Raw genomic sequence first — 72,089 nt, forward strand, 5'->3', positions numbered from 1 at the left:
CCAGTCCAAACCAGCACCTCCATATCATGGCTTTTATTCGTTAGCGCCTCTCCAATAAAATACATTATCCTTATCCTATTTGCTTTTGTTTTGCATATTAATCTTTTGTGAGGCACGTTATGCAATGCCTTCTGGATGTCCAGAACTGAGACATCTTTAGGATCTCCTTCATCCACCTTGTTAGTCAGATTATTTTTTTAAAACGTAAGTCAAAAAATTCAAACCTGATTTATTCTTCAGTCAATCGTGTTAACTGCGATTGATTGTGGTTTGATTTGATCATATGCTGTTATTAATTCCTTATTTGCTGATTCTAACAATTTATCTTCAATTCCCAATAGTTTGTTCATCACTTTTCATTCCCGAAGTGAAGTTGGCTTTTCGAAGTTCTTCCCTTTCTGTAACCTTGACATTCCCCTTCAATTCACAAGGTTGTAAATGATCTGTTCCAATTGCTGTGTAAGAGGCATGAGTGGCGGATTGGACTCATTCTGTTCCTGCTTTACACGCTTGATGCGCTGAATGTCTTCCTGGTGCTCCTACATTATCTTCTCGATGGCTTGCATGTCTTGCTCCTGTTCCTGATCAAGCTGCTTAATGTCTCAATGTCCTCCTTCTGTTGCTCAGTGACAGGTTTGGGGACTTACGGAATTTCCCTGCTGTTAAGTCACATTTCGAGGGCTGAATTGCGCAGGCACATTGTGTTGCCACGCTGGGTAGCTCAGTGGTTAGCACTGCTGCCTCACAGCACCAGAGATCCAGGTTCAATTTCAGTCTCGAATCACTGTCTCACATTCTCCCTGTGCCTGCAAGGGTTTCTATCGGGTATTCCAGTTTCCTCCCAGTCCCAGGATGTGCAGGTAAGGTGCGTTAGTCAAAGAAAATGCCAGATTATAGAGATTGGATTAGGGGGCGGGGGGGGAATAGTGGGATTTAAATTTGGTGGTATTCGTAGGATTAGTGTGCTTGAGAAAAATGGGTAAGAGATAACATCAATGTTGAGATATTCCTCACCGAACATCACGCCTGAATCTGCCATTAATCTCCCCAGAGCCCATGTCACTCAGGTTCCACAGAATCTGGTAAGGTGGAGCTCAAAAACAGCAAGTAGAAGCAAACATTAATGGGAGTTGTATCTCAAAGACAAAATTGTGATACAAATGTTGTTTATATTACAGAACAGAAAATTACACATCCAAGTTTTGTGGGTACTACAATAAAGTCTGATTGAATAAATCAGATCTACTACAATAAAAATGGACAGCTTCATGTTACATCTGGACAATATTAACCCAAGTGAATTTTAATGCTGGGGAAATGTATTTCATGAGGGTGTGTGAGATGGGTTGCTCTAACAGTATGTTGATCACCGAGCTAGAATTCAGACTGTTTTCAAATTGGTGTTGTGTAATCAGAAGGTGGTACTTATTGTAGAGAAAAGAAAAAAATAACAGGGAAACTAACAAGTTACTTAGTGTCTGTCTTCATGGAGGAAATACCAACTAATCGTGGGACTTGTGTAACTAAACGCTAAAATCATCCATATCAGTGACGAGGTAGTATTTGAAAACGTATGTGGATTGAAGATTGATATGTCTGACAGACCAGATGTAATTCATACTGAAATTTCAGAGAAAATGGTAGTGCACACATTGATTGCATTGAGGATCATTGTATTTTTCCATGTCCAATTTGGAAGATTATGAATGCATTCCAAGGATTTAAGAAGGGAAGAGGAGGGAGAGTGGAGACCTACAGACTGGCTAACCTGTTATCCACAGTAGGGAATCTGTTGAACTTTATTGTAAAGAATCTGATCTTGGACACTTAGAGGACAATAGCAAACGTCAAGAGAATGATTCTAGATTTCTGAAAGGATAATCAAAATTTGCAAACTTTTTGCTTGAAGATAACCCTTGTGAATATAAACAATGGAAAACCAGTGAATATAGTATAGTTGGACACTCAGGAGGATATTTAACAGAGAAAGAAAACTAAGTGTACTGGGAGAACCATACGCAAATTGAGCAAGTTAAAATTTAGGTTGGCTTTTGTTTAAAGCGAATCATTATATAGGCGATGTAGAGTTCCATGCTCTCTCTCCACGGATGCTGTCTGACTTACTGTGATATCTTCGAGGAGAAAGTGAGGTCTGCAGATGCTGGAGTATCAGAGCTGAAAATGTGTTGCTGGAAAAGCGCAGCAGGTCAGGCAGCATCCAAGGAACAGGCAATTCGACGTTTCGGGCATAAGCCCTTCATCAGGAATGAGAACGGCTTACTGTGATATCTACCACGTGTGGGTTTCAGTACAGATTGCAGCTTCTACAGTAATTTATTCTGACTGGAAGTAAAGACATTCTGCACGATTTACACAGTGTTGGTGAGACTGTACCTGGAGTATTATATACAGATCTGATGTCCTTTTCTAATTAACATTTCTGACAGAACAGAGTCTATGCTCCTGTGATTGCATGGTGTGAACATGAATTAGTGGGTTTCTGAAGAGATTGTTAACAAGAGTTATAAGAGTGAACTGTCAAAGGAAAAGGAAAGAGAAGACAAGTGCAGCTTCGTTACAGTCTAAACACAGAGAATACAGCATTACAGCAGGGGAGTGGCAGAACTATGAAGCAAATACATTAGTTCTGTCTTCACAGAAGATAAAAATAAACAAGTCAAATCTTCCCAGCAAGACTGGGAAGCCGTAGTCTCGTGAGATAAATATTGAAATTAATAAATAATTGCATTGGGAGAAATTATTGGGACTTAAAGAATGGTTGCACTCAGCATAAAGATGGAAGGAAAGAAGATAAAATCCAATACCAGAGTATTATGCTTAAACAAAGGAGACTACAACAGGATGAGGGAGGAGTTGGCTAAAGATGGCTGGAAGCAAAGACTTGAACGTGGAACCGTTGATGAACACTGGCTGGCTTTCAGTGCAATTTTTCCAAGTGCTCAGCAACAGTATATAACAGGGAAATGGAAGGACCGTAGGAAAAGGGTAATCTGTTGTGGATGTCTCAGGAAATAAGGGAAGCTATCAAATTAAAATAACTGGCATAAATAATGACAAAGACCACTGGGAAACTGAAAGTTTTGGAAAAATATAAACATCAAAAGAAAGCAACAAAAATGCTATCAAAAAACATAAGATAGATTATGAGAGTAAATTACCTCAGAATATGAAGACATGTACCAAAAGATTCTACAAATATATAAAACAAAAATAGTGGCTAAGGTGAGCAATTGTCCTTTCGAGGGTGAGAAGTGGGATTCAGTAATGGGGTATGAGGAAATGGCCGCGGATTTGAGCACATATTTTGTCGACCTTGTCTGTGAAATAGATTAGTAACATGTCAGATGAAAGGTAGTTGAGGACCTGGAAACAATCATTCCTACGAAAGAGATTGTGTTAAGCAAGCTAATGGAGCCAAAGGTAGATCGTCTCCTGGCTCTGATGGAATGCATCACAATTTACTAACAGAGATAGTGGGAGAAATAATAAATGCATTTGTGGAAATTTTTCTAAATTCACTGGACTCTTGTGCAGTTCCAGCAGATTGTAAAACAAGAAATCAGACACCACCGTTTAAAAAGAAATGTGGACAAAGGTGGGGAACTATAGACCAGTTAGCCATTAAGTGTAATGGGGAAAATACTTCAATATGTAATCAAGGAATAAATAGCAAAGCATCTTGAGAGGAATCGTCCCATTGGGCTGACACAGGATCAGATCATGAAAGGCAAATCATGCTTCACTAATTTACTGGAAATCTATGAAGACATTATGACCACGGTGACTCAGTAGATGCGGTGTACCGAGATTTACAACAGGCAATCGACACAGTGCCGCCAAAAAATCTGCCTGCGTAAGATAAAGATGTGTGGCATTACGGCTAATGCATGAACATGGATCGACGATTGGTTAGCTAATAAGAAGTGGGAATAAATGAGTGTTTTTTTCTGGTTTCTGATCATTGACTAGTGGTGTGCCTGAGGGATCAGTGCTAGGACCGTTATTATTCACAGCTTACATGGACGATTTGTAGTTGGACACCACGTTAGTGTTTTAAAGATTGCAGATGACACTAAAATGAGTGTCAGAGCAAAGTGTGCAGAGGAATGTTAAACTTTACAAAGGAACATAAATAGTTTAAGTCAGTGGGCAAAAGTCTGGCAGATGGAGTACAATTGTAATAAATGCAAAGTCATCCATTTTGGTTGGAATACCAGTGAAAAGGACTATTATTTGCATGCTAAAACAAACTCAGCATGTTTCTGTGCAGAGGGACTTGGGTGTCATTGTGCATGAATCACAGAAGTTGGTCTGCAGGTGCAACAGGTAATTAACGAGACAAATAGAATTGCTAAAGGGATTGAGTTTAAAAGCAGGGAGGTTATGTTGCAGCTGTATAAATTGCCGGTGAGACCACACCTGGAGTATTGTGTGCAGTTTTGGTCTCCTCACTTGAGAAATGATGTCCTGGCACTGCGGTGGATACAGAGGAGGTTCACGAGGTTGGTTCCGGAGTTGAAGGGGTTCGCTTATGAGGAGAGACTGATTAGGCTGGAATTATATATTGATTGGAATTTGAAAGAATGAGGGAGGATCTGATAGAAACATATATAATGAACCTGGAATTAAGAGTCTATTGGTGGTAATGAAGCCATTGCCCATTGTTGGAAACACCCATATGTTTCATGAATGTTCTTTAGGACCGGAAACCACCATCCTTACCTGGTCTGACCGGCATGATACTTCCAACTCATACAAATTTGGTTGACGCTTAACTGCCCTCTGGGCAATTAGGGACAGTCAATGAGTGCTGTCAACCAGCGACACCCTCATCCTTTAATGAATTAAAGAAAACACTTTAACTGTCAGCAAACGGCTACTAAAAACAAAATCAAAATGGCTTAGAAGGAAAAAAGTAGAAAACTTGAGAAATACTAAAGAACACTTCTTTGAGTTGGAAAAAGTAACGGAATGCTGCAAGTAAATGTTGGCCTTTGAGAGGATGAAAATGGCGAGATAATAATGGGAAACTGAGAAATGGCAGAGGTAAAACCAACACTTCCTGTTTTCACAGTGCAAGATAATTTATTCCCAATATTTAAAACAGCAAAGGTTCATGATGGAAGTACGATGACGATGAAGAAGATATTAAATACATTGATGATATTATAGGCAGGTGAGACCTTCGGCCTGCAATATATCATATTAACGGATGTAATAGCAGAGATAGTGGATGTGTTAGTTAGGATATTCAAAAAATCCTTAGATTCTGGAACGGTATGAAATATTGGAAAAGTAATAACTTACAGATAGGCAAAATTTCACAAAATATAGACGAGTGAGTTTAACCTCTGTAGAGGAGAAGTTTCTTCAGTAAACCATAAAGTAGAAAATAACTGAATACTTGGAAAAACAACGATGAATTCACCATGTCAGCACGGTTTCCTGGTGGGCAGGTTGTGCCTGACATACCTGCTGGAGTTCTTTGAGAGTGTAACCAACAAGCTGGATAATGGGGATGCAGCAAATGCTGTACATTGAACTTCAGAAGGCATTTGATAAGATACTGCGTAAAGGACTGATCTAGCAGGTTAGATCGGAGGCGTTAAGGGTAGAGTATTGAATTGGATGGGTTATTTGCTGAATAACACAAAGCAGAGCATTAGGATAAATAGTCTTTCTCTGGCGAACAGAAACTAATGAGGATTCAGTTCTCAAACCTCAATTGTTTGCAATCTGCCCGAATGATCTGGAAGGAGAGACAGAGTGTAGTAACAAAATTCACATATGGAATTCAACTAGGTTTTCAAACAGGCTGTAATGAGGAGCTAAAACGTTTACAGATGAATACTGATAGGCTTAGAAAATGGGGCAGATTGCTGTATCTGGCAGACGGTGTTTAATGTGGATAATTGCGCAGTAGAATTCCATACCACCACTCCTAACTTCTATTTTCTTGTTTGTTCCATCTACAATTCTTTGGAATTTATTCACCTTTGGTGGCTGGGGTAACAGGTTTCGAGGGGTTTGGTTGAGGGAGATGCAGGTTGCTCTGTGTGTAGGGAACATGACGTCAATGTGGTGAAAATACCGCAGTCAGGTCTTGTTGATTAAGAAAGCAGGCCTGTCGTAGATGGCGTATCCCTGTTCTTACCTCATGATGTTGAATTGCCTACAGTAAACCGCATCAAAATGTTGCAGCCAGGCACAGTCCATAATTAACATGCCCATTTCATAATAAAGGTGCAAATGACCATTTAGATCAGAAGTAAAGACTTGGCAATTCTTTTGAGATGTAATGACTATTTGGTGCAACGTCGGGCTGGAACTGGGTGATGGGACAGCAAAACACATCAGCATTGTTGCAACATTATAGTTTCAATATTCAGTAAAACTATTACATGATCAATTCTGTTCGAAAATGTCCACAATCAATATGTTTTGGAAAGTGTTTTGAATGTATTGCAGAAGAATACAAACATTGAAAAGGTTAGAAGAGGAAAATGTGAAGCGGATATAAGTCTTTAAAAAGGTTTAAGCATTTCAAGGGAACGGTCAAATATTGATTTGTGTATCATAGTTGGGAAAATGTGTCTGTGTTTGATCACATTGGCGAGTTGAATGGAAAAACAGTGTATTATTTCAATGAATCGATTGCAAAACTGAGGCACAAGGTAGAGGGAACCTGGATCACAAAACAAAACCTCTGCTTCAACATCACATTTTTCAGGAGGCAATATAAATCTTGAAATATTTTAAAACCAAATACATTTAGAAATAGGAAAGTTTTTCGACATTTTACAGATTAATGGTGAGGGCCACTTTCACTTTAAAAGTGTGTCTCCTTATTATTGAACCTTTGAATAAGGGGAAGAGCTGTTCTCTGTTCACCCTGTCTAGACCCCTCATGATGTTAAACATCTCTGTCAGGAGCACCTCTCAACATTCTTTGCTTAAAAGTGAACTCAAGAAAATCTGACCTTTCTTCAGTTTGAGTACACTTGTTTGTAAATTCAGAAAGGTATTACATTTATCAGGGTTAAATTTCATCAGCGATTTTGTCTGTCCACCTGATCAATCGGTTTCTTCCTTCCTGTACCATCACACGTTCCTCCTCACTGTGAATCACCAGCTCATCTTTGTGTCATCCACAACATTATTTACCGTTTTCCCCAAAACTCCATCCCTCCCATTCTCATCATCACCGTTTATGAAGTTCACAACTTAGCCTTGGTTTTATCCAGATCTTCAGATGTTCACAGGGAAAGCTTTGAGAATTCCATTCTCTTGCTTTTGCTATTTTGGTGAATTTGTAGCATAATGAGTTATGCCTTCCTTCCGAAAATTCCTACATATTTTCAGCTCCGAAGAAAACTATTTTCTTCTTGGAATTTATTGAAGAGGAATATTTTTATTCATTTAATTAACTAAATGGTTGATTTTGTATAATTTTTCTATGTTTGATACGCATATGCATATATTTTTCAATTTTAACGTAACTGTCCGTAGGGAATGAAAGTTAACATAAGGTATCATTAAAAAAAAATGTCCTGCTTTCGGCACAATATTTTTAAGGGACAGAGAGAATGGCTGGGAGAGTTAGAAAATAATTTTATCCAGCAAATCAATCATATAGATGTGTGGCTCTCTGGAAAGATAAGAAAGTAGTTCAAAATTCTCCGGTGGCTATTCCTCAATCAAAATTATTTTCAGCTTTTAGAAAAGCTGAAGAGGATTGTCTCCCTGAGAAAAATGGAAGAACAATCAATCATTGGACACTTGGAATTATTCTTATGTTTAGCAGTGTTTGAGAAGATTTAGTAGAATTGTTGCATCAATGGACTTTTCTATCAGGGGCATCAACAAGAGATTCTGTGGCAGTGACCGATAATTTAGGATGGTTTGTTGCTTTCCCTGTGCTAGGTTTAAGAATGTCTCGAAACATATCAAGCACATTGTTAAAGGAGAGATTGAGTAGCCAAATATTATTGTAGATATTGGCAAGAATGATATTTTTAGGGAAAGATTAAAGCAGTATAGAGTGAACTTATGAGGTGAGGTAGAATATTTTAAAGAAATCTTTAAAGCAATACTTTCTGATTTACTCCGAATGCCAAACTCAGCTGGGAAGGAACAAAGGGTTACAGAAGAAAAATCAACAGCTGAAGAGCTACTGTGTTGTTGAGGGGTTTAGACTTTTTTGGGAAATTGGAATCTATTTTAGAATACAACTGACCTGTTCAGAATGGTTTGGTCCAACCTAACCTGTAAAGCAACGGACATCTTAGCAGGGAGATTTGCTCATTCTATGTAGTGAGAAATTATATTGATAAAGACGGCAAGGGGGATATTCCACGTAGCTGTACAAATGGTAGGATGGTTAGAGAAGTTTATGAATATGAGAAGAACACGTCAATAGAAAACAAAAAAGAGAGAGTCCAGAATATATTGTATTTCGGAAGCACAAAATTGCATTTATTTCAATGTAAGGAAGGGTTGGATGGTGAAGAATTTGTCAAATATGTTCACGAAAACATACTTCATCAATATGCGGATGATTCTAACAGAGAAGGAGCAAAACCATGTCTTCTTTAGTGCAAGAGGCAGGGCACGTGACTGAAGTAAACGAGGGAGTACTTTTGGTATTGCAATCATAACTCTATTAGTTTCATAATGGTTATGGAATAGAATAAGGCTTTCATTATATTTTTTTAATTGGAGTACCATAAATGTTAATGGCATGGGACAAGGACTTATCAAGTTTGATTGGAGTCGACTGTTAGCAGATAAAATGATGTATGACAAGTGGGAGGCGTTCAACAGTCTGACGACGGGAGTTGAGAGGCACTATGTTCCAGTTAGAGTGAAGGGCAATGCTTGTAACATTAAGGAGCAATGGTCAAGTACAGTTATCAAACATTAGAAATCTTACTTTAGATATGGACAACTGTATTCAATTTAATCTCTTAGTCAATATAAAGAGAGTATGGCATTATTTCGAGAGAAATCAGGAAAGCAAGAGGGAGATATGAGATAGCATGGGCAGATAAGGTTAAGGGTAATCCAAAGACATTGTGCAACTACATTAAGAGCAAAAGGGTAAGGCCTCTCAAAGATCATGAAGGATATCAATGTTTTGAAACCAGATGATGGGGATTAAAATCATCCCATTCCTAGAACATCAAACAATATCAAACACACTATTGCCTGCCCTTCACATTCATCCAGCCTGAACTCTATCTGCTATTTGTCAGTATATTGACCCATTTCATCAGATGCTTTTGTATTATTAGCAATCTTTCTTCACTGTCCACTAGACCAACAGTTTTGGTGTCATCCGCAAACTTACGAACCATGCCTTCGATATTCTCACGCAAATCATTTACATAAATGACAATGAAAACCTAGAACAAAACTCTGTGGAACACTGCTTGGCACAACCATCCAGTCCAAAAAGCAACTGCCCACCATTACTCTCTGGCTCCTGCCATTGCAACTATTCAAAGTGCTGGAGAGAAACCCAGCAGTTCAGGCAGTATCGGAGCAGAAAAAAATGGAATTAACTCTTTTTGAGTCCAACATAACTTGTTCATCTAAGACTTGATATCTCTAATATTTTGCTTTTTCTTGATTGGTCTGGCTGTTGACCCCAGTTATATTTGGACAATATGCTCCATTCCTGTTCCCATCATTTGTGTCAGTGACTCATGTATTACACTGTAGTCTGTTTCTTCTTTAAGTTCTGAAACTAAGTGCATGGATGTCACCAAAGTGATTTTGATGTAAAGGGCCTTTTAGAGACAGTTACACTTGATGTAAAAATAGGGATAGTTTATTAATTATGATATTGCCTGTTCGTTTTATGTCTAAAATGTCTCGGAAGACCTGTCTCCTCAGTTTCTGAACATTTTCAATACATTTCTCTGATTAATTTCAGCAAAGATGGTTGCCATGCAGCCCATCATCTCTGTACCAGCTCGGTATGAGATGTATCCTAATTGTTACTCCGCTGTAACCCGCAGTAACCCAACACATTTTGTTATCAGGGTGTATTTTTATTTCTGAATATCCCGTCCAGATCTAAACAATCTTCACAACCTCTATAACCCGAGATTAAACAGTCTGTATATAATATATAATTTTGCACATTATATTTAAAATTATCCTGTTCTAATCACGTTGGTGTTCAGCATTCTATGTAACAAGGTTCATCTGTTATCTTGCTCGGCATTGCATTTCATTCCATTTGTCAGAAACAGTGAGGGCTGAATACTAGTGACTGGGAGATATTACTGTACTCCCCTCAGGTCTCCTCAGTCAATGGCCGCAGCCCTTTCTGTCTCATAGCCATTATCTTATTCATTCTGTCACTGACTCATTAATTTATGTCTGTTAATTATCAAGATTATTGTACATTGTATGCACCAGGCCCGACTCCTCAAAACAATCTTAAGCATGTTGCCCAGACCATAATGTTGCCATTTGTTGAAGTTAAGTGTATAGTGGATAGTCCCAGAGTGAGTTAGCTGGTCTGACTGCCGACTTTTAAATAAATAGAATTTATTTCCAAAAATAAGGAATGGAACACAACGAACTAAAAATACTGTACCTGAATAATTCATCCTGTCCAAAACTGACAGGCAATCTCCAATTAATGATGCTGATCCAAATTACTTACAACAATCCCAATAAATAAACCCCTGACCACAAAGAGTAAAATATACACTAAAACGGATATAGGTTACGAAGTCAGAGGGCTTAAAGAGTGGCAGAGCATCCAGTTCCAACAGTGACCCTGACTCAACTAACCTTCGAACTGAACTGACACGTGTAGCTGGAGAGCTGGCCACATCCTCTTCATAACACCAGTGTTTTTTTTAAAATAAAAGACTTGAAAACCTTCTTTCCGAGGCATTACCTGTTAAGTAAAAGAAAACAAAAGACCCCAATGAAGCATTCAAAATTGAGACATGTTGGAACCTTGGGTCGTTTAGAACCTCTCTGAAAACAATTCAATTACAACATAATATTGTAAAGAGACCGCCTGGGTGACAGCTCCCCAGATATATAATTGAATCGTCAATATTCAAAGATGGCTTTGGCTTTCAAAACTCCCCAAAATAGTGGTTCGTACTTTAAAATGCGCATGTACATTCGTTTACTATAAACATGCAAATGTGTGCAACTACATCCAGATTCAGTGTGTGGTACTCCCATCATTGAGTGCCTCCATTTGTCACTCAAGTCTCAACAATGCATTGGCAACCATATTTTCAAGACCTGCCCTGTGCACAATTTTCTAATTGAATGGCTGTTACAACAGGCTCCAGCTAAACAGTTCAGCATTTTTGTCCGTAAATTTCTCCAAAAAATTCTCAGATACGTTGCTAGGAATCACCTTCTGAAACTGTGCCAAATTTAGAGAATTATCCCTATAAGGATGTTGCATTACCTATAGCTACATTGTGCACAATTAGGTTAGTACTTCCAAGTTAATATCTGCATATATCCCCAAGTGATAATAATAACTCTTTCTGGTCATTTCAATTTTTCTCAGAAAAGCAACTCAATAATTTATCCCAATTTTAGACAAGAACCTCAATGTCCACTTTAATTTGTGGAATGTTCGATTCACAATCCTCTGAACTTGGTTCTTCCTTCTGTGCTATAATCATTGACACCTTGTTCCTCTTGCAATCCTTCCCTGTCAAAGTACATTTTGAGCCTATTCACATGACATACACTGTGAGATTTCTTTCTGTCTGGAGTCCTTATCAAGTAGTTGCTCTCACTCAATATCCTTTGTATTTGGTAAGGTCCACTAAACCTTACTCTTCAAGGTTCACCTATCCCTGGAAGTAACAGTAATACTTCATCCCCGGTAGTAAAATTGCAAAATATTGATTTCCTGTCTGCTTCCTGTTTTATTGCATGCTACATTACTTTTAAATGTTGTCTAACCAACTCCCCAGCGCTATTAATTGTTCTCTAAAATTTCAGACCGAGTCCAAATGTGTGGCCTTTGAATTCTAACTTAGTATTTTCTCCTTAAACAATTATAATGCTCCTCTCACTTAATGCCCAGAAACTAATACGAAACGGATTGAATTTGCTCTGGGTTAATTTGGTGCATCCGTGATCACATAAAACACAAATCTGATTCCTTCCCCTAATCATCAGGATAACCCTGATCATAAACCCTCAACATGGTCTTTAATGATTAATGTCACCTTTCTAGCGAACCCTGCAATTTTGGGTGGTACACAGTCGAATTGAATTGCTTTATTCTTATGACATTATAGTGAGTCATTTGGATGTGAAGTTTAAACCTTGATCTCATTGAATCTCTATTGGCAATTTGTATCTCTTTAAAAAGATTAATTCTTCTGCAATTCTTTTAGCATCTCGGATTGCCTCTGGAAATCTAGTTGATCCATCCATTAATTTTAACAAATACTGGTGCCCACGTTTTTTTGTGTGAGGTCAGGGACCCAGTCAGTCAATTAAGACTCTTGTAAAATGTTCCTCAAATGCTGGAATAATTAAGAAAGGTGCATGTTTTATTATCCCTTGTGTTTTTCTAATTACCGAACATGTATGACAAGACTGGCAAAATTCAACTATATTCTGTTGCAGTCCAGGCCAGTCAAACTGTCTCTGTACTTCAGCCTGTGTTTTTGTCTCTCCTGCGTGACCTCTCGGTGGTAGCTCATGTCCCATCCGCATCACCTCCTTTCTGTACCCCATGGGCAATATGATTTGATGAACCTCTGCCGAATCATCATCTCCTTGAATATATGATCGTCTCCATTTCCTCATTCGGACATCATTTTTAAGGTAATAACACTCGAGGATGCATTCAAATTTACTAACGCATGTGCTTTTTGATACAACTACTTTAACATTTTATCTTTCTCCTGTAATCAATTAGCTTAGCTGAGCTAAAAAAAAATTTGCATGATCGCCTATTTGCTCCTGGTTTTTTCTCAACAATCTAATGGAACAAGTTTCTGTTAATGCCACTTAACTTTCCTTATCTATAAATTTTTGATCCCTCCTGTTTGAACTGGTGACATTGGGACTTTGTTACCCCACAATCAGGAAAGCTTCCATGATAAGACTTCTACATTGCTTCAGTTGCCTCTGAATCCACTGGCTTTTGAACCTGAGTAGGCAGAACTCGTACCGGTGAATCAGCTATATAATCCGCAAGGACAAATTGCATTTCTGGAGCTGAGAGTTTGTCCAATTTTCCTACCACAACTTCTCCACACCTTTCTGGAAACTCTATGTTCGCTTTATATAATTTTGCACTTTTTGTCTCAGTGAATTCCCTTTTACAGTACCTTTTTCCTGGAAATAGTCCTCAAGGAGTACATATCTCCTTATCCTTCATCATGACAGTCTGAGAGGATACCATGTCTCTTAATATTGCATTCTCTTTACCTGCCCTATATGAATAAACTTTCCCTTTGCAGGTATATTGTCAAAGCAGATCCGGCATTTCCAACTTAACAAACCTCCATTCAGCTTGTATACTCTGATGCAGCGTTCTAGCTTCCACTGTACCTTCTGTTACCACTCCAACAAAACTCCCAGGCTTATCCTCTTTTCCTGCATCTGTATTTTTTTTTCCTGAACCTACCAACACAGAGATTTCATGTGACCTAATCTGTTGCAGTGAAAACACCACAGCTTTCTAACTTCTGTGTGTCCTTCAAGCATTTCCTTTTTATCCTGTGGTATGTTAACACCTTCACGGAGATCTACCTTTCCCTTCCCACGTGAAGATTTCTCTTTGTCCCAATTTCTATCCCTAAAGGACTGAAATTGATTCTGGAAGCCAAACCAAATTTTACAATCATTAATCACTAGACAAATTCACATTCATAAGCAACTTCATGTACATGCCTTGCCGTTTTACCACTCTGCTCTTCCAAATTGGTTTACATTATGTCAGGCAGTGAAGTTCTGAACTCCTCCAAATTAATTGTCTCTCGAAGAGCATCATAACTTTGCTCTCTTTTTAAAGCTCTTATCCATCTATCAAAAGTACGTTTTTGATCCTTTCAAACTCAATATGGGTTTGACCAGATTCGGCCTTAGATTCCTGAAACGTTGTCTGTAGTCTTCTGGCACAAGCTCACATGCACTTTTTCCCCTCCTCATACTCCCCAGATCTCTCCTCTAATAATGTTGTGAATACCTCACGAGCTCTACCCACAAGTTCTGTTTTGGATCAATACAACCCACATATCACTGGCCACTGCAATTGTTTCTCTACTTTTTCCAAGTGAAATGTAAAAGGTTCCATGAATATACCATGTATATCCTATATTTTGTATATCCTGCTCTGTCTCCAGCGGTGCTTTTCCGTGAATATACCTAAAACGTTTCTGACCAGGCTTTCGGCCACCATGGGTTTGCTCTGTTCATCGCTAAGCTTCCCTTCAGCCATCATCTCCGTCATTTTAAGCTGACTTTGTATTCTAAGTGTCCATCTCTGAAGCTCAAATGCTCCCTCTTTTCCTTTTTCTCCTGCTAAAGCTATTTGTTATTTTTTCTGTTTCCTCTGCTAGACCTATTCATTTTCTTTCTTTCTCTTCTGATATTAGTCATTACATAAACTGATTAATTTGCGATTGAAGTTAAGTCATCGCTACAGATCCTGCTGGAGTTTCCAGAAAAATGGAATGGGGAGCCACTGCTGCAAGCATCTCATCTTTCCTCACATTAGGAGGTATCTTCAACTCCAACTCGTCCACTAATTCCTGCAGCTTGGACTTCATGTGCATTTTGCAAAACCCCCAAAATTAATTCTTCCACCTACAAAACATACTTGGTGACTGCAAGAGCCATTGCTATCCGAAGCTCTGTTTACTCGATCAAATCAACACCCAAAGTAAGAGACACTAACACCTGCCACTCCCCGACTAAATCCCACAAATGACCCCCAACCTGTTATGGACCAGGCCCGCACTCATAGAACATAGAACATAGAACAATACAGCACAGAACAGGCCCTTCGGCCCACGATGTTGTGCCGAACATCTATCCTAGATTAAGCACCCATTCATGTACCTATCCAATTGCCGCTTAAAGGTCGCCAATGATTCTGACTCTACCATTCCCACGGGCAGCGCATTCCATGCCCCCACCACTCTCTGGGTAAAGAACCCACCCCTGACATCTCCCCTATACCTTCCACCCTTCACCTTAAATTTATGTCACCTTGTAACACTCTGTTCTACCCGGGGGAAATGTTTCTGAACTGTCTACTCTATCTATTCCTCTGATCATCTTATAAATCTCTATCAAGTCACCCCTCATCCTTCGCCGTTCCAACGAGAAAAGGCCGAGAACTCTCAACCTATCCTCGTAAGACCTATTCTCCATTCCAGGCAACATCCTGGTAAATCTTCTCTGCACCCGCTCCAAAGCTTCCACATCTTTCCTAAAGTGAGGAGACCAGAACTGCACCCAGTCCTCCAAATGTGGCCTCACCAAAGTCCTGTACAGCTGCAACATCACTTCACGACTCTTGAATTCAATCCCTCTGCTAATGAACGCTAATACACCATAGGCCTTCTTACAAGCTCTATCCACCTGAGTGGCAACTTTCAAAGATCTATGTACATAGACCCCAAGATCCCTCTGTTCCTCCACCTGACTAAGAACCATACCGTTAACCCTGTATTCCGCATTCTTATTTGTTCTTCCAAAATGGACAACCTCACACTTGCCAGGGTTGAACTCCATCTGCCACTCCTCAGCCCAGCTCTGCATCATATCTAAGTCCCTTTGCAACCGACAACAGCCCTCCTCACTGTCCACAACTCCACCAATCTTCGTATCATCTGCAAATTTACTGACCCACCCTTCGACTCCCTCATCCAAGTTATTAATAAAAATTACAACAGCAGAGGACCCATAACTGAACAGTATGGAACTCCACTTGTAACTGGGCTCCAGGCTGAATATTTACCATCTACCACCACTCTCTGACTTCGACCAGTTAGCCAGTTTTCAATCCAATTGGCCAAGTTTCCCTCTATCCCATGCTTTCTGACTTTCCGCATAAGCCTACCATGGGGAACCTTATCAAATGCCTTACTAAAACCCATGTACACTACATCCACTGCTCTACCCTCATCCACATGCTTGGTCACCTCCTCAAAGAATTCAATAAGACTTGTAAGGCAAGACCTACTCTTCACAAATCCGTGCTGGCTGTCCCTAATCAAGCAGTGTCTTTCCAGATACTCATAAATCCTATCCCTCAGTACCCTTTCCATTACTTTGCCTACCACAGAAGTAAGACTAACTGGCCTGTAATTCCCTGGGTTATCCCTATTCCCTTTTTTGAACTCCCCCCAAAAAATACTTTTAAGCAGGTTGCCCAGACAGTAATTTTGCTATTTGTTGACGTTTAGCTTATCAAAAATATTCCCGGAGTGAATTAATTGGTCAGAATGCTGAGTTTTAAACAAACAGAATGAATTTACCAAATTACCATTTGAAGCACAAGGAATGAAAATGGAATACCTGAGTAACTTGTCCTCTCCAAACTCGACAGTGTATCCCGACGTAAGGATGCTATTCCAAATACTTGCACAATCCCAATAAACAAGCCCCTTAGCACAAGGAGTAAACCTGATGCAAAAAAAACTTACAGGTTATGCAGTCAGAAGGGCAGAAGAAGGGGGAGGGCAACCAGTTTCAACAGTAATCCTGACTCAACTAATCCCCAAACTGAACCAATCTGCCGAGCTGGAGAGGTGGCCACATCCTCTTGATTATACAAGACTTTTTTTAAGTCTTGAAAGCAGCCTACTGCAGGAGTCATTACCTGCTTGGTATAAATAAAAGTGACCCAACGAACATTTCAAAATTCATACATATTGGAATATTGGATCGTTCAAACCCCCTCTGACAAAAAAAACAGATCAAGGACAACATGACCTTGTAAACGGACCAGCTTTGTGGCAAAATGCCATATTTAGATTTGCACTGAATGCAAAAAATGTGAGTCTTATTCCTTTGAAGCCAATAAAGTGTTTTAAAGGGTTTGTGAGTTTATATGAAACAGTGCTGACGCACATTGTGTGTTGAAGAAACAAAATTGCCTTATAAGATCAATGAGAGGAAAGTCCAGACAGATTCACACGTCCTGCCTATGGTCAGGGCAAATATGTCCGCTGTAAATCTACTGGTTGGCACCTGTTCTAGTCGAGGAAGGGTCAGCATGGTAACTACATCTAGATTCTGTTTTATGGGGATGTTGGTGGTGGGAGGTTCAGGCGATTACAACATTGCAAACAGACAACACTGCAGAATCATATTGCCTGCAATAAGAAAACATCCATCATTCTCCCTCACAACGATCTTCACGAGAGCAATTAGTGATGGGAGATGTGACCAATATATTTGCCACACAAATTCACCACACAAAATATATGTGTGCATGTGGGTCTTTGTCTATTTGTGTCTGTCTGTCTGGGGTGGGCGTTGTGACTGTGAGAATGTGTGTGTGTGTGTGTGTGTGTGTGTGTGTGTGTGTGTGTGTGTGTGTGTGTGTGTGTGTGTGTGTGTGTGTGTGTGTGTGTGTGTGTGTGTAGTGGGTGCAGATTGTCTTAAGTCTGCGAGGGAGTGCATGTGTGAGCGTGGGAGTGAGTGTGTCTATAAGGGTGTGTGTGGGTGTCTGTGTAGAACTTTGAGCTCAAAAACTGCAGGAATTTATGTAAAACACTGTTATCTCACTAATTAACAGACAATCAATTTTTCAATGTATAATTTTAGTTACATCACACTGCAAATTTTTGCTATAAATTCTGTGTTACGATCGAGCCCTCCACAATCACCTGATGAAGGAGCGTCGCTCCGAAAGCCAGTGTGCTTCCAATTAAACCTGTTGGACTATAACCTGGTGTTGTGTGATTTTTAACTATATTCTTTTAAGATCCCTATTGACCTGCTCACTTGATACCTGCTTTAAGCTTCTCTTTCCTTTTTCATTCTGTTCGGAATTTGTGTCGCCATCTGAGGTTCTCTGGGTTTGTGTTCTTAAATTTTATCTGCGGTGTAACATGCTGGGCCGACACTGCCATCAATTCCATTTTAATCAAATGATCCCCCAACCCCCGCCACACTTTGTTCTGCTGCAGTTTCACCCAGAAGCAACTGCACTTTGGCCAGATCCTGACATTTTTTCCATAAAATCTGTCTCCCCAATCCAAAGAGCTTTTATTTTTCACACTTTTTTGTTGTCTTTTCCTTAACAAACACAAAATGTGTGATGTCTCGGTCACTGGTTCTATCATGCTCTCCTACGTCTGCCTGGACCAGCTGACTGCATTTGTTCCCCACAGTGAGGCCCAGAACTGCTCTGCCCTTTGTTTTATCTGCTCGATGTTGATATAAGAAGCTCTCTGGAATACATTTCAAAGCACCTGGCCCCTCTTAAATAAAGTTATCACTGCCGTAATGAATGTTTGGAATTGAAATGCCTAAATATAATGATCCTATTATTGTTTTTACACACTTTAATAACTTTGTTATATACCTGCTCCCGTACTTTCCTTTATCTGGGGGTCTACAATATATTCCGAGCAGTGTTTCAGTCATGGTTTTGATCCTGAGCTCTAAACAGCAAGCCTCATTAGAAGATCCTTTCAAGATACCGTCGCTTTTTACGTCAATCACTGACTCCATGATTAATAAGGCAACACCCACCACCTTTTTTACGCTCTCTCCTGTCCTGACTATAGTTCTAGTACCACAGAATATTGAGTGGTCAGCCCTGACCTCCCTCAAACACATCTCAGAAATGGCAAAAATGTCACACTTCTACATGTCACCTCGTTTCCTTATCATATCTGTCTGTCTGATAATAGCACCAGCATTCACATAAAGCACACCCAACTTGGAATATATCACTTGGAATACACTGTATCTCAGCGTTCTTCAGTCATTCATTGTTCGTTATTAACCTGTCCAATTCATGAAGCAAAACTGTTACTCTGTGAATGAATGAATACTTGTTGAATTTTAATTTCGTTTTTAGTAAATGTGTTCATCCAATGCAACTTTCCCGAACTGAACGAGTTTCGGCTGATTAGTTCCCTGCTCAGTGTGCGAATGGGACAGTCCTCAGTAATGGAGAAAGTTAGGACTGCAGATCGTGGTGATCAGAGTTGAAAATTGTGGCACTGGAAAAGCACAGGCAGTCAGGCAGCATCTGAGGTGCAGCAGAGTCAAAGCTTTGGGCATCTGCCCTTCCCATGTTTTCTATTCCATAATACACAGGATATTAGGAACCATACTTGCTCAGGAAGGCAGCACTGTACAGAGCCCTGAAATGGAAAGCAGTCAATCAGTTGGTTGGATGGGGAGTAAACAAGTTGAGGTGAAATACTGTCTGATTGAACATAAGGATAGAAAAATCCCTCAGCCAGAAAGGAAATAACTTAGGTTACTACAGAAAAAGAGGCAAGAGATGTCTGTGCCTTTGGCGATGGTATTTGCGTCTTCACTCTCCATTGGAGTAGCCTCAGATGATTGGAGGGTGGCAAATCTTACTCCCTTGGTCAGGCAACGAAACCAGGATTGTCCAGAGAATGACAGAAAGTCAGTCTTACATCAGTATTAGGCAGAATATTGGAGAGGATTCTTACAAATCATAGTTTGATAAGAAATTGTCAGCGTGGTTTTGTGAGGGGCAGGTCATACCTCACAACTCTTATTAAATTCTTTGAGGATGGGATAAAGCACACTGAAGAAGGTAGAGCAGTGAATGCCGAGTGCGTGGATTTTAACAAGGTGTTTGATAAGCTTCCCCGTGGTTGTTTCATTCAGAAAATAAGGAGGAATGGCATACAGGGAGACCTATCTTTCTGGGTACAGAATTGGCTAGCCCATAGAAGACAGAGGATGGTGGTAAATTGGAAGTATTCAGGGTGGACTAGGTGAGCAGTGGTGTTCCATAAGGGTCGGTTCTGGGACCTCTGCTGTTTGTGATTTTGATAAATGACTTCGATGTCGAAGTGGAAGGGTAGGTTCGTAAGTTTGATGATGTAACACAGCTTGGTGGAATTGAGGATAGTGTGAAGGGCTGTTGTAGTTTGCAACAGGACATTGACAGGATGCAGGATTCGGCTGCTAAGTGGCAGATCATGTTCAATATGGCAAAGTGGGATACGATTCATTTTGGAAGGTCGAATTTGAATGCAGAATACAGGGTTAAAGTCAGGATTTTTACATTGTGGAGGAACGGGGGGTCATATGGTCCATAGCATAGCTCCCACAAATTTGCTACCCAGGTTTATACGGTTGTTAAAAAGGCGTTTGATGTGTTCATTAGCTGAGGGATTGAGCTTAAGAGCTGCGAGGTTATGCTGCTACTCTACAGAGCCCTGGTGAGACCACACTTAGAATATTGTGATCAGTTCTGGTTGCCTCGTTGTAGGAAAGATGTGGAGGTTTTGGTGAGGGTGCTGAAGAGATTTATCAAGATGCTGCCTGGACTGGAGGGCATGTCTTACAAAGAAATTTTGAGGGACCTAAGGTGTTTTCCTCATTGGTTAGTGACTTGACAGGGGTGTTCTAGATGATGAGAGGCATAGATAGATTGGATAGCCAGAGACTTTCTCCCAGGGTGGAAATGACTATCTCGAGGGGGTATGATTTTAAGGTAATTGGAGGAAGGTTTAGGGCAGATGTCAAAGGTAGTTTCTTTACAAGAGAGTGGTAGATGTGTGCAACGAATAGCCAGCAGTTGTAGTAAAGTCAGCTATATTAGGGATATTTAATTGGATGTGTACATGAATGATAGTATAATGAGAGGTATGTAAGTTAACTGATGTTAGAGTAGGATAAAAAGGTCGTAGAACGTCAAGGGCCGAAGGGCCTGCTCAGTACTGCACTGTTCTATGCTTCCAGTTTCACCCAGCTTGTGGATTCTCACCAATTATGGAATGTGTGAGGGAGTGATGTGTGTGAGATCAAGAAGCTTTGGACGGGTGTAAGGCCAAAACCTCCAGTTACAGTCACCTGAAAGCCAGTGTAATATGTGTGGTTACTCAAACCAGACGGAATCCACCAAGTTCAGTTATTAATGTGATTTTTGGATTGCCGTTTGCTGCTGGTTACTTCACATACACTCTACTTTGTGATCCATGTAGTAATCTCCAACCATTCACAGAGACGTACAATTTTATTTTGATACTGGAGAATGTGAAGGTGACATTTATTGGATATGGATTTAGAGGTTTCTTTGTGAGACACAAGGCACTGCAATAGATTGTCAACCTGTTAACGTCTTCACGCATGTCTGGTCCGCGGTACAGATGTATGGAGTCTGGGAGGCAGGTCAGATTTCATCACCTGTATGGTGAGATTCTGGCTCTCCATGTCAACACGTCTGCTCTCTGGGCCAGGCTCTGACTGAAGATGAATTTTATAACTTGGTTGCTGGTTAGCCATTAGTATTTAACCTGGACAACATTTGTACCTACACTGAGACCAGTGATAGTCTGTTGGCGGGTTCTCCCCCTGCCCACGGTGGATTCCAAATTATTTGTTTTGAAGTAATGTTTGCCTGACTGCCCTCAACCAGGTTAGAAGCTCAATGTACAGATTTTGGAACAGGCCACTGAGTCTCTGTGTATCACAGGCAGCTGTGAGGTCCAATATCACTGCAAATGATTTCAGATCTATTGGAAGCAATTTTAAGCGTAGCTCCATGCAAGGTTTACTGACCAGAACAATAATCGGATGTTTGCTATATTTCATGAATTGGGCAAAAATAAGATGTGAAAGATAATCATTCAACTGAACGATAATCTCTTAAATCAATTACGCTGATTCTATATTTATGGAACTAAAATATAAACTGCTGTCTAGATTGTCTAAAACAGAAATAAAACACGTATATTATATTTTAGTGAAGAAAGAACATAACTCTTGTGGTGATCAGAATTAGATATTCAATGTCAGGATTTAAAGCAATGTTTTGCCACTCCAATTTTTTTTAAGTGGTTGGTTTCTGAATGATTACATGTTCAGAGTGAGCAAACGGCTGAACATACAAATAGAATTAGGGTTCTTATATATAATAATCAGTTTAATTTCTCATTGAAATATACGATCTTCAGTTATTTGCCAGCAATTTAACAATGGCAATAATTCAACATAGACTGTAAATATTAAATTAAGTAAGTAATTTGTTATCAAATTTTAGTGAACAATATTTTGAAAACGTTCAATTTTTAGAATGAGTGATGATTAACATGAAATGTGGAGAGTGAAAACAAAAACATCGAACATAATATCGTGTCAGGGAAAAGTCAGAGCTTTCCAAAGTGTTTTGTGACAAAGCAATGATATATTTGTTTTAGTAATGGGAATACATCATGTAAAATATTCATGTTCTGAGTAATAATTAGACTTCATAATGATGGTAACTTGCAATACTTGAATCTTAAATGCTGATGCTGCACCAAATAATCAGATATTTGCGAGCATTTACACAGTGAAATAATTGGATACTGACTTTTATTCACAGCTTGATAGAATAAAAACTTTAATGTACAGTAGGAGGCCATTGGCCATTATGTATGCATCGGCTCCACAAATGTCTCTCAAGCACCTCCTATTTGCCAGCCCTCTCTCTGCTGCCCGTTAAATTATTAATTTCCAAATATATATCCAGTTCTCTTTTGAATCTTTATCCACAACTTTCCCAGCCGGTCAATTCCAATTCGTAACAGCTCTCTAAATAAAGAAGTTTTTCCTTATTTCACTCCGAGCTCTTTTGCTGACAACCTTGAAATTAGAATTCCTTGATGCTGTAATGCCAACTAAGAAAGTATTTTTTTTTAACTAAACAACTTTTTTCATACTTTTGAACATCGCAATAAATTCACATCTTTTTCTGTTCTGCTCCAGGAGCAATAAGTCTTGCAAGAACTGTGACAAACACTACAACGGAAAACAAGCAGAAAACTAGTCACCAGGGTATATGAACATCAACTAGACACATGACCCTAACTTTAATTTATTACGTACTGATGAGGAATTACACCACTTTGACTAGGTCTGCATATCCATTCTCAGACATGTCAAACAGAGACAAGCACAAGGTTTCCTAGAAACATGGCATTCCAACCGGAACTATCTCAATAAACACATGAATTTTGACTCCATCTTCCACTCGCTGAGAAAATAGGCCGGAAATGACATCATCGACACAGGAAATTACATTACCAACTCAAGGAGATCGAAACACCTGAATAGAAAGTGGGAGATAACACCAACACTTCACTGGAGGCTCACTTGCTGAGTACAGTCAATCGAACAAACTAGGAACTTTCATTAGCTATTGCTTCAGAATACATCAGAGTGTTCATGGCTGCCACTACATAGAATCATTGAATGGAAATGCAAGCCTGCATGACCAAGTGCATATCCAAAGGCTTGTTTGTGAGATTACCTGCTCAATCACCAGCCTAGGCAATGCATTCCAGATACCCGTCACCAGGGGGAGAACGGCAGCTCAGTGGTTAGCAATCCTGCTGTAGAGCGCTGGGGATCCAAGTTTGATTCCAGCCTCGGGTGACTGCCTGTATGGATTTTATACATTCTTCCTATGTCTGCGTGGTTTTCTCGAGGTACTCCGGTTTTCTCCCCCAATCCAAAGATGTGCAGGTTAGGTGAATTGGCCATGCTAAATTGCCCATAGTGCTCAGGGATGTGTAGGTGAGTTGCATTAGTCAGGGGTAAATATAGGTGTAGCGTGTTTGAGTGGGCTACTCTTGGAGGGTCAGTGTGGATTTGTTGGGCCAAAGAGCCTATTTCCACACTATAGGAATTATATATTCTATGTCTGTGCCACCCTCTAAGTTCAAAACAGACCTACAAATCCCTTCTCAATCCCATCGCCTTTCACTTTAATTATGTGTCCTTTTGTTTTAGACCCTTCGAGTGAAGGAAATAGCTGCTGTCTGTTCATCGTCTCTTATCGCCTTCTGCTCTTGTACACCTGTGCTGAAAAATATGTTGCTGGAAAAGCGCAACAGGTCAAGCAGCATCCAAGGAGCAGGAGAATCGACGTTTCGGGCATAAGCCCTTCTTAAGGAATGAGGAAGGTGTGCCAAGCAGGCTAAGATAAGAGGTAGGGGCCAGACCATGGCAACACGACGTCTGGAGGAAGAGCACCTCATCTTCCGCCTCGGAACCCTCCAATCACAAGGGCTGAATGCAGATTTTTCCAGCTTCCTCATTTACCCTCCCCCCACCTTATCTCAGTCCCAACCCTCAGACTCAGCACCACCTTCTTAACCTGCAATCTTCTTCCCGACCTCTCCCCCCCATCCCCTCTCCGGCCTATCACACTCACCTTAACCTCCTTCCACCTATCGCATTCCCAATGCCCCTCCCCCAAGTCCATCCTCCCTACCTCTTATCTTATCCTGCTTGGCACACCCTCCTCATTCCTGAAGAAGGACTTATGCCCGAAACGTCGATTCTCCTGCTCCTTGGATGCTGCCTGACCTGCTGCGCTTTTCCAGCAACACATTTTGCAGCTCTGATCTCCAGCATCTGCAGTCCTCGCTTTCTCCTTCTTGTACACCTGTACCAGGTTCCCTCCTCAACCTTCCCTGTTGCAATGAAAAACGGAGCGAATTTAGCCCTCGCCCTTCACAGTTTGAGTACTCACTTGTCTTGTGAATTCAGATGTGCACCATCTCACATTTATCAGTGTTAAACTTCATCGGTCATTAATCTGGATATGGAAATCATCTGTTCATATCGTCCTGTAGTCGAACCTTTTTCATCCTCACTGTGAGCCACCCAGCTAATCTTTATGTCATCACCAAATTTGTTATCATTACACTGCCGTTCATCTTCCACATTCTCACCATCATCATTTATGAATATCACAAAAAAACCTTGATTTCTTTCCTATTCTCCAGATGTTATTCACAGAAGAAGAATTAAGAATTCCAGTCTCTTGCTATTCTTATTTTGGAGAATTTACAGAGTGATGTAGTTAACACTTATTAAAATGGAGTTGCAAATAGCATTTTTGACACACAGTTGAATTCGCCTTTTACACTCTGCCCCTCAGCATGTCTTATTCATAAAACGTGTACCTAATTTAGGGTGAACTAGGATTTGGCACCTTGCACTGGAACATTAGCCTTTTGCATGGCACTGTTCTTCGTAACAATAGTCAAAACTGAAGAAATTTTTCATCTGCAGGGTGGACACAGACTCATTGCTTGAATCAGCTAATGTGATGAGGATAAATGCTCAATTAAATTCTACATTAAGGACAAACTGCAGAAGATCGAATCATATTCTCATGTCTACCTTGAATTGGAAGGAAATACATACTGTTAAAAAATTCAAAAAACGTGAGGTACCATAACAGGGCAGAAAAAAACATGTCATCTGCATTTGATGGAGATACAGAAATACAGAGTAAATGTGCAATCCGATCAAGAATCAAGTGATTGAAAACGGAATACATCAAATCTTAATTTTCAATGGAACCAGATTCCGATTTTGCTGAACAGTGATGTTTTCCCCCAATCTCACTTTTGCAAAAGCAAGTTTTTCTCAGTCACTAAAACTTCATGAGCCATTATTCCTCCGCCCTTCTACTCTTTTTTACACTCCTACTTCCCTTGCATTGCCCCTTCTGCTGCTACATACTCTTCCACTGATGTTATCTCTTCACATCTTTCTTCTCCCACTCCCACTGTAAGTTACACCAGTTCCCTAATTACTCCCACTTCTACTGTCCATTCCTTTCCACTTTTGCTTTCCAACAGGGGTGATGGGAACTGCTGCCTTCTGTGCTGCTATTGGTCATCAGTGAATGATGAGATTTGGATGATCAATATCCACTAGGAACAGACAATAGTGTGCGTCTGTCACAGTCCAATGCAACGTGAATAGGGTGGTTTTGTTCCCATAAAGAGTGGAACTATTTTTCTGTCTCTGTGTCACAGCACTTAACCAAACAGCCTCATCACAAATAGGACAAATCTCTCCTCAGAATCAGACGTCCATGCATCCGTTTTTCCTTAAACGTTGCGAGAACAGTGACCATATTGTTCAAACAAGCTGTCTTCTATCATTTTGCTCTTTACCCTTTTAACCGATTTTCCACTTTCATTTCAGGTGATATCCGAGTAACTTCCCTTGAATCAAAGAAATATTTCTCTCATGTAGCATCATTCACCCTCAGCAATCAGAGGAAATTCTGTGCTGGTAATTTTCTCAATGAACAATTACACCTTCCCTAGAGCTATTGGGAATGAAAAATAAACTCTGCCCTTGCTAGTGCCTTCCAACACCATGGATGGATTTGTCTTATTAATAATATCAAGATACATTCTGTTTTCACAGTCTGGTCTGAAGTCTCAGAAAAGTAAGACCTTGCTGGCTGAGTGTCACCCAATGAAATCAGAGCATTACAATAAGATAATGATTCCGATTATTTTCAATCACTTACTTTCTGTGGACTGATCGTACGATGTCAGTGCCACTGGGATCAACATTTTCTCTGTTCGACAGCATCAAATCACATTGGCTCAAGGCTGCACCATTCCCCAATTCTACTTCATTCTCCAGCTCATTCGCCGTGCTCGCCAGATATACATGGCCCACAAGATGGAATAACTTAGAGGTGCCTATGAGTCTCTGGAACCCGCCACTACACCCATGCCCTGTGCTCTGAGTCCATCCCCTCCCCCAAGCCCACCTCCTGTCGTGTATTCACCATCCCTCCTAACTTTCCACGCTCTAATGCTGAATGTTCTGTACTCGGCAAAGGTCTCAGCTTTATCCCTCTGTGCCCCCACTTTAATGAATTTCAGGAATGATATAATGTTGAACTCCTCTTCCACTGTCTTCTCCTCGGTGTCCATTTGTTTGGGCAAGAGTCCACTCCCCATCCCATAGCTCCTTCGCCCAGCTCCACCTCCCTCTACACCTGGATGCATTCATCTGGCATTGACTTGAACTCAATATGTTTATTTAGAACACTCCATGGGAGTTTGGTTGTCTTAAATTCTCTATATCCCTCTCACCCTATCCAACCTATCACCCTCTGAACAGACTGTATGCTGTATGCTTCGATCCAACCCTGACTATTTTATTCAGCCTGTGCCGATAAGGATGGTATTGCTATAGTCTGGTGGACTCACCTCTACAATTCAGAGGCTGAGTGTCAGCTCTCAGATACCTCCACATGTCACCTGCTGGTCCGTAACCCTACCATGGCACACCAAGCTATTTTATTAACTATATCTGACCACATTTTATCTAGAGATTCCCACCCACTCACCCCTCCCCCACACCCCATTTACCCACACCTAACAATCCCGAAGCTGATGGTCCTCTGATAGCAAAGTTCGCTTTTATCTTCTCCTGAAAATCCACAAACAGAACTGCCCATGCAGACCCATTGCTTCAGCCTGCTCCTGCCATACAGAGGAGGTGCATGGATGCATACGTGGGCCCAAGTTATACCTGTTACTTCATGGGATACGTAGACCATTCCTTGTTCCAGTTCTATTCCAGCTCCCATCCACAACTCTTTCTCCGATACGTAAATGATATCATCGCTGCTGCTCCTCTCTCTTGTCCAGAATTGGAAAAGTCCATCGTTTCCAACTTGCACCTCTCCCTCACTTTCACCTGGTCTACCTCTGACTCCTCCCGTCCTTTCCACGACATCTCTGCTTCTATTTCTGGGGATAGACCTGTCACTGATATCCTGTATTAATCCACCGACTCCCACAGATACCTAGAGTATACATGCTCACACCCTGTTTCCTGCAAAGACTCCACTCCATTCCCCCAGTTCCTCCGTCTCCACCGCATTGCTTCTGATTATGTCACTTTCAGAAATGTGGCCTCTGAAATGTCCACCTTCTTCCTCAACCGAGAATTCCCCAGCTGTGTTCTCGATAGGGGACTCAACCAGGTCTGACCCTCCTCCTGCACTTCTACCCTCAACCTCTCTCCTCCCTCCTGCAACAGTGTAAGAGTTCTCCTTGTCCTTGCCTACCATCGCACCAGCATTCACATGCAGAAGATCATCAGGTTGCATTCCCCCACCTCCAGCGAGATGCCACCACCAGACACATATTTGCCTCCTCTCCCGTTTCCACCTTCTGAAGTGACCATTTCCTCGAGGACACCCTGGTCCGCTCTTTATTCACTGCCCACACCTCCCCCACCCCCACCTCCCCCAGCCCCCATCACAGGTACACTTCATTTTCCCCTGCCGGACGTGTTGCATTTTCCCACTTACCTCCTCCCTCGTCACTATCCAAGGGCCAAACATACCTTGCAGGTGAAGTAGCATCCTAACATCATTTCCCACAATCTGGTCTACTACATTCGCTGCCCACATTGTGGTCTGCTCTACATTGGGGAAACTAAAGGTAGACTGGGTGACTACTTCACAGAATATCCAAGCTGTAGTTGAGTTTCCAGTTGCCTGCCAGTTTAATACCCCATCCTGTTCCCTGGCCAGTATCTCTGCGTCAGGCTTGCTGCAGTGTTCCACGACATTTCAACGCAAGCTGGAAGAACAACACCTCATTTTCCGCGGGTGGACCCTGCAGCCATTCAGACTCAAAATAATGGTCAATAATTTTAGGGACTGAACTCCTCAATGCCCCATACCCATACACCAGGCCTAGTTCTCACGTGGTCTTCCATTACTCACCCCCTATTGCTAGCTACTAACAGTCTCCATTAACAGCTATTCAGCCTCTGCTGTATAGTAATCAACATTTTCAAGGCTACCATCCGTTCTGATGTTGGGCCACTGAACTAGGAACGTTAATTCTGATTTCTCTTCACAGAAGCTGCAGACCTTTTGCAGCAACTTCGGTTTTTGTTTCAACAATGTCTCACAATGTTTTGTATCTCAATGCAATACGTCATGAATATTTGGAGCTCTGTCAAACATAGGAACTTTGTAATTTCTCATTTAAAACAAATATTCGAGATTCAACTGAGATAGCAGCTTGGCTTATATAGTTCAGAACAGTCAATTTGGCACAGTTCAGAAAGTAAAAGAAATCGATATAGGGAATCTCAGCAGGTCTGGCACGCTCTGAGCAGAGATACACAGAATTAATCTTTGATTTCAATATGACTTTTTTCAGAACAGTGTCATATCATATTCGATATGTTAACTCTGTTTCTCTCTGCAGATACTTCCTCATCTGTTCCGCTTCTACCATCATTTTCTGTTCATATTTCATGTTTCGGTATCACAATATTTCATGTTTCTTGACAGGGCTACATGCTGAATTTGGTTACGTATGGACATTGTAGTCCTTTCTTGTTCCTGTTATAGTTGGTGTGTCTGGGACACCTGTGTTACGGCCGAAATCGGTTTCTTCTTTAAGATTCAAAGGAAAAAAGAATATTTTTTCCTATTATCCTGTAAATCTCAGGAACTCCACTTTGTTTGAAAAGACATTTTAGAGGCAGCTGAAATTTCATGTGATAATAGGAATAGATTACTGATGGTGAAGCACTCTGCGTCCTTCGTTGAACCGGCTTATCTAACCCTCTTCAAAGTCTTTGATTACTTATCACAGAATTATTTACAGCAAAAGTGGGGGAAACTCAGCCCATCTTCTCTTCCAGCTTGGAATAACTATATCTCGACTGTTAGTCTCCTGTATTGTCCCCATTGCCCTTTGCATTTTGTTATTAGTGTCTGCTTTCAATTGTAAGTATCGTGCCAGATATGAACAATATCATCAATCTCAAGCAAAAAGAAAAACAGAACCTAAAGGGCAAGCTCCGCAGGTCTGGCAGTATCTGTGAAGAGAACTGAAAGTTAATGTTTCAGGTCCGGTGATCCTACTCAATCTGTTTTCCCAATGATTAAATGTGTGTATATAAAACTTAGTTCACTTTATCACATTTAATATTTTTCTTTTAGTTCACATTGTTGTTCAGCATTGCATCTCCCAAATGTTGGCAGTTTCCTTGTTATGCATGAGATTTATTTCTGTCTATCAGAAAGAGGGATGATGACTGGGGACTATCATTGTACTCCCCATGCAGTCTCCACAGCCACTGCTCCCATTCCGCCCTATCTCCCACCCAATATCATGTTCACTCGAACCTGACTCATTAATTCATAAGTCTAAATGAATAATTGCATTGTAATTATCCCTTTTAGTCTTGGACGGATGCCAAAATGCGTACAAAATATGGTTTACATCAAATAAAACTGCATTTAGAAGTCTGTCAATTTATATAAATAAATTACTGAAGCATAGTCTCTATGGAAGTTCCACAGTTGCCTTATTAGAGCAGTGAGAGGATCATTCAGAGAAGTGCACACTTCCTGTCTATGTTCAGGGCGGCTGTGCCCAATGGCAGTCTGTTCGCTCGCATTTGTTCCCATGGAGGAGAGATCAGCACAGTAACAACATCCTGGCTGTGATTCTTTTGGGGGTGGAGGGGAGGAGTGGAAGGATTTTTGGAGACATAGTTACAGCATAGTAATCGGACAACAGAGCAGAATCATGTAGCCTACAAAAAGAAAATATTTTTATTCTCCCTCACAACTGACTTCACTAGAGCGATTGGGGATGGGAGATGTGACCAATAGCCAGCAATGTCAACATGTATCCAGTCCAGATATATTGTGAACTGAATGTGCTGTATTGAAAGCTGGGACTGTTTGCTCTGACCGTGATTGATGTCAGTCTCCATGCAATGCAACTGTGTGACTGGAGGGTTTCTCTCTAATATGAGGAAGAGGCTTCATTCAGTGCGCTATCCCACTTTAGTGACAGATGCATCAGCTCCAACAGTAACAGAGATCAACAGCTGCATAGATCTGAATCTGAGAATAGCGGACTGGAACATTACAACAATGGAGAGGAGGTTTTCCTTGAATCCTTTCAAGATTTCCTCCTCTTGGGGATTTCTACCATTTCGGATATCAGCAGTGCTGATGATTATTCTGGGCGGGGTGGATGTTGTGCTACTCACCTGTTCTCGCTATTATTGGTGTTCTATACCTCATTCCTGAAGAAGGGCTCATGCCCGAAACGTCGATTTCCTGCTCGTTGGATGTTGCCTGACCTGCTGCGTTCTTCCAGAAACACATTTTCAGTTCTTTACCTCTGTCCATTCATTAATCCCATAAACAAGTTTGAACTTGGTTGCAAATACTGTTACCTATATTTGTCAGAGAGAGAAACTATTGTCTTCAGTTTCAATTGCAGTCTCCATTCATTTCCCATGAATTGCAGACCACTCCCTCACAAACATCTGCGAACAAAACTGGGCACAACCTCAAAATCACTTTTTGCTTTAAATTGATTTATGTCGCGTGTTCTCTCTTTCACCAATCCTGTCCATTACCATCACCTAATATCCTCAATCTTCATCTGTGTGTCAGTATTGTTGCTGAACAAACCATTAGCTGCACGTTGGTAAAATTCAGACTTAATGTTTCAAGGTCTCTTCTGACCACTTTTCCAATTACAAATATTTCAATCACAAAATTCCTCTTGTCTCGGATGTTACTTCGTGATTTGGCCAATGTATGAATGCAGGAATGTCGCTGGATGTAATTCAGAAACAAAGCTAATTAAACAAAAGATATTGTTTCAAGCGATTTGTTTCAAGTCCTACCACAGCTGATATCAGAACATAAATAAAAATGATAAGAATTGGAATAAAAGTGAATTTCACGAAAAACATCATAAAAGCAACATTTTGTCTGGAAACCTTCCTGTTTCACTCATCACCTTCGGTAAAGAAATCTAACGTTATTACCAGGCCTAGGTTAGGTGAGACTTCAGACCCATAACAATGTGCTTAACTTTATATTGGCTTGTGGAATGGCCTCAGAGTCAGGACAATTAGTGATGGGACCAAATGCTGCCCTCAGCAGAGATGTCAACATCCCACGAATTAACAAAATTGAAGATGAAATCAAATAAAGGAAGATGCTGAAAATCTGAAATTATGGAAAGAAATGCAAAGAAACGAACAGAAAGTGCTGGGAAACTTTCCTGAACTGAATGCACTGGAAAGGAGTGTGATTAATACCATTGACAGGGAAGTCTGCTTTCATGGGGAAGAGGAATCAATAGAGAAAGAAAGATATAGAAGAAAAAGAGCAAACAAATAGAATGATGATCAACTGGGCTGGATATAAAAATGTGGGATTCACCTCATTTATTTTTCGCCTTTCTCATCTTCCTGAATATCATGCCCTTGTAAATACAGGTATCCCCCACTTTTCAAAAGTTCCCGTTTCGTCACTTCCCTTTCCGAATAACTTACATTAAGACATTGTTTTGCTAACCAAATGAAATCCGTAAAGGATTTCCACTTTTACGAAGAAAGCCGAAACTTTTCCCATATAAATCCGTGCTACTGCACTTCACACCATATCAACTTGCGAACGGTTGTGTAGGAACACTCTACTTCCAAATAGTGAGGGAAAACTGGACATATCTAAGATCATGTTTAAAGCGATTTGATTCCCTCTGTCTGTCCTTCCTAAGTGTGGTCATCTTCTTATATTAATTACGTAGATATGGGTATCTCTGACTGGGGCAGCATTTTTCCAGTTGCCCTTGAGAAGACCATAAGCCATTGCAGTCCACGTGTTTGATCTGATTCGGTTTCATTTATTTTAGTCAAATGCACAATGGAAAGGTTTGTTTTAATTGTAGTGCAGGCACACGACCCTAAACAAGAAAACAGAGATCACAGGGTCCTTGGACAGAGTGAGGCATACAAGGTTGCAGCTTCACAGGAGGTGTGCAAAGTAAGATCGACATTAGCAAGATTAATATTATTTGAAAAGTGAGAGATGTCAATTTGTCAGTGAAATAATGCTGGGGAAGGAAGTGTTCCTGAGCATGCTGGTCCATGTTTTGAAGCTTCTGAGTCTCCTCCCTTTTGAAAGAGGTTGGAAGAGATCGTTACCAGTTTGGGAGAGAGATCTTTGATGTTGCCAACCTTTCTGCGACAATGACAAGTATAAATCGACGGAAGGTTGACTTCCGTGGATGGTCTGGACTGCGCACACAACTGTTTGTAGTTTCTTATGGTTCTGGGCAGAGCAGTTACCATGTCAGGTCATTATGCACCCGAATAGAATGCTTTGAGTTGCCAGTATGCAGAGCACTGGGAGACGGGCTGTTTCAAAATAGTGAGATGTAACAATTGGCTGTTAAATAGATACCCACGTTTTGGTTTCTGTTTTGACAACAGTTGAAATTTAACTGATAATTTTAATTAATGTCCTCTGTACCAAAACCTTGCTGAGTGTATTGCATTGCCAACATCGAACCCATGAGCCATCACCTGCTTTAAACGAATAGAGAAGCAATCACAACGAAGGACATAGAGACAGAAACAAAGGGAAGGAGAGGGAACACAGCGAAGGAAACAGATGGACATTCAAATCAAAGATACAAAGGAAACAAAACAAGGAAACAAACAGTCACATGTGCAGGGAGAAAGGAAGATAATAGGATCAGGGAAAGAAACAGAAGACAGGGAAAAGGAAAACACAGGAAAATAGGCAGTGTGAGAGAAAAAGTGAGAGACAAAGTTCACAGGGAGCTGGGGATAGGGTCAAGGGGAGCTGAGGAGGGGATGGGAGGAGCTGGGGGTGAGGACCGGAGAAACCTGGACGTGAGCACTGGAGGGAGCTGGGGGTGGGGAGGTGAGGATTTATTTTGTCCTGTGCCAAGATGTCCAGGAAGATCATGATAAGAATGAATGTACTGAACGATGGCTCTAAAACATGTCTGAGAGGCCGATAGGTTACGCTGCACAGGGCGTGCATTAGGCGAGATCAATATGAAAAAAAATCAGCATTATCTGAGATTAGAGAGTCCATTCATCAGGCTAATGACAGCTAGGAAGAAGCTGTTCCTGAACTTGTTGCTTTGTGTATTCAAGCGTCTGTATCTTTTAGTCTGATGTAAGGGGTTGTGGGAGATCTTTCAAACATATAGTGGGTCTTTGGTAATGTTAGAACAAAGAACATTCCAGTATGCGAACAGGCCATTCGGCGGTCCAAGCCTGCGACGATCGAAATCCTCCACCTCAGCCTGAAGATCTGTATCCCTATGCTCCCTGCCCATTCATGTATATTTCCCAAAACATCTTAAATGGAGCACCACTGGTCACAGTTCTCCATTTGAGAAACTCCCTTCCCCTACTACGTTCTGTCCCCTGTTGCCAATCCAGTTCTTTATCCATGTAGCTAGCACACCCTGGATACCATGTGACTTCACTTTCTCCATAACCCTACCATGGGAAATCTGATCAAACGTTTTCCTGAAGTCCATGTACATGACATCTATAGCCCCTCCCTCATCAATCAACTGTGTCACTTCCTCAAATAATTCTATTAAGTTGATAAGAAATGACCTTCCCTGCACTAAATCATGTTGCCTCTCACTGATAATACCATTTTCATCCAAATGAGAATAGATCCTATCCCTCAGTATCTTCTCTCACAGCTTCCCTAACCCAGGCGTCAGACTCACCGGTCAATAATTAAATGGATTATTAATGCTACCCTTCTTAAACAAGGGGATTAGAAACTTTCCTGCCCTCCGGGACCTCAGTTGTGTTCAAGGATGTTACAAAGATATCTGTCAAGGCCCTAGTTTTTCCCTCTCTCCCTTCCCTCAGTCATCTTGGATAGATGTTGGCAGCCTTTCTGCGGCAACGAGCCATGTAAATAGAGTCAATGATTGGGAGATTGGAATCCGTCATAGTCTGGGCTGTGAACACAACCTTCTGTAATTTCTGATGGTACTGGGCACAGTGTTGCCATACCAGGCCATCACGCCCCCGGACAGTCCTTCACAATAGTGCATCTGTAGAAGTAGTGCATGCTAAATATCCTGAGCCAAGTTAGGAAGGAGAGACGGTTTTGAACCATCCTGACTGTCACACCTATGTGAGAAGTCCAGGGTAGGTTTCCAGTTATCATCACTCCGAGGGACTTGAAGCTCTGCACTGTCTCGACCGTTGATTTACATAGTGGGTTGTTCCCCTCCTTTCATTCTAAAGTTAATGATCAGTTCCTTACTTTTTCCGAATTTGAGAGGGAGGTTATTATCATTCCACCACGCCACCAACCCCACTATCTCCTTTCTGTGTTCAGACTCATCGTTGTTTGATATCTCTCCTGCTTTGGTGATGTCATCAGCAAACTTACAGTTGGCATTGCTTGGAATTTGGCAACACAGCCACGTGTGTACCGAATTACAGTAGGGGGCTAAGCACATAGCCATGTGTGTACAGGGAGTACAGTAGGTGGCGGAGGACACAGCTGTGTGTGTACCAGAGTAAAGTAGGGGGCTGAGGACACAGCCATGTGTGTACAGGGAGTACAGTAGAGGGCTGAGGGACACAGCCGTGTGTGTACAGGGAGTACAGTAGGAGGCAGAAGACACAGACGTGGGTGTACAGAGAGTACAGTAGGGGGCGGAGGGGTGCAGTCGTGTGTGTACAGGGAGTACAGTAGGGGGTTGAAGGCACAGCTATGAATGTACAGGGAGTACAAAAGGGAGCGGAGGACACAGCTGTGTGTGTCCAGGGAGAACGGTAGGGGGCTGAGGACACAGCTGTGTGTTACAGGGAGTACAGTAGGGGGCTGAGGGACACAGCCGTGTGTGTTCAGGGAGTACAGTAGGGGGCTGAGGACACAGCTGTGTGTGTACAGGGAGTAGAGTAGGGGGCTGAGGTCACAGCCGTGTGTGTACAGGGAGGACCACAGCGAGCTGAGGGACACAGCTGTGTGTGTACAGGGAGTACAGTAGGGGGCTGAGGGACACAGCAGTGTGTGTACAGCGAGTACAGTAGGGGCTGAGGGCACAGCAGTGTGTGCACAGGTTGTACAGTAGGGGGCTGAGGGACACAGCCGTGTGTGTACAGGGAGACAAGCAGGGGGCTGAGGACACAGAAGTGGGTGTACAGGAAGTACAGTTGGGATTGACAGCACAGCTGTGGATGTAGAGGGAGCACAGTAGGGGGCTGAGGACCCAGCCGTGTGTTTACAGGGACTGCAGTAGGGGTCTGAGGGACACAGCCGTGTGTGTACAGGGAGTACAGTAGCAGGCTGAGGGCACAGCTGGGTGTTTACAGGGAGTACAGTCGGGGCGGTGACACAGCCGTATTTGTACAAGGAATACGGTAGGGGGCTGATGGTACAGCTATCGGAGTACAGGGAGTACAGTAGGAGACTGAGGGACACAGCCCTGTGTGTACAGGGAGTACGGTAGGAGGCTGAGGGCACAGCCATCGATGTACAAGGAGTACATCAGGGGGCTGAGGACACAGCCCTGTGTGTACAGGGTGTACAGTCGTGGGCTGAGGGCAAGGCCGTGTGTGTACAGGGAGTACAATAGGGGGATGAAGACACAGCTGTGTGTGTACAGAGAATACTGTAGCGAGATGAGGGACACAGCCATGTGTGTACAGGGAGTAGAGTAGGGGGCTGAGGGCACAGCTGTGTGTGTACAGGGAGTACCATAGCGAGCTGAGGGACACAGCCGTGTGTGTACAGGGAGTACAGTAGGGGGCTGAGGGACACAGCCGTGTGTGTACAGGGAGTATTGTTGGGGGCTGAGGGCACAGCCGTGTGTGTACAGGGAGTACAGTAGGGGGCTGTGGACATATCCTCCAGGAGCTCCAGTGTTGAGTGTTATTGTGGCGGATGTGCAGATACCTATCTTCACAGATATTGTGGTCTGTTGGTCAGAAATCAGGGGATCCAGCTGCAGACGGTGAGCCGCGCCTAAGGTCACGAAATTTTGAGATCAGTCTGGAGGGGATAACGATGTTTAAGATGGAGCTGTACTCAATGAGCAGGAGTCCGGTGTAGGTGTCTTTGTTGTCCAGATGTCCTAGGGATGAGTGCAGGGCTCTGGATACAGCATCTGTTATGGACCCATTACATCAGTCGGCATATTGTAGGGGATCAAGTCAGGCTGGGAGATTGGAGGTGATGTGGGCCATAAACAGCCTTCCAAATCACTCCATGTTTATTGAGGTTAGAGCATCTGGGCGGCAATCATTAAGTCATTAAATCATGAGATTTCTCACTTACAAGGTTAATGTTATGATTTGGAGATGCCGGTGTTGGACTGGGGTGTACAAAGTAAAATATTACACAACACCAGGTTATAGTCCAACACGTTTAATTAGAAGCAGAATGATGAAGTTTGATGTTGATCTTCTTGAAGCAGGGTGGGACTTCAGCTTGTGAGAGGGAAAGGATGGAATTGTATGTGAATACCTCTACCAGTTGTTCCTCACAGGATCTGAGTGCTCAGCCTGGAACACTATCCAGGCCCGTCGCTTTCCTGATTTGACCTGCAGGAAGACTGATCATGCCTGCAGCGGTGAGAGCGGGCACAAGTACATCTGAGGCTGTCGGGGCAGGTGTCATACTAGCAGTCACACAGGTATTCATCGTAGACATTCCCTCGCTGACGTCCCTCCATCGTCATCAATACACAGTGGCATGGTTGGTGTGAGCACCACTCAGTTAGTGTTGAGACAGACTGATATCAATTGACAGGGATTGTACGCCATAATGAAGTAAACTCACAACAAAAGGGGGTAGGGTGTGCTTCTACTGAAAGTCAGTGGTGCAGGGAGTGAAGACTTTACAAGTGTAATTCAAGTCAAGCCACTGCTTCAACCTGAATGGAGTCAAGCACCTTGACTGTTGTGCCTCATAGATAGTGGACGGTCCTTATGGAGCCAGGAAATGTATTATATGTGAACAAATTGAACAAAGGACTTGAGCGCAATTTTGCTAAGTTTGCAGATGATATTGAGGAAGTGGGGAAGCTGCAGAAAGGCTTGAGCAGTTTAGGACTGTGGGAAAACACATGGCTGATGGAACACAATATGGGAACGTGTGAAAATATGCACTTTGGTAGGCGGAATAGAGGAGACACTATGTTCTAATAGGACCCATTAAATCTGAAGCACAAAACGATTTTGAAGCACTCGTCCTCTCTGATGGTTAACGTGCATGTTCAGTTGACAGTTAGGAAAGCAAAAGCAATGTTCGCATTCATTTCAAGAGACCAAGAATGCAAGACGGGAGACATACTGCTGAGAATGTAATAGGCCATGGACAGACAGCATGTGGCCAATTGTGAGTTGTTTTGGACACTATCTCTGGAGAAAGATCTGGTGGTGTTGGAGGTAATCCATCCTGGGAATGACGGTTTGTCATTTGAGCGGCAGTGTGTTTACACGATGGAATTTAGAAGAACTGTGGGGATGGGCGGGGGAGGGGTGGTCTGATTTAAATTAATGGATTACTGCAAAGATTGATACAGTCAGCATGTAGAAGATATTTCCATTTTTCATCGAGACAATGACAAAATGGCACAGTATCAGAGTGAAGGAAAGGGCTGAATGGCCTAAATCTATTGATATATCTCATGCTGCTTAGGTCATAGGGTCTATTATTCAGTCAATTCTGCTCTTGTAACCCTTATATTTGTATGTTGATTTAACTTCGCGTTCTGGTCAATGGTACCCCTGTGATATGGACGGTGGGAAGATTCAGTGTCAGCCAGTATTTCATTAATATTTTGAATATGAGTTGCTATCAGTGAGTCTCATCTGGCGGGAGTACATTCTCTCCACGATGATTGCCATTTTCTGTATAGAATTTTCGAAGGATAGATCCTGTTACGCCAGTATTGTTGATTTCAACAAAACAGGTGCAATTTATCACAGCACTCAGCAACAATATGTCATCGAATACTGAACACCCTTTAATAACAGAAAAGTCTAAAATGTTCAATATTAGAAACACTGCTTTCCTGTTCGTGTCAAATCAGATAACTGGTCCCATCGAGATGTTCAACTTGGAATTATTTTTACAAATACTTTTTTGGATTTGGCCAACGCTGGATGTACCCAGCATTTCTTGCCCGTCCGCAGTTGCCCTTGAGAAGGTGACACTGAGCTGCCTTCTCGAACTGCTGCAATCTACCTGCTGTGTGGTGACCCATGAGTGATTAAAGAGGGAATTCCAGGGTTTCCACGCAGCAACAGTGAAGGAACGGCAATACATTCCCAAATCAGGATGTTGACTTGTTTGGAGGGGAATTTGAAGGTGGTGGTGTTCCCAAAGGTCTAGTGCCCTTGTCATTCCAGATGCAAGTGTTCGTGTGATTGGAAGGAGCTGTCTGAGGATCTTTGGGGAATTCCTCCAGTGTGTCTTGTAGATAGTGCACACTGTTGCTCCTGCGAGACTATGGTGAAGGGCGTGAATGCATGTAAATGTGGTGCAAATCAAATGGGCTGTTTTGTCCTACATTGTTTAGTGTTGTTGGGACTGCACCCATTCAGGCAAGTGAGGATATTCCATCTCATTCCTGACTTCTGCCTTGTGGATGATGGACATGCTTTGGGTTGTCAGGAAGTGAGTTTCTCCTGGAGTATTCCTAGCCTCTGATCTGCTGTTATATTCATGTGTCGAGTCCAGGTGAGTTTCTGTTCAATGATACCCCCCCACCCCACCCCAGGATATTGATAGTGGGGGAGTTTAGTGATGATAATGCTGCCGAATGCAAAGTGGTTATTTTGTTTCTTATTGATGACAGTCATTGTCTGAATTTATGTGGCGCAAACGTTACTTGCCACTTGCCAGCCCAAGCCTGGATATTGACCAGATATTGTTGCTTTGGGCATGGACTGCTTCCGTATCTGAGCATTTGTGAATGGTGCTGAACATTGTGCAGTCATCATCGAATATCCCCACTTCTGACCTTATGATGGAAGGAAGGTAATTGATGAAGCAGCTGAAGATGTTTGGACCTAGGACATTATCCGAAGGGACTACTGCAGTGATGTTCTGGAGCTGAGATGACTGACCTCCAACAAGAATGACCATCTTCCTATCTATCAGGTATGACTCCAATAATGGAGTGTTGGCCTGCGATACCGTTTTTGCTTGGGGTCCTTGATGTCACATTTGGCAGAATGTAGCCTTGATGTCAAGGGCTGGAATTCAGTTCCTTTTTCTATATTTGAACCAAGGCTGTGACGAGGTCAGGAACTGAGTGTCTCTGGCAAATTCCAAACGGGGCGTCACTGAGCAGGTTATTGCTAAGCAGTTGCGGTTTGATAACACTGTTGATGACACCTTCCATCATTTTACTGATGATAGAGAGTAGACTGATAAGGCTGTACTTGGACGGGTCGAATTTGTCCTGCGTTTTATGTACAGAACATACTTGAGCAGTTTTTCCCCATTGTCGGTTTGTCAACATACTGGAACAGCTTGGCTAGGGGAGCGGGATATTCTGGATCACAAGTCTTCAGGACTATTGCCGGCAAGTTATCAGGGCCTATAGTCTTTGCAGTATCCAGTACCTTCAACCGTTTCTTGATAGCAGTTAATCGAATTTGCTGAAGACTGCTATCTGTAATGATGGGGACCACCGGAGGAGGCCTAAATGAATAATCCACTCAAAACTTCTGACTGAAGATTGCAACGAAAGCTTCAGCCTTATATATTGCACTGTTGTGCGGGGCTCTTCCATCTTTGAGGTTGGGGATATTTGTGGAGACTTCTACTCCTCTGAGTTGTTTAATCGTCAGCCACCCTTCAGGATCAGATTAGCAGGACTGCAGAGATAAATTCTGATGCATTGGTTCTGTGATCGCTAAGCTCTATCTGTCCCTTGCTGTTTATGCTCTCTGGCACGCAAGTATTTCTGTTTGGAAACTTCAGCTGATGAACATTTTATCTTTATATATTCCTGGTTCTGCTCCTGGCATGCCCTCCTGCATTCTCCATTGAACCAGGTTTAATCCTCTGGATTGATGGTAATGATTGAATGGGGGACATGCTGGGCCGTGACGTTACAGATTGTGCTGGAGTATAGTTCTCCTGCTATTGATGGTCCACAGTGTCTTATGGACGGTTAGTCTTGAGTTGCTAGATCTGCTGGAAGTCTGTGTCATTTAGCATGGTGATAGTACCACACAACACAGTAGAGTTTATGGAGACAATACACGTTGTCTCCACAAGGACAGTGTGGTGGTCACCTTTACCGATACTGTCATGGACATATATATCTGCAGTTGGTAGAATGGTAAGGATGAGGTCAAGAATGTTTTTTACCCTCTCGTTCATTCCCTCATCACCTTCTGCAGACCTAATCTCGTAGCTATGACCTTCGGAGCCGACCAGCGTGATCAGTCGTTGTGCTGGAGAACCACTCTTGACAGACGACTTTGAAATCCCCCAGCCAGAACACACTTTGTGCCCTTGCCACAGTCAATGTTTTCGCCAAATGTTGTTTACCATGGAGAAGGACTGATTCAGCTGAGGAACGACATTACGTGGTAATCAGTGAGAGTCTCCTTTGTCCATGTTTAATTTCTGTTGTTTCTGTAAGGTATGATTCCGTGAGTATGGCTATGTCAGTCTATTGCTTAACTAATCTGTAAGGCAGTTGTTCCAATGTTGGCACTTGACTTCAGACGTCAGTAAGGAAGACTTTTCTGGTTCTACAGTGATGTTTCTAATGTTGACTTTTCCGGTGCCCATTTCGATGTCAGGTGGTCCATCCGGTTTCATTTGTTTGAAACTTTGTAGCGATTGGTCCAACTGAATGACTCATTAGACCTTTTCAGGGGGCGATTGAGAGTCAATAACATTGCTTTGGGTCTGGAGTTGCATGGCAGATTCCTTCATTGCAGGATATTAGTGAACCAGATGGATTCTTCTGAGAATCGGCAATGATTTCATTCTCATCAGTAGATTCTTAATTCCAGGGATATTTTTACATTATTGAATTGAATTGTCACCATCTGCAGTGGCGGGATTCAACCTGGATCCACAGAACATGAGCTGATTTTTCTGGATTGATAATCTATTGGTCACACCATGAGACCTACTTGGAACCACATGTTGTACTCAGCTGCTATCTCTTGTGTTATCCTGTTTTTCATTCATTGCTTATGTTATTCTGGAATCTCATCCTTCATTAAATCCTGATTGAAATAAACATTCATGAACGTCTTCTCGACTGCTCGGATTTCATTCAGTCTGTTTTGTTTGAACAGACATTTCAAGGCAGCTGTACACCAGAGAAGAGCAGGAAAAGATAATGGGTGATTGTGCACTGGACCTGTCACCGGGCCAGCATGCCTGTCCAGGAAGCATTTATTGTGGGTCAGAGAACCTCAATTATTTTGGCACGGATGGAGGCCATTCAGCCCATCGTGGAGTCACAAGCTCTCCAACTGCACAATTGGAGATCGAGAGAATGTGTGAAGAGAGATTGTGTGAGAGAGAAATAAATAGAGAGAGAGAGAGAGCAAGTGAAGGGAGATAAACTGAGAGAGGATAGAAAGGGGAGTGACTAACTGAGTACGAGAGGAAGAGGTGTTAGATGAGGATGAAGTTAGGTAGATCAGAAGATTTCATTACGGTAGATAAATATGGAAAGACAGAAGCTAGAAGTTTTATTTAGAACTTCCTCTGGTCGGCAAGCCCTTTGTCTGGGCGCCATACACTGTGAGCGTTGTGCTGATACTGGCTGTCATCCCAGATTATGTATTTCCAACAATATCACAGAGCTGGGTAACTGACAGCTAAACAGAACCCATTAGGCCAATAGATTGGCTCCATGGAGAAAGCAGAGTTTTTAAAATAGACTGTGCCAAGAGCAGCAGGAAATGATAACCACTACCCCGCCTCCACGAACCACCCCTATCCCCCTCCACCGCCCCCCACCCCCCGACACCGGTACTGTATGAGAGACTAGGCCAGAGAATCTCAGTGAGGGGACTCACTGACAGAGGTGAAATCACGATCTGAGCTGTGGGTCAAGTAATGATTGATAGAGTTTGCTTTCACGTTCCTAGTTATGTAATTCACATTTCAATTTATATAGCTCAATATCAGGAGTGTATTTTGATAACCTTATGTCTTTGTACTTTGCATATATTAGTGTGTTCAGAAAATTATTTTGTTCCTGTATTTTATATTGCATAAACGCATTTCATTAATATTATCTCTGCCAATTCCTCATTGTAGGTGTACTCTTGAATCTGTTCTCCATATGAGTTATAAAGAGTTACATAACAATTCTGGTGACTGGGGAACATCACTGTCTGTCCGCGCAATCTAAAAAGCCATGTCCCCCAGCCCTCTCCGTCTTCTGTCTTTTCCCCAATATCATAATCACAATGTAATTGAAGTCCATTAAATGACAGTTCTTTAACATCGATAACATGAACAGCATGTCCCACAGCTGCCCTCTCTGATCCTGGAATAAAAATCGGAACTGTGTTTGTCATGTGCAATTCTCTGTTAATGTATCCATGCCGTTTGTTTGTTGTAACCCACGTTTTGTTTGGCATATTTTGCTATCAGGTCATGGATGATAGATACATTCTCCATGTTTTACAGATATTGCAATGACTGATCAGTAGTTACGGGAATTACTTCTGTACTTATGAACAGAGAAGCATTTTTATGTTCCGTTAAACTTTTGGCATTACTTCCATATCCAAGGCTGACTGAATGATTACACACAATCAATCTGCCATCTTCAACATTCCTTCCTTCAGTCACACTCGCATATCACACCCAGAACGCATAAATGTTCAAAGGTATTTTGAATTTTAATAAAGTAGCGTTGTTTTGAAAGGGGTTAATTGGAGCTATTTGTTCAGCGATTGTAATTATGTCAGTCTCTGTGGATCGTATTCGGCCCGAGAGAGTTCCTCCCTTCTAACAATAAGGGAATGCTTTCAGCGTTTTACCCCATAGTGTGAGCGGGAACACGTCCAACTGCAGTAAGAGGGACTAGCAGCTTGAGAGAGACGGGCAGGAGAGATTGAAGTCTGAGAATATTAGACTGGAATGTTCCAACAATGGATTGGAGTTTATCCCATGGTCTTTTCTGGCTTTCCCATCCTTGGATATCATTAGTATCGCGGATTGAAGATGTACTGATGGTTATTCAAGCTGGTTACTATCTTATCCTTGCTATAGTTGGTGTTCCTGGTAAGTCACTCTGCCTGTTTAATGAAATGGTCGGAGCTGAATCGATGCTAATGATATGCAAATTTTGGAAACGTGCAAGCCAACGTTTTCAGCTCCAATCCAAGATTCCATTCCTTAGAAATTATAACTAGCAAACTATTATTAACAAATTACTCCCCAATAATCGAGAGTAAAACACACTGTTCTCAATCTCTTTGATTCATTTTCTCCTGCAAAGTGTACATCTCCATATCCTCCCCACATACCAGTCCTGTCCAGTACCACCATTAAGACGTCCCAGTCACCTCCTCAGCCTCAGTTCAATTCCTGAATAAACCATCTTTTTTACCTTTGTTAATTCCAGATACATCTGTTTCAAGTCCCTTCTAACCACGTGTCCAGTGGAAAATACTTGCTCTTGAGATGTTTAACTTGTTCTCTGCACAAAATCTGAAAGATGGACAGACAGTGTACGGTGGGTCACGTCATTGGCTCGTATTCCAGAACCACAGAATAACAATCTGTTGATATCGGCTTGCCTTATGCCCATTAGAGAAGGCAGTGTGTCATCCTTCTCTGGTCAAGTCTGCAAACCCACGGCAATTTGTTTTACTATTTATTGTCCTGTGGAACAGCTGGCACAGCCACTCAGTTCAAGATCCTGCACTGAATGTCATATTATCCACCACAGTACCTTCATTCTAAAGCAGTTAACTATTCCCACCATCTACTGACATTCATGAAGGATATGAATCTATCTTCTCAGAGATGCAAGGTACTTCCTTAAGGTTTAGACCAGAAGACTATAAGATGTTGGAGCATATATTAGGGCAGTTAGCCCATCGGGTCTTCTCCGTCATTCAATCATTGCTGATAGGTTTCTCAAATCCATTCTCTGACCTTCTTCCCATAACCCTTCATCCCCTGAATAATCAAAAACTAACTATCTCTGTCTCAAATATATTCAATTACCTTCCCCCACAGCCTTCTGGCAATAAATTTCAAAGATTCACCATTCTATGGTTAAATAACTTTCTCCTTATCACTGTTCTAAAAGGTGTTCCCTTTCATCTAAAGCTGTGCCCTCGGATTCTAATCCAATGGAAACATCTTATCAGCATCCACTCTCTCCAGGTCATTCAGTATTCCGTCTATTTCAATTATATTCCCTCTCATCCTTTCAAACTTTATCAAGTATAGACCCAGAGTACTCAAACATTCCGCATGCAAAAAGCTTTTCATTCCGATGATCACGCTCGTGAAAATCTTCTGAACACGCTCCAGGACCAGTACATCCTTCCTGAGGTATGGAGCTCAAAAATGAGCACAATACTCCAAACGTGGTCTGACCAGAGCCGTGTACAGTCAGTTGTTGTGTTCAATTCTTCTCACAGTAAATACTCCCAATCATAATTGCAATTGCCCTCCTAACTACTACCTCAACCTGCAAGCTGACCTTGAGAGAACCCTGCACGAGAACTCCCAAGTCCCTTTGCACTTCAGAATTTCTGAATTTTCTCGCCATTTAGAAAATAGACCATGACTCTATTCTTCGTGCCAAAGTGCATGACCTCACACTTTCCAACGTTGGAATGCATCTGACAATCTCTTTCCCTGTACAAATCCTCGTTAGCCTCTCTGCTTCCTCAATACGACCTGACATCTCTCTATCTTTGTATCGTCTGCAAACCTAACCAGAGTGCCCTCAATTCCCTCATCTAGATTGTTAATGTAACAAGTAAAAAATTATGATTCCATTCTGGATCACCACTTGTCCCCGGCTGCCATCCTGAGAAGTACCCTTTTATCCCCACTCTCTGCTTTCTGCCAGACAAATGAGCTTCTATCCATGCCATTACCTTTCCTCTATCACGGATCCTTATCATATTCAATAATCTCCTGCGTGACACCTTGTCAAAAGCCTTCTTGAATTCCAGGTGGATAACATCCATTGGCTGTGCTTGGTCGAGCTGCTTATTTCCTCTTCAAAGAATTCAAATAGGTTTGTCAGGCATTAACTTGCCTTGATGAAATCATGCCGATTTTGCCCTATTTTACCAAACACTTTCAACTATTCACGATCTTACCCATGACAGAGGATGGTGGGGTTTTATTTTGTCTTTTTCCTTACTCCCTTGTTAAAAAGGGGTGTCACGTTAGTGGGTTTCCTGTGCTCTGAGATCGTTCCTTACTCTAGTAGTTTCTGAAAGATCACCACGATTGCCTCCACTCCCTCTTCGGCTATCTCCCTTATCACACTGGTATGTAGTCCATCTGGTAAAGGTTATTTAACCACCTTCGGACCATTACTTTTTATGCTAGAATGTTCTCCATGGTGGGGGCCATCATACTCAGCTCTGGCCCCTCAATCTCTTGAATGTTTAAGGTATTACTCGTGCCTTCCACCATGAAAGATGATGCAAAGTAATTATTCAGTTCCTTGGCCATTTTCTGGTTCCCCACTGCTATCTCCCCAGTATCATTTTCCAGCAGTCCAATGTTCACTTTTGCCGCTCTTTTATAATTTATATATCGAAATAAACTGTTACAGTCTTCTTTTACATTACTGGCTAGCTTACCCCCATATTTAATAATATCCCTCCTTATTTGATTTTGTTTGCCCTCGGTTTTATCTTTGTAAGCTTTCCAATCCTCAGGTTTCCCACTGCACTTTGCCACATTATATCATTTCTATTTTGCTTTTATGCTATACCTGACTTCCCTAGTCAGCTATGGTTGCCCCATTCTCCCTATACAAGCCTCTTTTTCCTCAGGATAAATCTCTGCTGTATCCTGAATTACTCCAAAAATCTCTTGCCATTGCTGTTGTACTGTCTTTCCTGCCGGGCCGGTATCCCAGACAATTCTACCCAGCTCCTCACTCATGTCTGTGTAATGGCCTTTATTCAGGTGTAATACCATTACTTCTGATTCTATCTTCTCCACCTGAAATTGCACAGTAAATTCAATCATATTATGATCACTGTCACTTTCAGCTCCCCTCATCTAGTCTGCCTGCACAAGCTGCTCCAAAAGCGAAATTCCTTTTCCTGCCAACAACTATCAATCTGAATTCCCAGTCCATCTATATAGTATTTTTCACTGTAAGTTTGCCTTTCCTGCGGATCTTCCTAGCTCCTGGTGTATCTTACACCCCAGCTCCCTGTATATAACCCCAACTGTATTTTTTCACCTTTTTGATTCAACAATTCTACCGACACAGATTCTACACCATCTGACCTTATTACATTTCTTATTATTGATTATTGATTCAATTCCATTCTTAATACTGAGAAAACTCTATCTTTCTCCCAACTGCCTATCTTTTCGACAGGATGAATATCCTGGAATATTCAGCTCCCAATCCTGATGCTCTTGCAGCGATGTCACTGTAATGCCCACTATGACGTACCTGCCAATTTATGGATGAGTCACAAGTTCATTTACCTTATTGCTTATACTGCATGCATTCTGATATAATAGTTCCGTCCTGTAGTACCCGTCACACTTCTCATTGTCATTTGTTTGTCCAGCTGTTGGTACCTACACGGACACTGACCACTGGATCATTCCCCTCCCACTTCAAGTTCTGCAACCCAGATGATATATCCCAAACCCGAGCACCATGTAGGCAACACCATCTTCAGGACTCTTAATCCCAATCACGGAGAACACTCTCTATTCTTTTAACTATACTATCCCCAATTATCGAGCATTGGCCAGCATGGTGACACAATAATGCGGCCTCACAGTGCTAGGGACTTGGGTTCATTTCCAATCTCTGGACCCTGCCAGTGTGAACTTTGTACATTCTTCCCGTGTCTGCCGTGTCTACGTTGGGAGTGTTAACTCTTTCTCTCTCCACAGTACGTCTCTGTGTTTGCTTCAGATTTCTACCATCTACAGCATTTTTCCTTTTGTTCGATGGAGAAATGCAGCAAATGTGACAGGTTTTTGTAAAAACAGCCGTGGTTCGCGGATTCCTCTGAGTGTTTCGGAATCTTGCCTGGCCATTTGTATGAGTGCAGTGTCCCTGGATGCCCATTCCATCTCACTCAGTTCCGTCAGTCCATCGTCACTACATGCAGCCTTTCCTTATGCCACCCCGGGACTCCCCACACCCCATTGCCTGGCACTGAATACTCCCTTTGCAGGACTGTGCACACAACGACACTGGGGGCATTCTGACCCGCTGGGGATGCTGGGTAAACACCCTGCCATTGAAAGGAACAGAATAACTAGAATCCAATTGAATAGCAAAGCTGAGTAAACAGGCTGAATTACATCCATCTGATCTGACATTTTCTAATCTTCTGTTTATCCTCGTCCATCTGCAAATAGATGGTCCATATATATGCCTTGTCAAACAGGTTTGGTGGTGGGGATAGATATCAGATCCAGTGGTCATTCGACTGATTTAGTGGTCTCACTTTCCTGACGTCACACATAAGTTTTTATTATCAAGTCTATCCGGATTAAAGAAAAGGCCTTGCTGGAGTTGTGCTGAAAGGATATTTAAATTTTGGAGACATTAGAATATGTCACGTGCGAGTGAGGTTAGGAATCGTAAGGTCGCAGTTAAATACACGATCAAAGAGCTGGTCGGGGGGGGGGGGGGGAGCACTTCCGATATGTGGAATTTGGGATTCCCGAGTCTGGAGGATATACACAAAAGGATGGTATGAACCTGAACTGGCAGCAATTTACAATATGTGGATTATTGGGATTCACGGGTCCGTAGGATACACACAAGATGGACGGGATGCACATGAACTGATAACAATCTCCGATATGTGGATCGTTGGGGTTCCCGGGTTGATAGGATATACACAAGATGGGCGGGATGAACTTGAACTGGCAGCAATCTCCTGGCAGGCAGGTTTGCTATTGTCCTTTACGAGGGTTTAAACTAGTGTGTGGCGGCGGTGGTGGAGGGGTGTATGCAACCACAGCAGTAGGTCCACAGGTACAGTGACTGAGGAGGAGTTGGAGACTAATCCCAGTACAGCTAAGACCAAAAAAACAAAACAGAGGGTACTGAACACAATGGCCTGGCAGTCTGAAGTGTGCTGATTTTAATATGAGAAATCTGTTTGTTTGAACAGATATTTCGATGACGCTGCATGTCAGAAAATAGGAAGAGATAATGGTTAATTGTCCACTGTGTCCTTCACTGGACCAACTTGTCTCTCCAGGCACCCAAATTGTTACTGTGGGTCAGAGAACTTCAGAATTAATACAACACAGAAGGAGGCCATTCAGCCCACTTTGCGTCCATGAGCTCTCCAAATTGATAAATTGAAAATAGAGGGAATGATCGGAGCTAGACTGAGAGGGAGAGTAATAAGCAGAGAGAAAGACAGTGAAGTGAGATAAACAGAGTGAAAAAAGAAGCAACAGACTGAGTGAGAGCAAGGGGTGTCAGGCGAATGTGAAGTTAGATCAGGAGATAGCATGAGGAGAAATACACAGAAATGTTATTTAGAAACTCTCACAGACTGTAAGCCCTTTGTCTGGTGCCATACCCCGTGAACACCATGCTGATACTGGCTGTCATCCCAGATCATTTATCGCCAATAACATCCCAGAGCTGAGAGGCTGACAGTTAAACACAATTAAATAGACCAACAGATTGTTCAAGGGAGAAGGTGAATTAATTTAAATATTTTGGGCCAGCAGGAACTTGTAGCCCCTCTAGACACTGCGTGAGAGGCGGGGTGGAATCTCAGTGAAGGGATTCACTGGCAGAGGGGAAATCAGGATCTCAACTGTGGGTCAAATAATGATTGATAAAGTTTGCACACCACTTCCATGGTTTTGTAATTCACATTAAAATTTATATAGCTCCACATAGTAAGTGTATTTTAACAATATTGTCTTCTTGTAATTTTCATGTTTTGGTATGTACAGAAAAGCTTTTTTATTCTTGTATTTTGTGTTGAATAAACACATTTTATTACTGAGGAAGGAAGGACCTGCTCCGATGGGACAGTCGTCATCTGAACCGTGCTGGGACCAGAATCCGAGTGAATCCTGACCAGGGCTGGAGACAGAGCTTTAAACTGATTAGGGGTGTGTGTGTGTGTGTGTGTGTGGTGGGGGTGCAGTTATAGGGTTTAATTAGAAAAGCCGAATTAAAAGATGAGGTAAGAATACAGAACTCAGGAGAGGTTATTAAAATCTCCAGCACAGACACAATTAGGATAGAGCATCTGGAAATGTTTAACATATCAAACTTCAAGCACACTGCACAAATGAATGACAATGAGAAGAGGGACGGTTAATGCAGGATTGAAGGGGTTACAACTGAATGCATGCTGTATAAGGAATAAGGTAAATGAGCTTGTGGCGCAGAATTAACTCGGCAGGTATGAAGTGATGGGCATCACAGAGATGTGGTTGCAAGGCGATCTGAATATTTATCCTTTCGAAAAGAGAGGCAGGTGGGCAGAGGGAGTGGATTTGCATTAATAGTAAGAAATGAGATTAAATCAATAGTAAGAAAGGAAGTAAGGTCAGATGGTGGAGAATCTGCGTGGGTAGAATTGAGGAACCACAAACGTACGAGAACCACAGTTGAAGACTTGAACAGGGCTCCAAAGAGTAGTCAGGAGCTGGGGCACAAGATACACCAGGAGATAGAAAAGATGTGTAGGAAAGGCAAAGTACAGTAATCACTGGTGATTTCAGTATGCAGAGGAACTGGGAACATCAGATTGGTAGTGGTTCACAAGAAAATGAATTTTGGGCTTGTTTATGATATGGCTTTTTGGAGCAACTTCTGGTGGAGCCCACTCGGGAGCAGATGATACTGGATTTAATTACGCAGGATTCGTAAGGGAGGTTAGGGTGATGGTAAACTTCGGAAGCAATGATCATAACATGGTTGAATTTCTTCTGCAATTTGAGAGAGAGAAGTTAGAATCAGAGGTAACGGCATTTCAGCTGAATAAAGGCAACTGCAGAGGCATAAGGGAGAGGCTGGGTGGAATTGACTGGGAGAGAGGTCAAGCATGAAAGACTGGGGAACAGAAATGGCAGCAGATTCCAAGATTAATTCAAGAGTCACAGCAGGGATTCTTGCTGAGGAATAGAGGCATGGTACAGGGAGGATGAGACAGCCAGGGCTGACGACGGAAGTCAGAGATTGCATACAAGCAAAAGAGCAAGCGCATAATGTAGTGAGGGGCATTGGGAAACTAGAGAATGGGGAAACTTACAAAGACTAACAGAGGGCAAAAAAAAGGACAGAGAAGATTAGATATGGAGGTCAGCTAACCAGTAATAAAACGGCGACTGGAAGAGGATCTTTAGATATATAAAGCCCAAAAAAGAGGCAAAAGTCAATATGGACTACTGGAAAATAATGCTTGAGAAATAATAGTGAAAAACAATGAAATGAATGAGGAACTTTGCATCAATCTTCATGGTGGAAGACACGAGTAATTTCCCCAAAATTGAAGAGAGTGAGAGGGCACAGCTGGGTATGGTAGTCATCAGCAAGGAGAACGTGCTAGAAAACTGAATGACCTGAATTTGTATAAATCACCTGAACCATATGGACTACACCCCAGCATTGTAAGGGAGATAGCTGAAGAGGTAGTGAAAGTGAAAGTGGTATTCTTTCAGGAATGACTAAAATCAGGAAAGGCTGGAAAATTTCTGAACGTGACACTCCATTTAATAAGGAGAGTTGGGCAGACAATGGAAAATTACAGACTGATTAGCCTAACCTTGGTTGTGGGTAACATACTGGAATCCATCGTGAAGGATGGAATTTCTGGATACTTGGAAGTATTTAGCAAAATAGCGCAAAGTCAGCATTGTTTCATCAATGGGAGCTCATGCGTGACAAACCTGCTGGAATACTTTGAGGGAGTAACGAGCAGATTTGACCAAGGAGAACCAGTAGATGTTATCCACCTGCTTCTCTAAATTCCTTTGATAAGGTGCCACGCAGGAGGCTATTGAGAAGGATAAGGCCCCTGGTGTTACAGGCAAGTTGCTAGCTTGGATAGATGCATGGCTGTCTGACAGAAAGCAGAGAGTGGGGATAAAAGTGTCCTTCCCAGGATGGCATTTAGTGACAAGTGGTATTCCACAAGACTCAGCGTTGGGACCACAAAATTCGCTTTGTGCATTAATGGTCTACATGAAGGAACTAAAGTCATTCTGACTAAGATTTGAAACAGTGCAAAGATGGAATAGAGGGATAGGCAGCATCGAAGAGGTGGTTCGACTGCAGGAGGGTGCAGGAGCACCCTCTAGCACCCCTATGATGCTCACCTTCCAGACCACCAACCTCGGGATACAACGCATCATCCTCTGCCATTTCTGCCGCCAACAGTCAGACCACACCACCAGAGATATACTTCCCTCCCCACCCCTATCAGCATTCGGCAAAGAATATTCCCTTCACGACTCCCTCGTTAGGTTCACGCGTCCCGCCTCCCACACCCCAACAAGCCACCTTCCACTCCCGGCACCTTCCCTTGCCAATGCAAGAGGTATAAAACCTGTGCCAACAACTTCCTCCTCACCTCAATCCAACGCGCCAAATGATCCTTCCACATCAGGCAGAGAATATCCTGTGCATCCAAACACCTCATCTACTCTGTCCATTTCTTATGGTCTTCTCTACACTGGGGAGACAGGACGTCAACTTGCAGAACGGTTCAGGGAACACTCTCCGTCACACATCGAACAACCCCACTTCCCTATGGCTGAATACTTCGCCTCCCCCTACCACTCTTCAAAGGACATACAAGTTCTTGGCTTCCTCCACTGCCACATTCTAGCCACGAGACGTCTGGAGGAAGAGCGCGTTGACTTCCATCTTAGAACCCTTCAACCACATGGTATCCAGCGAAATGTCACCAGTTTCCTCATCTTCCCTCCCTCCACCTTATCCCATATCTAACCCTCCCACTGAGCACCGCCTGTTGAACAGTCCTACCTGTCTATCTTCCTGCCCATCTATCCAGTCCACCTTCCACTCTCACCACTCACCTCCATTTAGCCATCATCTTCCAAGCTAACTTCCTCCCATCCCCTCCCATTCATCTCTCAATCCCTTTCCGCCTACCCACTTCATTCCTGATAAAGGCTTTATGACTGAAACATAGAATATCCTGTTCCTCAGAGTCCGCCAGATTGGCTGTCCTTTTCTAGCAACACACTTTTTGACTCTGATCTCCAGCATCTGCGGTCCTCACTTCCTCCTGCTGAAGGATTTGCACAGGTTAGGGGAGTGAGCAAAGAAGTGGCAGGTGGAGTATAACGTGGGTAAGTGTGAGGTCATGCAGTTTGCCAGGAAAATAAAGGCATGGACTATTTTCTAAATAGTGAGCAAGTTCAGAAGTCTTCGGGGGAGGAGGGTGCGGCGTTGCTAGTCCAAGGATCTTGAAAAGTAAACCTGCAGGTTGTCAGCAGTTGGGAAGGTAAACAAAATGATTCCATTTATTTCAAGAAGGCTTGAATATAAATGCAGGAATGTACTTCTGAGGTTCTACAAGATTTTGGCCAGGCTACAGTTGGGTTATTGTGCACAGTTTTGGGTCTCATATCTCAGGAAGGATGTACTGGTCCTGGTGCATTTTCCGATAAGATTCACAAAAGTAGTCCGAGAATTGAAAAGCTTAACATATGAGAACATCTGAGGGCTCTGGGTCTATATTGGATAGAGTTCAGAAGGATGTTCGGAGATCTAATTGAAACTTACAGAATATTGAATGACCTGGACAGGATGGATTTTGGGAAGATATTTCCAATGGAGGGGAGACTAGGACCCGAGGGGACAGAGTAAAGAGAAGACCTGTTCAAACACAGATAAACACGAACCTCTTCAGCCAGAGAGTGGTGACTCTGGGGAATTCACTGCTAAAGAAGGCTGTCGAGGCCAGGTAATTGAGTATATTTAAGTGTAAGACAGATAGGTTCTTGATTGGAAAAGGGATGAATGGTTACAGATAGAAATCGGAAGAATGGGGTTGAGAAGCTTAACAGCCATCATTGAATGGCGGAGCAGACTCAATGGGCTGAATGGCCAAATTTCTGCTCCAATGTCTTCTGGTCATATGGTTAATATTGGCTCTCTTCATTCCTCATTGGAGATGTATCTTGGAATTTGATTTTCTTATGATTTATAAAGAGTAACCTCCCAATACTGATGACTGGGAAATATTATGTTCCCTCCCTCCAGTCTCTGCAGCCATGTCACCAATAATATAATCACGCGGAAATTGAAAACCAATGAATGGTACTTAATCACAGTTGATTGACATCAACAACATTAACAACACGACACTCACCTGCCCTCTCTGATCCTCGACTAACCATCTGAATTTTGTGTCACATCATATTCTCTGTTAACATATCTATGCCATTTGTCTGTTATAACTCATGTTGTCGTAGGCACATTTGCCTGTCAGGTTATGGACTAGAAACGTTCTCTCCATATTTTACTGACATTATAATCACTGATCAGTAGTTACAGTTTGTATGTTTCCATTTATAAACGGAGAAATTTGTTTATGTTCTGACAATCGTTTGACATTACTCCCACATCCAAGGCAGATTGAATGATTATACACAATCAATCTACCATCTCCAATATTCCTTCACTTGGCCACCCGCACGTATCCCAAGCTAAATGAATAAATTTTAAACGTTATTTTGAATTTTAATAAAATCAATATTGAACTCAAAGGGGTTAAATGGAGCTATTTGTTCAGTGACTGTGATTAATGTCAATCTCCGTGGATCCTAATGATACCAGTGGAGAGTTTCCATCGTTGAAAGATAAATGGACTCTGTTCAATGTGCTATCCCATAGTGTGAGTAGGAACATCACTGACAGCACTAACAGGGATCAGCAGCTCGAGAGAGAGAGAGAGGGAGGAGAGATCAAAATCTGAGAACATTAGACAGGAACGTTACAATAATTGTTCATAATCTGAGGACCACGGATTGGAATGTTCCAACAATGTATCAGAATCTGAGAATATTAGGCTGGAATGTTCCAACAATGGATCAGAATCTGAGAACATTAGACTGGCATGTTCCAACAATGGACAGGAGTTTATCCTTGGGTCTTTACTGGCTTTCTCAGCCTTGGATATCATTAGCATATTGGATCCTGGATATCCTTTGGATTATTCAAGGTGTTTACTATCCCATCCTCGCAATAGTTGGTGTTCCTGGTAAGTCTTTACATTTGTCTACTAAACAGGGTTGAATTGAATTTCTGCTCATGATATCTAGATTTTGGAAAGTGCTAATCAATATCTTCAGTTCCAAACAAAAAATTATTTCCTTATATACTATAACTATCAAACTACGATTTATACATTATTCACTGGTATGCGAGAAGGAACCAGACTCTTCTCAAACTCCATAATCTATTTTGCCCTTCACAGATTTACATCTCCAACTCCTCCCCACTCACCAATCCTGTCCAGTACAACCCTCGTGATATCTCAGTCTCGTCCTCAGTCGCAATGCAATATCTGAATAAACCATTTGTGCCTTTGTTCAATCCATTTAAATTATTTACAATTGTTTCAACCTTCATGCCAAAATTGACAACATACGTTAAGTTATTTCTGCTGAAGGTATGCTCACTAACCTTCCCTGCCGGTATCACATTGCAGACTTATTATCTCCATTTGACGACACATTGAATGACCATCTTGGTGTACGAGCTAATTGAGCTCCAAGCCATTCCCTCTCCTTCCTCCAGGTCTTTGATACAGATTGTTGATCATTGATGACCCCACTGTGATCCCTGAGGCACTCCATCAGTTACAGCTTTGCAACCTGAAAATAAACATTTATCTCTATTCTCTATTTCCTGTTAGCGACAGCTTCACTGTTCCTGTGTAGCGGCTCAGGTGGGTTGAATGGCCTCCTCCTGGACTGTGTAGCGTACTTCATTCTATATTCCTGTGTAATTCCTTAGAGGGGCAGAATGGTCTTCTCCTGTGTCATTGTAACGATCCTGTCTGACTGAATCGAGTTTTCCCCAAACCTGTAACAGTATCGAGGAGTGGATTGAGGGAACAATACATGGGATAGGGGAAGAAGTTGCCCATTCGGCTTCTCCGTTCAGAATGTTTATGGCTAATCCGAGTGTGTCTGACCATCCATTTCCTGTCTGTTTCCAATAAAAAATGTGTGATTGGAGGCGAGTGTCCAATGGTGTACCACGTGGATCAGTGCTGTGCCTCTTAATATTTCTGATTCGGAAGTGTTGGTGTTGTACTGGGGTGGTCAAAGCCAAAAATTGCATGACACCAGGTTATACACCAAAGGATTTTGCGGCAGCACTAGCTTTCGAAGTGCCTCATCAAAGCGCACAATCACCTGATGAAGAAGCAGCGCTTCGAAAGTTCGTGCCTCCAAATAAACCTGTTGACTATAATCTGATGTTTCCTGATTTTAAACCTTATCATAAAGGATGCAGCTGTGAATAAGGATGAGGGGTGGGGGTGCCATAAGTAAGTTTGTGTTTGATACAAAGATTGGCTGGGTGGTTGGCAGTGAGGAGGAAGGCTTTATGTTACAGGAAGATACAGATGGAATGGTCAGATGGTCACATCAATGGCAGATGGAATGTAACCCTGATAAATATGAGATGATGCACTTTGGAAGAAGGAACCAGGCAGGAGAGGACTAAATGAACGGCAGAACAAGAGGAAGCTCAGTGAGTGCTTCTCCACATATCTCTGACTGTGGCTGGACAGGGTAACACACAATTTGAAAAAGCATACGTGAGCATAAACGCAGCCTTCACACATCAAAACATAGATTATAAGAGCTATGCAGAACTTTCGTTAGCCATGATGGAATACTGTGTGTAGTTCTGGGAGCTACATTTCAGGAAGGATGTGATTGCACTGGAGAGGGTGTAGAGGAGATTCACCAGGATGTTTCCTTGGATGGAGCATATCAGCTTTGGAGCGAGGCAGGATAAGTTCGGGTTGTTTAGTTTGGAGCAGAGAAGACTAAGGGGGACGTGAATCAGGAGGATAAGATTGTGAGGGAAATGGACCGGGTGGACAGACAGCAGTTGGTCCTTTTAGTCAAAGGGACACACTTTTGAAGTGAAGGGTTTGAGACTTAGTGAGAATTTGAGGACTGTTTTTCACGCAAAGTATGTTGGGGTCTTGGATGCACTTCGTGAGAGGGGAAATGCTACGGTAACCTCAAAACCATTAAAAAATACATGCTTGTGCACTTGAAATGCCATAAGATTCACAGCGACGAGTTTTGTGTTGGAAAGTGGGGCTAATGTAGACCGTGCTGTATTTCTGACTGTGCAGAGTCTGTGCTTCTGCGATTGTATGGCTGTGAAAGGTCAATCATTCAGTAGCTTAAGATAGGAATTGATGGATTTCTGAAGAATATCTTATCAAAGTGTATATGAGTGAATTTGTAATATCTTCTGAAAATACGTCAATGACAAAATTAAGAGAAAAAGGGGCAGCTTCCTTACATTCAGTACCAGATAATTGAGGACAGGGAAATAGCGGATTAATGGGGCAAATACTTCAGTTATGCCTTCACAATAAAAAAGCAAAAATAAAATTTCCTCGCAATTCTAGGGAACTTTAGTCTGCTGAGAAAAAGGGAATAGAATGAAATTAGCAACTAAAACGTTTTAGAGAAAATATTGAACTGAAATTAATGGGCATAGACAAAGTCAACAGAGGTTTATGAAATAGGAATCAGATTTGAGAAAGTGGCTGTTAGCAAAATTATGGAGAAGGTATCAACGCAATACGATTGGAATCGCAGAAAGATTTTTGATAAAGCCCCAAGCCTTTTGTGCAAATTTGAATCCTGTGGGACTGGGGCTAATATATGGTCATGGTTTTCGAATGGGAGAGCTGGCAGGAAACAGTGAGTTGCATTAAAACCATGTTTTTGAATGGAAGGCTTGGAGGATATAACAAGGATCGAGATTTGGCATCCAGCTATTCCCAATACACATCATATCTTTGGTTGAGGGGCTCAATTGCAATGGTCCTAAGTCTGCTGACAACACGAAACGATGTCACCTTGTGAGTGGATGAGGAGGATGTTAAAAAAAGTCTCCAAGGTGATTGAGACAAGTGGAGTGACTGGCCAAATATCTGGCAGATGGAGAGAAATGGCAGAGATGAGAGGTTGTGTACTTTGATGGGATCAATTCAATGGCAGCTTATCATTGGAAAAGGGATTGGTTGAAAAATGTTGATCTATAAATGAACTTAAGCTGCATTTTTGTTTATTTCTGCACAGCCTTCCGAGTCCATGTAGGGCAGTGAGTTCTGAACAAGGAAGTCAATGCTGGGAATGGCATTGGCACGCTAAATACATTGTACATAGACACACCAAGTGGGGAGCTGTAACATTGAAAAGAATCTGCATCTCCCTGTACACTAGTCACTGAAAGCAATATTGCATAAGCAGAAAGCAGGTAGGAAGATAAATGTTTTATTCACTTTCATTTCAGGGGTATTTAGAATACAGGAGTAAGGGTCATTCACTGCAACTGTCCAGGGTCTTTGTGTAACCCTATCTCGAACATTGTGCAGTGTTGTGTGCAGTTTTGGTGTCCTTACCTAATAAAGGGCAAACCTGACATTAAGGGAATGCAGTGAAGGATGACCAGACTGATCACTGGGATGACAGGTTAGTTGTTGGAGCAGAGTTTGGGGTGACAGGGCCTGTATTCCATGGGCTTTAGGAAAATGTGTGGAGATCTCAGTGAGATATATAAAACTCTGTCAGTGTGTGACAGATTTGAAGCAGGGATGATAGTTCACTTGATAAAAAACAGTTCACGAATCGCATTGCAGTCAAATCGTACTTAATAAACAAGCGTTATCAGAGAACTCCCGATATATTGATGGGCCAAAGGCACTATATTTCATAATGTTTAAACATATTTTGGGATATGAACATTGTGTGGGGAAAACTGCATTAAGGAGATGTTCGGCCATGAAATAGCATGGGGGAAGCTCAATGTGCTGAATGACCTCCTCCTCTCCCGATGTTTCTGTGCAGTCTGTGGGAAAGCTCTCAGATGTTAGGAAGGATGTCTATGCAGGGTCAGCAGGACTGTGTTTCCCATTCCATTTTCTGATAACGAGGTTGATGCCAGGTGTTCTGTCCGGTTTTATCCTTTAAGACCTCAGAGTAGTTTGATACAATTGAGTGTCTCACTTGGCCGATTCAGAGACACTCTGTGCGTCTGGAGTCACTTTTAGGCCAGACCAAGAAAGCACGGAGATTCACTTCCTGAAAGTATATTGGTGAAGGAGATCGATGTTTACAATCAACATTGGACACAAGATCACTATCACTGACAGGTCTCGATATTTTATTAATTATTTTCAATTTCCTCCAGCTGCCAGAGCATTGGCCTAGTCTGGATTCGTAATCCAATGCTATTTCTACTACAGTACCATCTCCACATGGGAATCCATCGGAAACCACATTGACCTGATTATTTCGGTGCTGTTTGACAGCTCTATCAAAAAGTATTCCCAACAATTTGACTATCGTGATGGGACTGAGGGGGTGGTAATTGGTCAGATTGTAATTATTCTCCTACTCAGTGACTGGGCATAGTTGAGTAATGTTCCCCTTTTATCTTAGCCTGCTGGACACACTTTCCTCATTCCTGAAGAAGGGCTCAGGCCCGAAACGTCGAGTCTCCTGCTCCTTGAATGCTGTCTGACCTGCTGCGCTTTTCCAGCAACACATTTTCAGCTAAAATTTTCCTCATTGCCAGGGAGATGTCAGAGTTGGAGCTGGAATGAAACAGCTTCCCCAGGGACACGGCTTGTTGTGCAGCACAAGTCTTCAGTCCTATTACAGGAATGGTGTCAGCGCCCATTGACATTGACGTATCTGCTGTGTTCAGCTGTTTCCTCATGACAGTACAGCAAATCGAATTGCTTGAAAACTGTCATCTGTGATTCTGTGGGAAACATGATGAGTTTGAGGTGTATCATCCACTCATCATGTCTGGCTGAGGATCGTGTAGACACTACATACTTGACTTTTTTCACTGACATACAGACCTGTTCCGATATTTAGGATGAGGATATTTGTGGAGTCCTTTCCTCCAGAAAATTGTTTAGTAGTCCGTTGACATTTAAGTTTGGATTTGGCAGGACAACAGAGCTTAAATCTAATCTGTTAGTCTTGGGATCATTTCCCCTCTCCATCAGACATTAGTTCTGCTGGTCGGAATGTAACCAGTTAAGTGTGGTAGCTTCAATGGGTTGTCAACAGGTTTAGGTCCACGTGATTCCGATCCTGGCATGTTCACCCACACTCATCACTGAACCATGGATCGGCTTGATGGTAATGTTAGACTGATGAATTATCGTCGGGAAAATGTTACAGATTGTCGTTGAATACAATTCTGTTTCTGCTGCTGCTGTGATCTACAGCACCAAATGATAACCCAGTGTGAGTTACAATATCTACAATTCAATTCTACTGACTCTCCCCCAGTTCACACCGAGACCCATTCACCCATCAGCCCTGGATTCTGTACCTAACCTGGTTTCTGATGCAGTAACACTTGCATTTTCATAATCTTATTCTGCTGAGGGCCTCACTCTGATGTCACGCCTCTAATTTGTTACTTTAACTCAATCCATTTAAAGTAATGATCTAAATCGTTTCTTTTCCACAATGTCAACTTCTGGATTTGAAGTGAATGTGTTTCCCTCTGTTTTTCTCCCTGACCATGATTAAAAGCTCTGTAGTGTCAGTGATGCCAGACTTATCAAGTTTCAGAATCAAGGAACTTGTGCACCATGCGTTATTGTTCAGTTCCCAGTGTACGGCGCTCCATGTTGGACAGGATGTTTGAGCATCTTTGACATCCTTCTTTGGAAATTGTCCAAAAACAGAAATTGCTGAAGATATTGCAGCATCTTCTGCAATGAATGCAGTGTTTAACTTTTAGGTCCAGTGACCCTCAACAAAGCTCCCAGTTTCTAAAGCAAGTTTGGTATTTTTATTCCCAGTATCCATAGTTAGTTGTTTGTGAAAATTTGTTCTGTGCCTATTGATGTCTGGAGAAACTCCAAAGATCTGTCAGCATCTGCAGAGACAGAGAAACAGCGTTAGCATTTCAAGCCCAGTGTGACACTTCTTCACAACTGAAAAGCATTGGAAACTTGGCTTTTAAATACCTTGCCCGAGGTGGGAGATAGGTCACAGGGGAAAGAGGGCGTGGCAAAAATATACCGGCTTTTAGCAGTGGTGAACGAGAAGATGATATAAAACGGGTGTAAATAAAGATGTGAATGGGAAAATGTGTTCTCTCCATTGAGTGCAAGATAAAGAAGACACAATCACACAAGGTCATAGGGAGGCCAGGAGGAGAATGTTGACTATATGGCATTATAAAGATCTGGCCATAAATACGTTTTCACTGTCGAGATCATCACCTCCTTTAGACAAAGGATATCAGGTGCTTGACTTTTTATTGACACTAGTAAGCGTTTCGTGCTGCTTGAGTTTTGTAATAGGGAGAAAAAACAAATCACAGTATGCAGTTTGGGCTGAGTATTATTTACCTGTCATGTTTACTGTAGTTTCAAATTTGCAGTATTTAACTTTAAATGCTTGTTCTTGAAGTTAGTACTGGATGGAGTTTGAGGGATGGTTGAGGGATGACATTATAGATGTTTCTAAAGTCATGAGAGGTATGGATAGCGTGAATAGCCAAGATATTGCCCACGGGATGGGGGTGTTCAGCCATAGTAGGCATTGGTTTAAGGTGAAAGGTGGAAGAATTAAAAGGGACGAAGGGGCAACGTTTTTACACAGAAGGTAGTGTGGGTATGAAATGAACTGCCAGAGTACGAGTGCTGGATGCCAGTACAGCTACAACATTTAAAACTCATTCGGATAAAACATATGAATGGAAAACATTTAGAGGCCTATGGGCCAAATGAAAGCAGATGGAACGAGCTTAATTTGGAAAACCTGGCTAACATGGACATTTAGAAAAGCTTCACGCAGAGTCAGTCGGAGTCTGTAAAAGGGAAATTATATTTTTCCCTGTAAAATCATGCAAGTATTTCTGGAGATGCCTGAGAATGTAACAAGCGGACTTGATACAGGGGATCTGTTTGAACACCAGGCTTTCCAGAGTTTTTCCACAAGGTATTACAAAATAAAAGTTCTTACACAAGTCAGAAGCTCGTAGGATGATGGAGAATGTATTAACATGGGATGATGATTGCTTAACATATAGAAATCGGAGAGTCAGGATTAATGGATCTTCATGGTAAAGGTGTATCTGCTGGAGGACTGCGGCCATCAGTCCGATGACATCATTTATTTACACTCTATATTGATAGTCTGAAGGAGGGAGCTGAGTCCAATTTACATCCGAGTTTGAGGATGACACTGAGAAGCAAAAGGCAGGCTGTTACTTCATGGAGACGACTTCCAGAAAAAGAACAGTACAAAGGGATTGGAGTGTTCCTGTGTATGAAACATAAAGTCAGCATGCTGATGCAGCAAGTAACTAGGTTGGTTCAATAGCCGGCATCCAGGGATGAAAGCGTGGTGTTATTGCGAATCTCTAAAACGGTGAGGTGATTATTCATTCGGGTTTAAATGAATGAGGAGTGACACAGATGCAAAATACAAGTAACATAAGGGACTTGAGAAGGTAGATGTTGAGACGTTTTACCATTCCTGAGTGGAGACTCAAACACGAAGACATAGATACCGAATATGGAACATCGATTTCTCTCTGAGATGCAAAGTGATATCTTCTCTCAGAAGGTAGTGAATGTCTGGAATTCCCTGACACAGAGAGGTGTGGAGGGATACAAGGAGTAGGCAAGAAAGTGGAGTTAGACCTGGAGTAAATCAGCCATGTTCATATTAAATGACAGAGCAAGCTTGAGGGGCCGAATAGCCTACTCTTGTTCCAATTTATTAATTTCACATGTTATGCTTTTGCAAAGTAACTGGTTATTTTCCCGGAAGTTGTGTTGTGTAATGCTACATTCGGGTGATCAGAGGATTTGTTTGAGTTAACGCTGGGTGGGGTATGGGGGCTGTATTCACAGGAAATCTGGGTCTGTAACACGACCCACATCTGGAGCTGACGTTGCAGAGAGGGGAAGCCTGGACACAGGGATTGTGTGTAAGTGTCCCTTCCTGACCCAGCCTGGATTTTCCAAGTGCATTTCCAAAACTGCACCTAACCAACAGAGTGGCCTTGATCTGTCCTGTGTGCCTGGTCCGAAGGACAGAATGGAAAATCACAACATAGGGCTGAGGGACACGAGTGGGCTATTCGGCCCTTTGACACTACTCCACCAGTAAATAAGGTCGTGGCTCATCTCATTATGGTCCCAGCTGCACTTTTCTCTCCATCCACCATTATCCCTGATTCACCTGTCTATGGAAAATCAGACGAAGCCTCGATATAATATAAAGATTCAGCCACCCATCTTCTGGGAAAGAGAATTGCCACTTGAATGAGTTCCCACTTTGTGATTTTTTTCTTACTCCAGTTGTGACTGAGGATGGAGGGTGTCACTCTTTCCTTTTCTAGTCCCACTCTTCCACTACTCACAACAAATTTTAAATGTAACCAGGTTGGTGATATGGCCGATGATAAATGTCTCAGACTGGGTCAGGTTCAGTGATAAGAACAAGTCAGGTAGATTTCTTTAGTCAGTCACAAGTTACCAACAGAACTAACAGAGAGATATGTTGGATCTGTGGGTAGCACTGCTGCCTCACATCACCAAGGAGCTGGGTTCAATTCCAAACTCAGGCAAGCTTCTATGTGGTTTGAACATTCTCCCCATGCCTGTGTGGGTTTCCTCCCAGTGCTCCAGTTTCTTGCCACAGTGCAAAGATGTGCAGTTTAAAGTGGATTGCCCATAGTGCCCAGGCAAGTGTAGGTTAGATTGGTTAGTTATGGGAAATGAAGGGTTACATGGATAAGATTAGGGGCACGTCCAGTTGGGATGCTGTTTGGTGGGTAAGTGTGGACTTAATGGACGGAATGCCCTGCCTCCACACTGAAGAGGTTCTATGACAATGACAATAAATTTGGATTTTACAAACACCCAGTGGATGCATGCTAATCCACACTTATCAAGGTCTTGTATGTTTCATTCTCACTCCAAGAGTAACCTGTTAAAGCCTCTATAATTTAAGCCCTTCACCCCAGGAACACGTGAAATCAAATATCTCTGAACTGCTTCCAATGTAATTATATCCTTTCTCAGATAAGGAGACACAAAAGACTAATCTCACACTCAGATCATAATGTTCATAATTGTTTTCTCAAAGTGCTGTGAGTCTTTGGAAACCTCTTCCCCACAGACCATTGCAGGCAGAGATATTGAATATTTTTGAGGCATAAATGGAAGGTTCATAAATAACAATAGAGTTAAGGATTATCGAGGAATGGGCAGCAATGTGCAGAGTGGGGGCAAATGTAGACAGTGGTATCAAATAACACGGCTTCAGAACCCAGGAATAAATGCAAAATGAAATGATATTATCGATAAAATGTTAAGGGGGAATACAAGATGGTGGCGATCCAGAAGGTCTGCTTTGCTGGGCTCTGCATCAACACACAGGCAAAGTGCTTCTCTAACCCACCCCATCCCAGCCAGTTATTTAAACTTCAACACTAAAAGAGCGATAGAATCTTTACTAATCCCGTTTTGTCAAAAGGCAATGACAAAACACGGGAAAGGATCGAGTAAGTCCCAACAAGTGGTGCACCCGTTAGAAGCATCGAGCATACGTGAGGCAGGAGCTGCAAACCACTCTGCTCATTCCATGGACACAGTTACTCACCAGGCCTTGGTTACTGAGTTCATCAAGTTATGTGAAATGATTGAAGCCATGATTGAAGAACAGTTCAGCCGAGGCTAGAGCCGCTCTCAGCCGTGCTCCAAAAACATGAGCAGCAACTTAACAGTCTTGGAAACAGAACAGACGATGTCAAGGGCCGAACTGCAGCGACAGAGGCCGTGATCGATTCCTCTCGGGAGAGGATCCTCGCCCTTGAAAAATAGGTCTGCACCTTAACTGAACAAGATGACGAACTCCAGAACAGGAGTAGGATGAAGAACAATCACATCGTCGGTTTGCTGGAGCTGACAGAAGGTGATCAGCTGGTGAGTGTTTTCAAGAACTTTCAAGAACTGGCTGCAGCGATCCCTTCACTTCAAAACTGAGGAGGGTGGAGACTGAGACAGTTCATCAGATTACGGCGAGGTAGTCAGACTCAGACCAACGCCTTCATCCTGTCCTTGCGCAATTACTTAGTTATGGGGATGAACAAAAGGGATGGAAGCTTTCAGAACCCAGAGGAACGATCCGATGGGTTTAATTCACTGGAGCTCCAGGATTATGTTCTTTCAGGACTCTTCAGCGGCGGTGATTCAGGAAACAAAATCTTTTGATGAGATTAAGAGAAGTGCAAGGGAATTCTGATTCAGTATTCCTTACGGTATCCAGCTGTGCTGTGTATTGCTTTCAATGGATCCACGAACTCGTCTGACTCTCCAGAGAAAGCGAAAACTTTATGGACATTTTAAAGTAAGATGGATATTTAGATAATCATGTTTCTCCTAAAGAAATTTTGTTGGATTTTTCTAGTATTAACCAGTATTAAATTATAGCCGGGACTGGGTGGAGTACTCATTTTTAACTTCTTCATTATTATTACTACTCTTTTTCTCCTTCTTTGCTTGTGTCTGGGGTGCAGCTCAAGCTGGAGGGAGTTACAAAGGTAGTTGTGATGGCTAAGTGCCAATCGAAGGGCAGTTCAAGCCCGATTTTTGTTGTTAATTGCCTTGGATTCCATATTGGTAGCGGGCAGAAGATAAAGTTTTATGATATGTAAGCGTCCGCAGTTGGCGGGGGAGGTAAATTCCCCTTTCCAGTGTCATTGGAACTTTGGATTGTATTTTGTTCTTTGGTTTTTTTTATGTTTTTATCTTTGGAAAGTTTTGAGAGCTTGTTAGTTGTAGTAGTTTTAGTTTGTACAGTTTTTAGGCTCGATGAGTCTTCTTCATTAATGATCAGCGATGTATAATTCGATGTGAAACTCTCGAGTTGAAATGTTGCTACAATGTGTTATGGATAATGATGTGCTTAAATGGTGTACCTGGAATATTAAGGGGAGCCATCTGCCAGTCAAGAGGAAAAATGTACTTTCTAGTCTTAAAACTAGAGGGTGCATGTTGTCCTATTTCAGGAGATGCACCTTGATAGCAAGGAACATTTTGACGTTATAGCAGGGCGGGTTTGGTCGGGTTTATTTCTCGTCTTTTAATACTAGGCATAGGGGAGAAGCCATGCTAGTTAGAAGGTATCTTCCATGAACTATGGAAAATAATACTGTATTTTGAACGATTCTTGCCCCACCCAGTAAATGCCCAGCGCACCCTCTTAAAATCCTGGTAGATGCATTTTCCAAAGTAAGTTATTTTACATCGTGGCACATATTGTTGAAGGAGATTTCAACTGACTTATGGCCCCACGGTGGACAGAATGTCCAAAGGTCCCCCAGTATCCTCGTTATAATGTAAGCAATTAGTGGGTCTGTGTGCAGAACTAGAGCTGGTGGATGTCTGGAGGCCGATCGACCTCACAAGTAGCAATTTTAATTTCTTCATTAAGCCGCACAAATGCCACACGAGGGTTAATCTCTTCCCCATCCCTGAAACATTCTTAGACATGGTGGCATCCTGCTACAATTGGGAATATTACCCCAACATACCTGCCCCAGAAGTGGGATAGAAGTCACATAAGATTATGTTGTATGCAGATGAGGGTTTTATGTTTTTGTCAAATCCCACAATTTCGGCAGCTCACGTGATATAATGCATTAATTCGTTTGTCGCCTTTTCGTGCTATAAGATTAATTTTACAAAGTTTGTGGCCATGCCTATGGGAGGTCTCAGGGAAATACGTGATGTTGAAGGTAAATCCTGGTTTCCTTTTAAATGGTTACGGGAGTGGGGAGTTTCTCTATTCCGGTTTATTGATTACATCCGTTTTTGAAAATTTATTTAACGTGAACTATGTCCATTTGTTCGACAAAATTATACAAGAACTTCAAAGATGGGATGCACTTCCAACATCCTGGCTAGGTCGGATAGCTGTTCTTCAAATGAATGTCCTTCCTTATTTGCTATACCCCGTTTGCATGCTTCCTTTCATGTTTCCCAGGCAGATATTAAGAGACTTAATGGCTGGGTTAGCTCTTTAATTTGGCATCATAAGCGATTCTTTATCAAGCTAACCAAATTGCAACTACCCCACAGAGTGTGGGGAGTAGATGTTCCAGATTAAAAGCTATCAATTAAGCTTTTAATTATCCTATATTAGTGTCTGGGATGCTGAGGGCTCAGCGTCAATACGGTTAGATATTGAACCCTCTCAGACAAAGTGAACCCTTATTAGTCTGTTGTTCTGAGACAAAATGACAGTAGTTATGGAGTATTGTCATAACCCAAAAAGTTTCAATAAAGTTAAAGCATGAATGACAATGCATCATTTCGAGGACAATACAGCCATAACCATGTTTCTTACCCCTATGATGCTATACCAAGTTGTCAACTGGGGATAATGGATTCCAGATTTAAACTGTGGGCAGCCAGGGGTGTACGTTGCTTGAGTGATTTAGAATTAGTAGAATCCTTACAGTGTGGATACAAGCCCTTGGGCCCAGCAAGTCCACATCGACCCTTTGAAGAGTAGCCCACCCAGACCCATTCCCCTACCATCCTATATTTACCCTGACTGATGCCCCAAACTTCACATCCCTGAACACTATGGGTGCTTTATCAACAGCCAATTCATCTAACCTGCACATCTTGGATCCTGGTGCTTCGAGGCCGCAGTACTATCTATTGAGCCACCACATTTCATTTGAGGAGAAAGAATGATATCATTTGATCAAATAACTCGTAAGTATGGACTACCTAGTAGAGTCCTCTTCTGTATTTTGTTCCAGACCAGAGAATTGCTATTAAAAAAAACACACACTTTTAACAGACTCTTACAGATCCGATAGAGGGAAGAGGGTGTCTATTGCTTAGAATACACTCTCTGTCAGTACCCTTTATCATTGGTTGGAAAGTGTCCCTTCAGACGAGACTGTACAGCTTTGTGTTGTCTGAGAGAGAGACTTGTGGGTTCAGAACACTTCGGAGACGTGGAAGGATATTTGTGAAAATGCTGGAAGGATTTTGATCTGTAATATGACTCATTCCATGCAATTGAAAATTCTTCATAGGGTCTATCTGACTCCAGATTGTCTCTCAAAATGCATAGTGGAATTATCTTCATCATGTTCTAAATGCAGAATGACTAGAGGCACTCTTACTCATTGCTTGTGGTCCTGTTGCATGCTTCATCTATGTTGGAGCACTGTGTCAGGTGTGATAGAACGGATCTTGGGGGCTGAATTGGAGATGGACCTGGTTTCTCCTTTCCTGGGCCTGCCCAGGGTACTTTACACAGATGTAGATATGAAAGAAATCATATCCTTACTTTCCGTGCTAGGACAAATATGTGTTGTGTTGGATGTCTGAACACCGCTCCCCCCACCCACCCAACCGTGCCTGTTGGTTCGTCGTAAGCTCTCCATGGAGAATATCCCTTTGGACTTTCTCATCAGTATGGTGCACCAAAAAAACATAGCTATATATAAGACACGGCAGCCCTTTTTGAGTTACTGCGATACAGGCTTATCTGCCACTCTAAGAAGGGCTTTTATACAGCCATGATGATATTGTTTAATGAATCTAATATCCAGAGACGAAAAACTATGAACATAAAAGTATGCATCAGTTAATGCTCTTGATGAACAAGAGCTATCTTTATGTTATGCTAAGCTGTATTATTTATTCATTATTTATTGTTTAGTTTTGTTTTTTACTTCTGTCTGTGTAGTGTTTTGACTTGTTTTGTATGTACATGCAATTGGAAGTTTATTTTCAGTTATTTGAGTTGTGTTGTTATTGGTTTATTATAATATAAAAAATTTCTTTATCAATAAAAATATTTTTAATTTAAAATGCTAACATTGATAGAATAGTCTCCCAAAGTAAGCTCATTAGAGAGACCACTCATGGTGGTTTATCCTGAGGGTCGCCACACCTCGGGTGATGGGTGAGGGAGCGTCCCGTTCATGGTAACCTCTGTCAGTGTGAGGAACTGAACCTGCGCTATTGGCCTCCCTCTACATCACAAACCAGCCATCCAGCCAACTGAGTGGGAGAATTATGTAGCTGTTACAGACAGAAAAAGTCACAGACAAAGGGTAAAAGAAACATTCATAACAAGGAAGGTGGTACAATTCAGATATCGGTCAAGATAAAGGCTGAGGGTAAAAACGTTCTCTGCTCGAAATTGTGTTGTATAAGAAGATGTGTTTAGAAGCTCTTTTTGGTTTAATATCATTTAGGTGAGTCAAGTGACATAACCAGAATTACTAAGTGTGATTGGATATCTATAACCATGAAATAAGTGTATATTTTTATTTGGTCTGTGTACAGCATGCTGACCGTTGCATGAAAGTATAAAATGATGAAATATATTGTTAGGTATCCGTAATCATGGGAAATGCCCTCAAACAGGCGCTTGAAAAAACCTGGGATAAAAGTGCCTGAGTGCTGTCTGGCCATGGCCAGGACCCAGGGGGTTGAATGGTTGAAAGTTCCTGTAACATGGAGCTGAGAAGACCATCAGTTCAGCGGGGACCTTATTAAATGCTAGACTACGTTTGAAGGGCTGAATGGCCTTAGCATGGTTTGAATTGTGTGTGATTTGAAAAACGTACTTCTCTACTCCTTCCTCTTATGTGTTACACACTGGGACACTGCCATTTTTCTGAAACTGGGAATCATTTGGAACATTATCTGGAACATTCCATAATCGGCATTCTCCAGAATATTCTATAACTGTGTGGGATGTTTTGCAAAGTCGAGAGATAAAGAGAGAGAGTAAGCGTTGCATGCAGTTGTGAGAGTGGGGGACCATGAGTCTTTTTCAGGGGTAGGTGCGATCACAGATATACAGTGATGTGAGGGAGCAGACAGAATACGGTGACACTCATCCTGACAGAGCAGGGAAGGTTATTGATGCATGTCCTGTATTACTGGACATTTCTTCAGACCTCAAATACTGCACTGAGCTGGGCGGTGAACTCAGACCATGCTTGGTGGGTCTAGTGCTGTCGCTCCTTCTGGGAAGAGAATGTTCTCCCTCTGTACTCGCGCATCTAGTACACCCGCCATGCTCCGTCAACAAACCATGGTGTAATTGCCCCTTATCTGCCATTTCCCTGCCCTTGCTCTGTATCCATCTAATCCTTTCCTATCTGTGTATTTGTCCAAATGCCTTTTCAATGTTGTTATTGTACCCACTTTAATCACTTCCACTGGCAGCTCAGTCCATGTGCCTACACACTCTGCGTAAAAAAGATGACCCTCTGGTTCTTGTTTATTTTTTTCCTCTCCAAACATGAACACATGTCCTCTCGTCTTCGATTCCGCAACCTTGCAAAAAATTGAAGTATTCACCCCATGCACGCCTCTCATGATTTGATAAAATCTATGCTTCTATAAGGACCCTTTCAGTTTCCTACGCTGTAAAGAAATAAGTTCTAACCTGTCCAAATTCTCCCTATAACTCAACCCTTTAGCCCAAGAAACATCTTTGTAAATTCCTTCTACATTCTTTTTTGTTCAATAATATCCTTTCTAGAGCAAGGTGAACAAAACTGAACACAATACTCCAACTGCAGCCTTACCAACATCCTGTACAACTGCAACATAACGTCCCAACTTTTATACTCAATGCCCTGATGAAGGCCAGTGTGCCAACAGCCTTCTTCACTGGCCTGTGTATCTGTGACTCAAATTTCAGATAACCATGCAACTGATCTCCAATGTCCTTTTGTTCCACTACACTCCTTAAGTCCATCTCATTCATCATTAAACTCCTACCTGAATTTGACTTTCCAAAATGCAAGATGTCACACTTATCTATATTAAACTCCATTTGCTAATTCTGTCCCACTTTCCCAGCTGGTCAACGTACTGCTGCAATTTCTGATAACGTTCCTCGCTGTAAATGATGTCTCTAATTTTAGTGTCATCTGCAAACTTACTAACCTTGCGTTGTGCACTCTGATCCAAATCATTGATATAGATAACAAGCAGCAATGAGCCGAGGACCGACCTCTGAGGTATTCCAATTGTCACAGGGTTCCAGTCCGACAAGCATACCTTCACCATAGCCGTTTGCTTCATAACGTCAATCCAATTGTGTCGCTAATTTGCCAGTTCACCTTGGATTTCATGCGATCTAACCTTCTAAAGCGGCCAAATATGTGGATCCTTATCAAAGATCTTACTGAAATCCAAATAGAAGATGTCTACACCCTGCGCTCGTCAACGTCCCCGGTCACTTCCTCAAAAACCTCTTACAAAATTTGTAATGCAGTATCTGCCACGCACAAAACCAAGCTGACTGCTCCAAGTCAAACTCTCTATTTCCAAATGCATGCACATTTTATCTTTCAGAAGCTTCTCAAGTGGTTTAGCGAAAACAGGTGTGAAGCTTACTGGTCTATATTTCCTGGGCTTTTCTTTGCAGCCATTCTTGAATAAATCATAACGTTTGCTACCGCCCAGACTTCTGGTATCTTGGCCCGTAACCTTTACCTCTCGCCTCTTGCAGTGCTCTTGGATATACCTGGTCAGGACCAAGAGATTTGTCTGACTTTGTGCATTCTAATATATCCAACAGCAAGTCTACTGTGATATGGACAGTACCAAGATTTGACAACTAACCTCCTAAAGGTCACAGGTCTTCATGTCTTTCTTCATGGTAAACACAGAGGGGAAATTGAGGAATTCACCAATCTCTTGAGGTTTTACACATGCATGCCTATTTTGGATTT

Source organism: Hemiscyllium ocellatum, chromosome 44, assembly GCF_020745735.1.
Source record: "Hemiscyllium ocellatum isolate sHemOce1 chromosome 44, sHemOce1.pat.X.cur, whole genome shotgun sequence".
In the NCBI taxonomy this organism is placed as follows: domain Eukaryota; kingdom Metazoa; phylum Chordata; class Chondrichthyes; order Orectolobiformes; family Hemiscylliidae; genus Hemiscyllium; species Hemiscyllium ocellatum.